The sequence below is a fragment of the Ascaphus truei genome, chromosome 7, assembly GCF_040206685.1.
Source record: "Ascaphus truei isolate aAscTru1 chromosome 7, aAscTru1.hap1, whole genome shotgun sequence".
In the NCBI taxonomy this organism is placed as follows: Eukaryota; Metazoa; Chordata; class Amphibia; order Anura; family Ascaphidae; genus Ascaphus; species Ascaphus truei.
In genome coordinates, this window is record NC_134489.1 from 56083165 (window position 1) to 56155253 (window position 72089).

Sequence of the window (72089 nt, forward strand, 5' to 3'; positions counted from 1 at the left end):
TAATGTAACTAGATGAAATAAAAGATAAGGAGAAAATCAGGAACGCCAATCCGGTTGGGTAAAACCCGAGAGACACTCACAGGACGTCAAAGAGTAATAGGCAATGTGCATCCACTTGGCTGATGAAACTCCTTCCTCCACGTGTAGAGTATTCGCAGGGCTTTCAATTCTCCCGTTTGCCTCTGTTCCTCAGACCTCGATGCAACGTCGCAGGTACTTCTCCGTGTCCCAGATCAACCTGCGACCGGTAGTGACATCACCGGACGTTGCGTCACACGCGGACGGGAACCAGCAGTAGTAGAGGCAACGGCGATCGTAATTCCTCCGCTTTTACTCACCGAGTAAGGAAATGGGCACAGGGGCTCCTTCGCTCTCAATGTCCTGTATTGTCCTGTAATGTCCAACTAAAATCAATAGCCCTACGCATTTCATGTGCGTAACACACTTCTTCAGGGGGGATAAAATTATGCCAGTGACGCCCGGTATTTAAGCTCCCGCCCCCAATTTGATTGGTCTATCAATCATGGAGGTCTTAAAGCAATACCTACTCGGCTAAGTAAAAATCACCAGACACTTGATAAGCTTTGCTATTTGTATACAACAATGACCTAACATATACATAAAACATAAAAACATAAAAATACATCAAACATAAATGAAATAGCAAGTGAACCATAACATTATTGGTTATACCTAATAAGGAAAATACATAATCAGATAATGATCTTTAAACAGTCACAAAAATGCTCCCAACTCAAAATCTATATTGAGACCTTTAGGGGAAAGGGTCTGTAATGCATAGATCCAGTATGCCTCACGCACACTGGATCTTTGTAACCTATTCCCACCCCTTGGGCTGGCAGGAATAGCCTCAATCGCCTGTCATTTTAGTCCAGTAGGGTTTTTGTTATGATGTGTGAGGAAGTGGTGGGATACGCTATGAGTCACTAATCCCTTTTTAATGTTATATAAGTGTTCATATACCCGCCTTTGGTATGTTCTGCCTGTCCTTCCTACATATTGTAGGCCGCAAGGACACTGCAGTAGGTATATGACATAACACGTATGGCAATCTATATAAGACCTGATTGGAAATTCTTTCTTTGTGACGTTTGATTTAAACCTCTTTTCCTGTTTGCTATATGAACACGCCATACATTTAGAACATTTAAAAAAACCTTTATCTTTCTTATCACTATACTGTTCCTGGTGAATAAGTGGGCAGCTAGGGGCTAATCTTTTTTAAATTTGTGACCCTAGTAAATATTACAGTTGGTTTCACAGGAAGGATTGTTGCTAGAGTGTTGTCCCTCAGTAAAATTGGCCAGTGTTTATTAATTATTTGCTTAATCTTAGGCGCCATTTCGTTATATTGGGTGATGAAAGGTACCTTATCCATAAACTTATTTGTAGAGTCCTTTTTCTTATATCTAAGGAGATCGTCTCTTTTTATATTGGTCACCTGTTCTATCACTTCATCCAAGAGATGCTCAGGATAATTCCTGTTAATGAATTTACATTTCAGTTCCTCAGCCTGAGACACAAACTCCCTAATATCAGAGCAATTCCGTCTCAGGCGGAGGAACTGACCTTTGGGAATATTATTTTTCCACAATGGATCATGTGAACTGTCGGCTCTCAGATAGGTATTAGTCTGTACTGGCTTGAAGAATGTTTTGGTATACAGAATATTATTAATAACATATATATTTAAATCTAGAAAATCAATGTGTTCTGTGCTTGATTTAAATGTGAATTGAAGATTCCTATTATTATTATTTAAATAAGAAAAAAAGTTATTTAAAAGGGTTTCACCGCCGGACCAGATGAAAAACACGTAATCTATATAACGTTTCCAGAGCACCAGGTTCGCCCCAAAAGGGCAGCCGTTCCAAATACAATCTTCTTCCCAGCTGTCCATAAAAAGATTAGCATAGCTTGGGGCAAACCTGGTGCCCATGGCGGTTCCACATACCTGATTAAAAAATTTATTATTAAAAGTGAAATAATTATGTGTCAAAATGAAATTAATACTATCAACTAAAAATTGTTTTCTAACAGATGTTAACTGAGAAGCTGTTTCTAATTTTTGTGACACTGCCCTACATCCCAACTCATGATCAATGACCGTATATAACGATGTTACATCTGCGGTCACTAATATGTAGTTGGGCTGCCACCTCACCTCCTGCAAGATTTGAAGGACATGAGTTGTGTCTCTTAAATGAGATTTATTGTTTGCTACTAGTGGCTGTAAATGATAATCAATAAACTGTGATAAATTAGAAGTTAAAGAAGAAATACCAGAAATAATAGGTCTACCCGGTGTTTCAATGAGTTGTTTGTGTATTTTGGGTATAAAGTAAAATAAAGGAGTTCGTGGATATGAAATGAACAAAAATTCTGCCTCATCTTGAGTGATGGCTTCACTCTTCAAGCCAGCATCAAGTAGAGCTTCCAGTTCCACTTTATATTGATCCAAAGGGTTACCACAGAGGGGCAGGTAAGTGGCTTGGTCGTCCAATAATCTATTGGATTCCTTTATATAATGTGATGTAACCATTACCACTATACCTCCCCCCTTGTCAGCAGATTTTATAACCAATGATTCATTGGCCTCCAGCTTTTGTAAGGCCTCTTTCTCTTGTATGCTCATATTGTCACTCCTAATTCTATATGATCTACTGGAATCCTACAGATCTCTAGTGACCATATCGACAAAAGAGCTGACCAGATGTCCCTGAGCAAATCTTGGATAGAAAGTGGATTTTCTTTTAAAACCAGTAACTGTGGCATCATCAGCTTTGACTTCCCTTTTGTCATATGTTTGATTGGAAATAGCATCTTTAATAAAGTATTTCTTTAATGCTAATTTTCTGGTGAATTTATGGACATCTATATATAGATTGAAGCTATTCGGACCGCATACTGGAGCAAAGCTAAGTCCCTTACCCAGTACACATTTCTCCAAATTGTTCAAAGGGTATTGGCTTAGATTGAATATATTGGACTGTTTAATGTCCCTTTTTATTCTATTTCTACCAATACCTCCTCTTCTTCCTCTAGTCCTGTTTTTCTCTTTTTGTAGTCTTGGGGTGGTATGGGGCCCACATACGGCTTTATAATTTCCACTTTGGGAAAGATGTGGTCCCTTTCCTTCCTCCACTCTAAAAAAGAGAAAGTGGTCTTGTTCACAGGGGTAGGTAATGGTGTATATGAAACACTATCTGTCTCACTCCCTGACTCTATGTCTGTAAGAACAGTATATTTGTTACTCGTAACAATTGGCGCTGGTAGTTATTTAGTTAATACATCGTATCGTTCTTTAGCTTTTTTCTGTTGAAGATATAGGTTCTTATTATGTGTTGGTAATTGAACCTGTGGTGTTTGAATTGGGACTGGTATATTACTATTAGGTTTAGGACCTAAAATATTCCCTCTTTGTACTTGCTTGACCTTATAGGTCTTAGTACTTTTCTCACCTGTCACTGGTGGTATTGGTTTGGTCTCCTGTTTTTTATTTTCTGATTTCTGGTTATTCTGACTTTCCTTTAGTTTTTTATTCCAAGTGTGTTGACATCCTGTGTCATAATCAGTTTTGTCCCTGAAAATTTTCCTTTGTTTATTTTGAACAATTTCTAATTCCATTTGGTCCAACCTTTTTTTAATGGTAGGTTCCAGTAAAAGCAGTTCATTGCTCTCTTTAAAAGGTTCTAATTGCCTTTCCAAATCTGAAATCTGCTCGTCTAATTGAACTAGAGATTTTTTACGATAATAAATCAATAATTTCATTAAGGAGAATGAACAGAGATCTAATGTCTCGTTCCACTCCTTCATGAAAGCAGTATTATGTGTATCAGAGGTTGGTGACTTGGACACCCTCAGGCCTCTTGGAATACGGTGATTTTCCAAATATTTACTCAATGTGGTGACCTCCCAACATTGTTTACTTTCTATAGTAAGTGTTCTTTCTAATTGAGTCAATATTGGATGGAAATCATCCGTGATATTCTCAGAGATAAGTATTGAATCTGGGTCACTAAAAATATGATCCACATTAGCATTTCTATGTGCTCTAATACCTATCAGGCGTGAAACGCGTTAGAGACAGAGGCTTTTTTCCTGCACCCATTCCTGTCTGCACCATGATTTTTCAATAAAGGACTTTATTTTATCATACTGCTGCTGTCCTGTGGATCCAGTTTCTTTGCTGTGCGATGCATTTCTACATTCATGGCTACCTGAATCATCTCAACTGACAGAAGCACGCATTCTAGAAGGCACAATGGGCAAGGTCACGTGAGTTTGTACCTTAGACAGTACTTAGAGGTATTTTATTAATGTTTTAAACAGAATGTCAGTACCAGTCTACATTGGCAGTGAGGGGGTGGGGCTCATATATCTCCATTACCCACACTCACCAGGACATTTATTCAGGTGTCTGACATATATACTCACCCATATATACCTCACTCATTTATATACCTTAACCCAGCCTACCACCTTCAATCGAGAAATTATTGTTTATTACATATTCTGTCACTAGAGCACTATTTTTGAACAATGTTCTTCTACCTGTGTTATGTCTTATACCTACTGCAGTGTCCTTGCGGCCTACAATATGTAGGAAGGACAGGCAGAACATACCAAAGGCGGGTATATGAACACTTATATAACATTAAAAAGGGATTAGTGACTCATAGCGTATCCCACCACTTCCTCACACATCATAACAAAAACCCTACTGGACTAAAATGACAGGCGATTGAGGCTATTCCTGCCAGCCCAAGGGGTGGGAATAGGTTACAAAGATCCAGTGTGCGTGAAGCATACTGGATCTATGAGTTACAGACCCTTTCCCCTAAAGGTCTCAATATAGATTTTGAGTTGGGAGCATTTTTGTGACTGTTTAAAGATCATTATCTGATTATGTATTTTCCTTATTAGGTATAACCAATAATGTTATGGTTCACTTGCCATTTCATTTATGTTTGATGTATTTTTATGTTTTTATGTTTTATGTATATGTTAGGTCATTGTTGTATACAAATAGCTAAGCTTATCAAGTGTCTGGTGATTTTTACTTAGCCGAGTAGGTATTGCTTTAAGACCTCCATGATTGATAGACCAATCAAATTGGGGGCGGGAGCTTAAATACCGGGCGTCACTGGCATCATTTTATACCCCCTGAAGAAGTGTGTTACGCACACGAAACGCGTAGGGCTATTGATTTTAGTTGGACATTACAGGACAATACAGGACATTGAGAGCGAAGGAGCCCCTGTGCCCATTTCCTTACTCGGTGAGTAAAAGCGGAGAAATTACGATCGCCGTTGCCTCTACTACTGCTGGTTCCCGTCCGCGTGTGACGCAACGTCCGGTGATGTCACTACCGGTCGCAGGTTGATCTGGGACACGGAGAAGTACCTGTGACGTTGCATCGAGGTCTGAGGAACAGAGGCAAACAGGAGAATTGAAAGCCCTGCGAATTCGCTACACGTGGAGGAAGGAGTTTCATCAGCCAAGTGGATGCACATTGCCTTTACTCTCTGACGTCCTGTGAGTGTCTCTCGGGTTTTACCCAACCGGATTGGCGTTCCTGATTTTGTCCTTATCTTTTATTTCATCTAGTTACATTAAACTATTTTTAATATAGCTTTGCTTTGTTTTTGTTAGTCCTGTTGATGTTTGCTTGTCCTGTTTGTCCTGTTTGTATTGTTGGTAAGTCCTGTGAGTCTTTATTTGTGTAATGTTATAGCTGTGTTGCACTAAATATATTTTTATTTCATTACATGTTCCAAACCATTCGAATGAGGTTGCATCTGGTCATCACGAAATCAACAGTTTGCTGATCATTCCGAAATTTGAACTATCCCCATTGGATAAAGAAATCAACCTAATTGGACTTATTAGGCGCCGGTATCCCTTTATTGTCAACATTGTGCTTAGATACATAAATTATGAAAACGCCTACATTTGATAACGTCTTCAGTGACCAAGGTCATTTTACAATGGATCACTGTGGTGGACTCTCTTTTTATCTGGTTTTTAAACACCTGCAAATTGACACATACAGTACAGTAACTGTGCAATGCAATGGATAGTGCAAAGGGGGTTCATTTTTGCCACCCGGCGGAAACGCGAAGAACGGCACCCAAACAAATCAGAATCCAGATAATTCCAAGAAATCAACAACGCTTAACATAGGTGTGATTGGTGTGATTAGCAGCGTTGATGCTAGTGTTCGTCGAGAATAACGAGTGAATAATGTGTGGAATACAGCAGACTTTACTAAAACAGCTCTGAGAAATGTTCGAATAACGGCCGCTACATCTGTAACATGTGCGCCTGAATATGAAATATGACAACCCTGAAATATTGTTAAAGCGCTAGGCTCCAGCTCAGGAACTTCCCATTCTCCCCAGCCATTCTGTTTAAGCAACTCAGACAGTCGTGGTCGGTGATTACTGTGAAACTACATCCATACAGGTAAGACTGCAGCTTCTGCAGGGCATACACTGTGGCAAGACATTCCTTTTTACTGTGGTATAGGCTACTTCCCTAGGCAGCAGTTTCCTGAACAGAATTCAAAGATTTACAGGCACATTGGTAGCACATTACTCCTTTGTAATACTGACCACATCCTCATGGCCGTTAGTCAAATAAAGGCATAGAATACCTTTTTTTGTTGTAAAGTTCTAGATGTTGCTCTCAGTAAGCATACATTAACAATTGCAGCATACAAAGAGAAACCAACCTCACAACTAATAGGGAAAAAAGCTATACATTCACCTTACTAGACAGAATAAACTGATTTGTTCAACAACTGCAGATGTCAGCAATGGGAAAGGTATAAAGAGCACATTTTGCTTTCACTTAACAGCCCTATGCTCTTGCAACAACCCTCCATCCACAATGGGAAAGGTAAGAGATGTAACAGGAATTTTAGCCAAGATCAGATACATAGAGGCCAATTCAATAAATCCTATCGCTCAGCAACTGATTGTTGAAACTGCAGCCTGGAAGAGCTGCACAGTGATGCTGTGTCTCAATGCTCGGCTCTTACAGGCGATCATGCAGTTAAAATATTCATTTTAATACGATAGTGCGGCAGTAGGGGGTCTCCTGAGTTGAACCGCATTGATTTCAACCTCGGGGACACCCTGCTTCCCGAGATAGAGGTCCCGGTATGGGGTACCGGTATCTCCACCATTTTTTAAATCCTCTGCATCACGTGACCGTGGGATTTAAATATAGCAGGAGTTACCAGCATCCCATAACGGGGCCTGTAACTCGGGAAGTAGGGGCTCCCCAAGTTTGAAATCAATGCTTTCAGCTCAGGTGACCCCCTGCTCCGGCACACTAGTATTAGAAAAAAAATGTCATTACCGTAGCGGATAGTCTCTAAGACAATGAAGGGGTAAAGGCAAAGAAGCTGGTTTATTGGGGCAATGGGGGTGAGTGGAGGGTGTACTTGGATTAGGGTGGGTGGTTAGGCCTACTGGGTGGGTAGCGGGAGGGGTAGCAGATCTCCGGGGCTCTCCAGAGGTCCCTGCGAGTTTCTGGGGCCCCCACCGGCCTCCGGTATCAATCCTGTACAGTAAAAATAAATCTTGCAAAATCTTTAACAGCAGCCGTCCGCTGGCACCAGAATATTTCAAGATTTTAAAGTTCAATATCCTTATAACTGCATAGTGAATAGCAGTTGCTGGCAAAACAAAGTAATTTGGGACTTTTATTGGCTTCTCGTACAACTTTTTTTGGTCGGGGTGTTAAAGCTTGTTTAAAAGCCGTTATAACGCGATACTGCACTGTTATCACTGATTTGTGAATAGCAAAGCAGGCAATATCAAGCTATAAGAGCATTTAACGTGCATTAAGACACTTATCATGGTTAAGTGAATGAGCCCCATAATGTACATGTAACTTGTCCCATATGTTACAGTGGAATTAGGTCAAGTCCTGATATATCACAACATATCACAGATCGGATTCTTTGATACTTGAAATAAATGATATTACAATATATCTCATGATTAGATGATTAATAGAATAAATGTCCATATATTTTAATTTTCCCACAGGAAATAATTGCTCTTGGTAGGGCTATATCTCAGATTACACAGGAATACTGTATGTGACACTAACCACATTAATTAAAAGGAATTATTAATTATTTTGTCTTCCTGCAGATCATCTTCTATGAAGACCGAAACTTCCAGGGCCGCTCCTATGAGTGCAGCTCTGACTGCTCTGACTTGTCCTCATATTTCAGTCGTTGCAATTCCATCCGAGTGGAAAATGGAAACTGGATACTCTATGAACACTCAAACTACAAGGGACACCAGTACTACCTTAGGAGGGGAGAATTCCCTGATTTTCAGCAATGGACGGGATTCAATGATTCCATCAGATCCTGTCATTTGACTACCCAAGTAGGTTTTATGTTATATGTCTATTTTAATCTACAATATGTGCTTAGAATAGCTTGATTGTATAACCAGTTTTTATTCATTCAAAGCTCTTCATTCAAAAGAGCTGTATATTTCAATATGTGTTTTGCAAATGTTTTAATGTTTAACCAAGTTAATGTATCTAAATGTACATTTTCCATTATAAAAAAATGTGTTTCCGATTAGTACAAATATTTATGGGTTGATCCATATTTCTGTTAATTGATCTTGTGTTTTATTTCTATATATAAATAGAAAATGTATTTACATTTTATTTTTAAATCTCACTGCTACAAGGTTATTGTGTATTTTTAGTTCATTGCAATTTTTTTTAATGTAAGGGTAGCGCCTTACAGTAAAGTATCCTACTACATAAATTCTCCATCAATATCGTTTACATTTAGCCACCTAGTCAAAGATGTTACTGTGATTCTACACTCCTAACAATGTACAGTTTTAGCAGCCACATGAGATCCACTGCTCTGCATATCTTCCCAGAATCCTCTAGCAACATAATATTCTAAAAGGCGTATTCCGAATTCAAGTCACTTTAAAGTTGGAGGCCATACACAGCTAGAACAACGTGCCAACTTATTTCCAATTCAAATGAGAGAACGAACAATTGAAAGTTAGTTTAAGGTTTAGAAACCATGTAATTTTCTAACAGTGTTGTCATATAACAGTTATTATTACATTTTAGACTTGAATTAATTATACATTAGTTAAAGTGATTGACTCTTGCTTCCTTTCAAAGCACCGTGGTCCTTTCATAATCAAGGTTTATGAGAGGGAAGACTTTAGAGGCCAGATGATGGAGTTCACTGAAGACTGTCCCAGTGTCCATGAGAAATTCCGTTACCACGACATTCACTCCTGCAATGTGCTTGATGGTCAATGGGTATTCTATGAGGAACCAAACTACAAGGGGCGTCAGTACTACCTGAAACCTGGAGAGTACAAGCGATACACCAACTGGGGTGCCATGAACTCCAGAGTTGGCTCCTTCAGACGTGTCCAGCATCTCCATTAAACACTGTTTATGACTTCCTCATTAAACTCATTGAAATGACAGAAGCGTTATTTATGTTTTTCTTATATGTTGTGCTGAGCATACAAAAGGTGTGAGCATGGCATGAACAATGATAAAGAACACTTGTGCGTGTCAACTTCCTTTACAATTATGACAGCAAAAGGCCTTATTCATGAATGGGCTCTCCCTAAGTAATAATGCGGTGAAGAGGAGACAGATTTTGTAAGGCTATGCTGATATTGATAAATAAGTTAGTAGAGGATCTGTTCAAGCAGTAAAATGAAAACCAGACAAATAAATAATGAGGAGACACTATTTATTAGAGTTGCTCTCTAATACAATTATACAGTTTAAAAAACATCAACAGGTCTATTAAAAAAGATCCATTCCACAGCAAACATTTTTTACTGGTTCGTGTTTCTTTGCAGTAATGCTGTTTTACAGCAAGAAGACTTTGATAAGTGGCCCATAACGACTGCACTGTAACATTAAGAAAATATTTTGTAGTCATTCAGACGTAGTGCTGTTTTTTTAGCCCACTGCACGTAGTGACGTGTGTACTGCAACACTAGGCCAGCAAGATAAAAGAAAAAACTTTTTTCACAGTTTTTTTATTCCCATGATAGTTACTCAATTTCTGTAAATTCCGGCATAACTACCATTGAGGAATAGGGCTTGGTACGCTATTTGCATAGTCACTACTGCTTACTTATCCCCTATTGAAAATAATGAGTTAGTGTAGCCTACATGAAGGTGCTACACAACTCTAGAAACTATCATTCTCAGAGAATGAGTTACTTCAGTGGGAAATGCTCAGGTGGAACAACAAATGGAGCCCCCTCCTTTTTCATTTCCATCAGCCAGGGACGGTGGTGGTCATGTGATTGCTGCTGCTGTTGTTGAAGCAATAACATAGCTGCAAATGTCGTTGGTTCATTGTTACAAATAACTGACCTAAATATTGTATTTAGGTTTTAAGTGGTGCTATGCTGTTAGGCCACTTCTGTACATTTTAAGTGAATGGGGTGTCTTCTGGTCCAGGAAGGTGTCCTATGGCATGGTACAGCATAGTAAATACACTGGCGACACACTTTATTCGAGCTCGGCTAGTCCCACGAATTCGGGTATACCCGGGTGTATTGAGGTTTGTGACTGTTTTCTGCCCGAGTGCATTGGGTTATTTTCCAGGCAGGGATTGAAGCATTTTATTCCCGCTGGCTGCAATACTGCACAGTATATATATATATATATATATATATATATATATATATATATATACTGCATTACAATTCATGAATTTATGCCATCTGGTAGACACGCGAAGCATTGCAGCCTATTAAATCCTAATCATTATCATTTAACAGATCAGCCGCCCGTCAGCCAGGCATGAACCCAGGCTGGGAAGGCAAATGCAACGGGGCTTGTCAGAGGTGAGGAGCGGCGCATTCCAGGTACTGCACCGACACACTTTATTCGAGTAAATACCCAGTATGTACCTGGCAGATACCTGGAATGCGCCGCTCCTCACCTCTGACAAGCCCCGTTGCGTTTGCCTTCCCAGCCTGGGTTCATGCCTGGCTGACGGGCGGCTGATCTGTTAAATGATAATGATTAGGATTTAATAGGCTGCAATGCTTCGCGTGTCTACCAGATGGCATAAATTCATGAATTGTAATGCAGTATATATATATATACTGTGCAGTATTGCAGCCAGCGGGAATAAAATGCTTCAATCCCTGCCTGGAAAATACCTCAATGCACTCGGGCAGAAAACAGTCACAAACCTCAATACACCCGGGTATACCCGAATTCGTGGGACTAGCCGAGCTCGAATAAAGTGTGTCGCCAGTGTATCTGCCAGGTACATACTGGGTATTTGCTCGAATAAAGTGTGTCGGTGCAGTATGGCCCTTAGGGGCCCTATTCATAAAACAATACGTTCATATCCTTGCTGAAATAACCATTTACCCTAGGATTTGCATATTGACATATTCATTAAGCCCTTTCGCATGTCCGAACCACACAATATGGGCTTTTTTTAAGCAATCTGATTTTGGAAATGTATCAGACTTGCAACATTTTGTAACTTGTTGTTATGCAATAAACTCTGTTAAGTCCAAACTGCAAAATCAGTTAGAAATATTCACTAAATGTATTTTTTCTGTATGGACTGGGAAATTTGCCTGAACAGATAAAAGATTGAATGATTACAAGCAAAATGTGCTGATTAAGGCTTGCTGGGCAGCAACTCTTTAATGACATTTATTTACATTTCTTCTTCATGCACTTGTCTAACTTTTCCCTATACTGTCTATGTAATTATTTACGTGACTGCAAACATTGTTTGAGCCATAAAATTACCAATGTACAAAAAGACATATGTAGCCATGCTGTAAAATGACTAACAGTCATCTCTCCTACTGACAGTAAGGCCTGGTAAGTTGTGGGCATGCCAGTAGTAATCATGGAGGTTTGCCCTCACACCCTGGTGAGGTGCCCTATGTGAGGATGGGAGTGGCTACATTCTCTGAGTCCACCCTTAGTGACATCAGAGTTGTGCCCGCCCCCTGACGATATAAGGCACAGCACTGATAAAAAGTTAAGGTTTTTCGGTTCTGCAATGTTATGCCAGGAGTAACAGTAGTCGGTGTAGTTAGACACTGCAAAGTGATGAGACTGTGACCAGGGACCTGGCACAGGAAAGACATCCCTGCGGGGATAGGGAATCCCCAAATCAAAGACAGAGATATACCTTTCATAGGGAAACAGCTGAATAATTATGTTTGGCTAGAAGATCACTGTGAGGGGCAGTTAGCCCACAACCGTCAATAAAGATGTTCCTGATTAAAGATACTCTCGTGTGTAAGTGTGGAGTCATTACACCGGGAGGGGCACCACAGAGGAGTTCCTCACCAGGACCATCCACAAGCTCATGCTGGGATCCTGATGAGGTGGAGGCTCTGCACTGGATCTAGGTAGGACTCAGCACACTACCTTAGTTGCCTGTCTGGGTTGGAAATCCCCACACAACATAATGCGGGAGACTCAGGAGTCCTGTTGCCAACAGGTGCACCACCAGACATCACACTGTAATGGGGACTGGTTAGACCACAGGGGCCAATATGAGATTGGGTGGGTCAGGCCAGTCCAGAAAATCCGTTACACATAGATACATTCAATAGATACCATATTGCCTAATTAGAGGCCTAATTAAATGTTAGAATGGTTGATTAGAAGGCAGATTGCCTAATAACGTGTCTATTTAAACCCCTAGCTACACTAATTTCCTTATGGATACATGAACTGTGGTGGTATCTGGCGCTCACCATAACAGATAGAGAGGCAGGTAGAGAGACGACAGAGGGTAGGCCGGACAGAGGGAGATTTTTCAGGACTAGAGATGGGCAAACATTTTGCCAAAGTTCTAATGCACTGTGAAAACAGCTTTTTCTCACATGGTCAAGGAAGAGACTATAAATAGGGAACACCCACCATGTACTTGTGCATTTGGGGGTGGACGGGAGAGTTTGGACAGATACAAACATGTCAAACATGTCATGTCAAACATGTAGTGATACCATTACTAAATACAAATAATACATAACTCAATAAAATGATATCTAGTTATATTGGTAAAGGAAGGGTTTGGGATGGTGGTGGTGATCATCATGGCCGTGGCCATGGATGCAGAAGGAAAAGGTTTACAATGAGTGGGACCCCAGAGAAAAGACTAGCAACTGATAATTAAAAAAATAATTCGTTGTACTTGACCCTCAGCAGCAGCTTTCGAGTATGACAATAAATTGGTTACAGTAGGTTTTACCAAAAGTAAGCTTTATTTTAAAAAAATGATCATCGTCGTCTTCTTCAGGCCAGAACTAACAGGTCACCACCACAAGGGTGGAACACGTTGTAAGAAAAGAACTACAAGTTACTGACTTGACGGGGATTAGATAGAGAAGCCATCTATTGCAACCTATACATCTTGCACAAGAGCAACTCTCATAAATAGTGTCTCCTCATGTCTGTCTCTCTCTCTCTCTCTCTCTCTCGCTCTCTCGCCCTCCCAACCCCACACTATATGCCCTATTCTAACTGGGTGAGTAGCTAGGCTGATTACCACCCTAAACATATATATATATATTTATATAAACAGCAGATATTACAAGATCTTCATCCGGAAAGAAGAGACAGCACACAGCCAAGTTGAAATGACAATATATTGAGGTAACAAAAACCAAGACCCTATTGACAAATATGCTCAGCCCAAGATGGTTAACTATCCAGCCCGGATCATATAAATGCCGGGGCTGCACTATTTGTCAGTATATGCAGATTGGGTCAACATATTGTCATCCACATAGTGGTGTACGTATTAAAATTCGACATCACCTTAACTGTGAGTCAAAATTTATAGTTTATTTGATCAGATGCCCATGTGGCCTTTACTACTGTATATTGGCAAAACAGTTAGGATGTTGAAGGAGCGTATCGCCATCCACCGGTCCACAATTAGGAAAGCGCTTTTGGCTACGGATGATCATGATTTTAAATGTCTGCCGGTTGCTAAACACTTCAGGGACATGGGACACTCGCTGGCAACATTCCATTGTATGCCAATTTTTCAAGTACAGGCATCAACACGGGGTGGTGACAGAAACAAGCTTTTGCTACAGCAAAAGGCGAGACTGATTTTTGAGTTAAAAACCGTTGCCCCATATGGGCTAAACGAGGATCTCAAATGGGATGCTTTTTGTGACAATTGTTCAAAAAAAGCTTTTGGACTTTTTGAAATGTTTCTATTTTTGACTTTAACATAGTCTTTTTGACTACTATTGGATGTACAGTTGATTTGTATACAGTTTGTCTCCTTGGCTTTGTCTTGGTTATATTTCATCACTATTTTTCACTTTACAGTGGGTGGTATTAGATGTTTATATGTTGGTGATGTTTGGTGACACATACACTACCGACACACTTTATTAAAGTGTGGCCGGTACCGCAAGCCGGGAGATTTCCCGGCTTGCTAGTGGCCGCCCCTCGGCGTGCCGCGCGTCATAGAAGCACGGTCACGCGTCTTTGGGAGCCTGCGCCCCCTGCACGCGCGTCCAGGGCTCCCCGAGGGAGCCCTGGTGTCCCGCGATCGCGGGACGGCGGCAGGGGGTTCCGGGGGACCCGGCGGACCCGGCAGCGGTAGGGAGAGCGCCCCGATCGGAGGGCGCTCTTCCGCTGCTTCGCCGCGCGCCCGTCACCCTCGGGCCCGCGCCAGGCTACTGCTGCGGCCAAGAACGGGCAAATGCTCGAATAAACTTGGCCGCAGCAGTATATCTTATGCACATGCCTCATTAGTTTTACATTTAATTCCCCTAGGTTCTTTGATGGGCCCTTATGTATGGGGTTGTATTTTTATAGGTCTTTAGAGACAAATGATTTGCCTATAGATGTAATGGGCAGATATATTGCAGCATTTGTATAATCTGTACTGTGCAGTATATCCAGGCACCTGTGAGCGTCGCTGTTGCGCACACACTACTATGTGTTTACATATATAAGCTATATGAGGCTTCGGTTCACACTGCACATGCGCGAATACGGCGCATAGTGTGACGTCACGGAGGTTGGCGCGGATACAGGCAAAGATGAGTCACAGTGCCTGTATGTGTGCAGCAGTGCAGATGATGCTGCAAGATGGCAGTGCGCTCCACGAAGTGATTGCGTGTCACCAACACCACCTGTTTGAGTTTGCATGTTTGCAATTGGATACACATGGATGAGTTTAATTATGTTGATTGGTTTGGGTATATATGTTTGTTCACTAGCACTCTTTCAATGCACATCCCTGAGAAAGGTCACATGTAGCTGACCGAAACATCGGATGTAGTGCCTTGGTTTTTGTTACCTCAATATATTGTCATTTCAACTTGGCTGTGTGCTGCCTCTTCTTTCCGGATGAAGATCTGGTAATATCTGCTGTTTCAATATTGCATATGGGATAAGCATCAGTGTTTCATTGTTTACAGAGTGCCTGCTGCCTTGTTTCATTTATATATATACAGTATATAAATATAAAAAACCATACGATACCGTTTGAAGCACGAGATCAGGAGACAGCACTCTGGTAAGTTTGATCACAAGTTTTTGTATTGAAAAAGACACATAAACCGACGTTTCGGTCCCCCAGTGGGACCTTTCTCAAGGTAGTGAGGTAGTTTACTATGAAACTACGTCCATACAGGTAAGACTGCAGCTTCTGCAGGGCCCACACTGTGGCAAGACATTTCTTTTTTTACTGTGGTATAGGCTACTTCCCTAGGCAGCAGTTTCCTGAACAGAATTCAAAGATTTACAAGCACATTGGTAGCACATTACTCCTTTGTAATACTGACCACATCCTCATGGTCGGTAGTCAAATAAAGGCATTGAATACCTTTTATGTAAAGTTCTAAATGTTGCTCTTAGTAAATGTAGCGGTCATGTAAAATGCCTACAGTCATCTCTCCTGCTGGCAGCAAGGCCTGGTAAGTGTGGGCATGCCAGCAGTAATCATGGAGGTTTTCCCTCACACCCTGGTGGGGTGCCCTGTGTATGGATGGGACTGGTCACATGCTCTGACTCCATGGTTAGTGATGTCAGATGTGTGTCAGCCTCAGAAGTTACATAAGGCACAGCACTGTGTCAAAAAGTTAGTTCAAGGCTAGTACAGTTGAGGAAGGAGTTCAAGTTCCTGCAAGGTGTTTGCATAGTTCAGATACTAGTGAATGACTATGTTATAGTAGCTGATATAGGAGTCTGTGTCCAGGGACCTGGACACAGAGTAGTGAATCTCTGATCAAGGAGTCATACCTTTCAAAGGGAAGCACGGGCACGATGACTGGCTAAGATACCCCATTGTGGAGGGCAGCTATGCCCACCGTGACAATAAAGATGGAGCTAATCAGAAAGACCCCTGTGTGTGAGAGTCAAATGATTACACAGGAGGTTGCACCACAGAGGAGTTCCTCAACAGGATCATCCCCTTGCGGACGCAGGGACCCTGATGAGGTGGAGGCGCTGCACTGGAACTAGGTGAGACTCAGCACACTACCTCAGCTGCCTGTCTGGACGGGTCCTCCCCACACACCATCATGCGGGAGACTCAGGAGTCCTGTAGCCAACAGGTGCACCACCAGACACTCCCACACTGTAATGGGGACCGGTTAGACCACAGGGGCCAATGTGAGATTGGGTGGGTCAGGCCGGGCCAGAAAGACCGTTACATTTGGAGGCGAGCTGCTGAGATCAGATCTGTCATCAGGACAGGCTCTAGCTAGGCACACTGGGAAACAGGGAGAGAGTCTGCTGCCACTCTGTGCTGCGTAGGGACGGACCTAGGGGTGGTCAGGGGGCTGACGGGATATTGTCAGTTCGCAGGGACAACCTAGGGGCCTGAAAGGAGTGAGGGGTTTGGAGCCGGGCTATAGCTGACCGAGTCACCTTGAGGCAGTGCTAGTTGGTAGGATGCCAGAAGGGATAGCCTGTTAACTTGGTCAGGAATCCTGGAGAGGGTCTGCGCTAGGCTGACCAAGAGAGGTAGACGCCCCAAGTACTGCATGGCAGAGCCAGAGTACCTAGCCCATTCCAGACACTCACCGTAGGGAGCACAGACTGGGAGGAAGGAGTCACAGCAGACACTGAGAGAGTGAGCCTAGCCTGAGGTAGTGCAACACTGAGTCACACCTAGATAAGGTACACATGTGGTGGTGCATCTGAAGCTAATCTTTATTGTACCGGTGTTGTGGCTGCCCTGCAGAGTGGAGCACCATGTACGATAATTGGTACGAGAGTGAGACAACCCAAAGAATGGAGGATCCGCGTGGTGCGGAGAACCCAAAATGGCGACCAGAGGCTGATGGGGAGGGCACCCGTGGCGTGCACCCCACTGAAGAGCAAACAGTCGCCGAGCTATCGTTAACCAGTCTGCTCTGGAGCGGAGCGAAGGCTGTGGCTGCCCCGTTTTTATCCTGTTTGGGACAGCGAGGGGCCACCCTTGAAGAGTGTGAGGAAATTGTAATAATTGGGGGAGAACCCCGTGAGGAGAGCAAACAAACTGACTTTTTGGGCTTAAAAGCCAACCAAAATGGCGGTTCCCGCTTGCTAGGGACACCGCATGGGACAGTCACAGAAAATGTGGCTGGTGCAGGACTTGCAAAAAGCTGTCCGGGAATGGCGCGAACAGCAGAGCCCCGCCCTGATGGGGGGCATGGCGCGAAAGCTATGGCTGCGCCTGCATGGACAGTGACTCACTCAGCCCCTGTGCTGAGTCAACCGCTTAGTCTATGGGACCCTCCCCTGATTTCTACCAGGGGGAGTGACTTTCAACTATGGCCTGTGGGAATGCACCCACTGGGCCCAGGGACTGATATCCAGACGGCGCCACTACAAAAAGTAGTTCCGGCCGTGGAAGAGCCGTGCAAAAAGGATGGTTATCTTGCACAGAGGGCGGCTGCCAGGAGAAGGCGGGAACTAGCCGCGGGAAAAGACCCCCACCCTTGTGGGGAAATTGGCGCGAAAACGCTAACCGCGCCCACCAGGACTGAGAGAGGTGCGGCCTTAAATAAGGGGCATGATATTCCCCTGTGGGACCCGCCCATAATTGCAACCCCTGGGGGCGGGTTCCAGCTCTGTCAGAGAAAAGAGGAGCCGAAGCAGGGAGTGGCGGATCCAGCAACTTCCACCAGTCAGTTGCGAGGAACCACTGAGAAGAAGAGACCTGTACAGGAAGTGGCTCCTGTACAAAGAATGGCCTGCTCCTCCACTGTGGGCACGATGGTCTCCACCCAGCCCTACTCAGTACCCGGCGGGTTGCTAGTAGTGAGGGTGGCCAACACCGAAACGGTGGTCGGGCTCTGCCTACAATGTGGGCTGCCCGGAGGCATGGTCAACACGGCGGCACGTTGCCCTCATTGCGGGACTTTATACCTGTGGCCTATGCCCACATTTATTCCAATTCAGCCTGCTGACCCCCCGGTGGACATGGCAAGGCGCTCCGCCGAGTCCCCGGGCGCGCTATGGATCAACCGCGCGAGTCCAGGAGACAAGGGACTGGAGCCGGTCAAGTCGGCTGGGTCAGTGGCGATCGAGGCGGTTGAATCACTCCCCGCAATCGGGGAAAAGAGACTTTCACTCCGCTCGGAGACCCCTAAGTCAGGGAAAGGGGATTACTCGGACGAGGACCTCCGTGAGCTGGCGGTGTTAAAAGCGGAGCCAAAAAGGCAGACCGGAAGGACGACACCCCGTGGGGTGAGTGGTGGCCTTGAGAACAGAGCGTCCCCCGCAGATCGGCGAGCCGACAGACGGAGTCCCGCCATCCCAGGACCTGATCTAGGAGACGGGAGAGAGACGCCTATACCCCTGCGGATGGGTAAGCCAAGCAGCCCTATTACTTACTTGGTTGCAGCAGACGGCGAAGCGCTGGAAGGGCCGCGCCAGGCCCCGAGCGCACGTGGAGTGGCGGCATCACTTCCGGCGGCGACGGCGGAGCAACCGGATGTCGTTGTGGAAGAAGAAATCCCGCATGGGGGTCCCACGCAAGATGGTGACGCTTCCGGTTCCGGGGAAGACATCGTTTCCGGTGGTGACGGCGGAACCCATGGAGAAGATGCAGCGACGCTTCGGCGATTGGGGGGAGGTCCCCAATCACCTCAACGGCTCAGAAGCTGGACGGGCGATCTGAGGACTGAGGAGGGTGAAGTATCATCCTTTGAAATATCTACGGACAGCCAGGAACGGGTCGCAGCCCCGTGGCAATCGCTACCCCGTCCGTATGCCCAACCCCCTGCCCTAGCTAAAGCCCCTACCCCTGTCACACGGTCCCCGGGTTCCCCGCCTAGCCTGGAATCAGTGGACATTCCCTCAGAAGAGGAGGGGAGACGGACTGGGGAAAGACAGCGCAGTGGCGCTACGGAAGGTATCTCCAGGGGAGGGGGAGAATTGAGAGTGGCTGCGGTAGGCCGGTGGTTGCCCCCTGCAGTTCCAGCGCCGGTAAAAAAGGCCCCGGGATCGTCTAGGTGGTCGGTACCGCGATCTGAGCGGTCATCAGGGGTATTTTCCATGGACGATGACAGGGAGGTCAAAGAAATTCCGGGAGAACCGTTGGTGGGCCCCACTATTTGAAGGGTACTCGGCCTGGATGGACCGCACTCGGTTCCTCATCCGGCGAGAGGATGTAGTGGACTATTGGTGGGCGGTGGGAGAGTTTACCCCAGAACAGAGGGACAGGGAGTTGCAGGAGCGCTGGCTTCAAATAGAGCATAGGGAAATAGAACCTATGGGTCCCAGCATCTTGTCAGACCCCGTGGATCCTGACGAACCCCTATCATGGGTGCTACCTGGGAGGGCAGGTAAGGCTGATCTGACTAGGATCAGTAGGGCCGAACGGGCCATAGTGGCTCGTTACAAGTCATCCCACGGGTTGGAGTACCCGTATGTTCCTGAGCCATTAATGGACGAAATAGAGGAGAACAGGGATAGGTGGCTCCGGGAAAATATTGAGATGCACTTAGTCAGTAAGGGGAGTGATGTGGTGGGGAAGAAGGCCGAGGAACGGATAGAGCATTTGATCCGCATATGGGCCATTGGTAGAAATATCCACAAACACAAGGTAACATATAGGCCCGAGAGGGGATTACCACGACATTATTCTGTTACCGTTCTAGATATGGGGGGTAGGGAAGTAAAGAAACCGGACCCCTATCACTATTTTTAGGTGGTACTGCGCATTACGCGGGTCCGTGGCTGCTGGTCGGGGCGGGCTTGGCGGATGACTGTATTCATGTGTACTGCATTATGAGAAAATTTGTGTGATGTTAATTATGTTTTCCGTTACAGTGCTTCCTGGAAAGAGGTATACAAATTTAGGTCCCAGCGAGGACGATGGGATTCACCAGGGGGAGAATGTAGCGGTCATGTAAAATGCCTACAGTCATCTCTCCTGCTGGCAGCAAGGCCTGGTAAGTGTGGGCATGCCAGCAGTAATCATGGAGGTTTTCCCTCACACCCTGGTGGGGTGCCCTGTGTATGGATGGGACTGGTCATATGCTCTGACTCCATGGTTAGTGATGTCAGAGGTGTGTCATCCTCAGAAGTTACATAAGGCACAGCACTGTGTCAAAAAGTTAGTTCAAGGCTAGTACAGTTGAGGAAGGAGTTCAAGTTCCTGCAAGGTGTTTGCATAGTTCAGATACTAGTGAATGACTATGTTATAGTAGCTGATATAGGAGTCTGTGTCCAGGACCTGGACACAGAGTAGTGAATCTCTGATCAAGGAGTCATACCTTTCAAAGGGAAGCACGGGCACGATGACTGGCTAAGATACCCCATTGTGGAGGGCAGCTATGCCCACCGTGACAATAAAGATGGAGCTAATCAGAAAGACCCCTGTGTGTGAGAGTCAAATGATTACACAGGAGGTTGCACCACGGAGGAGTTCCTCAACAGGATCATCCCCTTGCGGACGCAGGGACCCTGATGAGGTGGAGGCGCTGCACTGGAACTAGGTGAGACTCAGCACACTACCTCAGCTGCCTGTCTGGACGGGTCCTCCCCACACACCATCATGCGGGAGACTCAGGAGTCCTGTAGCCAACAGGTGCACCACCAGACACTACCACACTGTAATGGGGACCGGTTAGACCACAGGGGCCAATGTGAGATTGGGTGGGTCAGGCCGGGCCAGAAAGACCGTTACATAAGCATACATTAACAATTGCAGCAAACAAAGAGAAACTAACCTCACAACTAATAGTGAAAAAAGCTATACATTCACCTTACTAGACAGAATAAACTGATTCTTTCAACAACTGCAGATGTCAGCAAAGGGAAAGGTATAAAGAGCACATTTTGCTTTCACTTAACAGCCCTATGCTCTTGCAACAACACTCCATCCACAATGGGAGAGGTAAGAGATGTAATGGGAATATTGTCCAGGGTCAGATACATAATGTACATGTAACTTGCCCCATATGCTATAGTGGAATTAGGTTGTCATGATATATCACAAAATATTAAAGATCAGATTCTTTGGACTGGATATATACTGTATTATATTACAATATACAGTATCTCACTATGAGATGACTAATAGAATAGATGTCCATATATTTTTTAAACTTCCCACAGGAAATAATTTCTCTTGGTAGGATTGTGTCTCAGATTACAAAGAAATTTGTGACACTAAACCCCATTAATTAAAAGGAATTACTAATTATTTTATCTTCCTGCAGATCATCTTCTATGAAGACCGAAACTTCCAGGGCCGCTCCTATGAGTGCAGCTCTGACTGCTCAGATATGTCCTCATATTTCAGTCGTTGCAATTCCATCCGAGTGGAAAATGGAAACTGGATACTCTATGAACACTCCAACTACAAGGGACACCAGTACTACCTTAGGAGGGGAGAATACCCTGATTTCCAGCAATGGATGGGATTCAATGACTCCATCAGATCCTGTCATTTGACTACCCAAGTAGGTTTGATGTTATTTGTCTATTTTAATCTACAGTGGGTGCTTGGAATAGCTTGATTGTATTTACCAGTTATTATTCATTCAAAGCTCTTCATTCAAAAGAGCTGTATATTTCAATATATGTTTTGTAATTTATTTCATGTTTAACCAAGTTAATGTATCTAAATGTACATTTTCCAATATAAAAAAATGTATTTCCGATTAGTACAAATATTCATGGGTTAATCCATCTTTCTGTTAATTGTTCTTGTGTTTTATTTCTATATTTAAATAGAAAAGGTATTTACATTTTATTTTTAAATCTCACTGCTACAAGGTTATTGTGTATTTTTAGTTCATTGCAAAAAAAATTTAATGTAAGGGTAGCGCCTTATAGAAAAGTATCCTCCTACATAAATTCTCCATCAATATAGTTTACATTTAGCCACCCAGTAAAAGATGTTACTGTAATTCAGGCCTGCACAACTCGTAAAGTGCGGAGGGCCGAACTGCTCCAAGGAAAAAAAAATTGGGCCGCACGGGTAAAATCATCATCATCATCATCCTCTCCTCCAGCACCTCATCATCATCCTGCACCTCCCATCACTCTCCCCCCCTGCATCTCCCACCACTCCCCCCCCTGCACCTCCCATCACTCTCCCCCCCCTGCACCACCCATCACTCTCCCCCCTGCACATCTCATCACTCTCCCCCCCCTGCACCTCCCATCACTCTCCCCTCCTGCACGTCTCAACACTCTCCCCCCCCTGCACCTCACATCCCTCTCCCCCCTTGCACCTCACATCACTCTCCCCCCCCTGCACCTCACATTCCTCTCCCCCTTGCACCTCACATCACTCTCCCCCCCTGCACCTCACATCACTCTCCCCCCCTGCATCTCCCATCTCACTCCCCCCCTGCATCTCCCATCTCTCCCCCCCCCCTGCATCTCCCATCTCTCCCCCCCCCCCTGCATCTCCCATCTCTCCCCCCCTGCATCTCCCATCTCTCCCCCCCTGCATCTCCCATCTCTCCCCCCCTGCATCTCCCATCTCTCCCCCCCTGCATCTCCCATCTCACTCCCCCCCCCTGCATCTCCCATCTCCCCCCCCCCTCTTCATCTCCCATCTCTCCCCCCCTGCATCTCCCATCTCTCCCCCCCTGCATCTCCCATCTCTCCCCATCTCTCCCCCCCGGCATCTCCCATCTCACTCCCCCCCCCCTGCATCTCCCATCTCTCCCCCCTCTTCATCTCCCATCTCTCCCCCCCCTGCATCTCCCATCTCCCCCCCCCTCTGAATCTCCCATCTCCCCCCCCTCTGCATCTCCCATCTCACTCCCCCCCCTGCATCTCCCATCCCTCCCCCCCTCTGCATCTCCCATCTCTCCCCCCCTCTGCATCTCCCATCTCTCCCCCCCTCTGCATCTCCCATCTCTCCCCCCTGCATCTCCCATCTCACTCCCCCCCCCCCTGCATCTCCCATCTCTCCCCCCCTCTTCATCTCCCATCTCTCCCCCCCCTGCATCTCCCATCTCTCCCCCCCCCCCCCCTGCATCTCCCATTTCTCCCCCCCCCTGCATCTCCCATCTCTCCCCCCCGGCATCTCCCATCTCACTCCCCCCCCTGCATCTCCCATCTCTCCCCCCCCCTGCATCTCCCATCTCTCCCCCCCCCCCTGCATCTCCCATCTCCCCCCCCCCCTCTGAATCTCCCATCTCCCCCCCCCTCTGAATCTCCCATCTCTCCCCCCCCTGCATCTCCCATCTCACTCCCCCCCCTGCATCTCCCATCTCATTCCCCCCCCCTGCATCTCCCATCTCTCCCCCCCTCTGAATCTCCCATCTCTCCCCCCCCCTCTGCATCTCCCATCTCTCCCCCCCCCTGCATCTCCCATCTCTCCCCCCCCCATGCATCTCCCATCTCTCCCCCCCCCCGGCATCTCCCATCTCCCCCCCCCCTCTGCATCTCCCATCTCTCCCCCCCTGCATCTCCCATCTCTCCCCCCTCTGAATCTCCCATCTCTCCCCCCTCTGAATCTCCCATCTCTCCCCCCTCTGAGTCTCCCATCTCTCCCCCCTCTGAGTCTCCCATCTCTCCCCCCCACTGCATCTCCCATCTCTCCCCCCCCCCTGCATCTCCCATCTCTCAATCTCCCTCGCCCCCCCAAGCTTCTTTGCCCCCCCAATCTCCCTCTCTCCCCCGCATCTCCATCTCTCCCTGGTCCCACGGGTCCCACTCCCTGCCTATGTGACCACACTGCCGGGGTGCAGGAGGGAGGGCCAGAGGGAGAGTCTGGGTGCCGGATGGGGAGTTACAGCGGGAGGGCACGTGGCGGCCCCCACCCCCAATCTCCCTCGCCCCCCACCCCCAATCTCCCTCGCCCCCCACCCCCAATCTCCCTCGCCCCCCACCCCCAATCTCCCTCGCCCCCCCCCCCAAGCTTCTTTGCCCCCTCTCTCCCCCGCATCTCCCTGGTCCCACGGGTCCCTACCTTATGCGGCCACGGGTGAGGTAATGAAACAGACAGAAGCTCCAGGTGCTGCGCTGGCTGGTGTGCAAAAGCGCGGGAGAGCGTGGCGGCAACCACCCCTGCGTGACTGCTGCTAGCCCCGCCTCCCATCCAATCCTGGGCCGCGGCTCAGCTGCCTCTGCATATTTCCAACGTGGGGCCATGCTTCCGCCCCATGTTGGGAGCAGGGAAGGGGGGGTGGGCTGGAGCGGGCCGCGCCGGGACCGCAGGGAATCGGCGCCATTTTTTTTTTCAAAGTTTTTTTTTTTTTTCAAAAAATTTTTTTCAAAGTTTTTTTTTTTTTTTAAATTTCATTGAGGGCCACACAGAGAGGCCAGGCGGGCCGCATGCGGCCCGCGGGCCGCGTGTTGTGCAGCCCTGCTGTAATTCTACACTCCTAACAATGTACAGTTTTAGCAGCCACATGAGATACACTGCTCTGCGTATCTCCCCAGAATCATTTAGCAACATAATATTCTAAAAGTCATATTTCAAATTCAAGTCACTATAAAGTTGGAGGCCTTACACAGTTAGAACAATGCACCAATTTTTTCCAATTCAAATTAGAGAATGAACAATTGAAAACTAGTTCAAGGTTTAGAAACCATGTGATTTTCTAACAGTGTTGTCATATAACAGTTATTATTACATTTTAGACCTGAATTAATTATACATTAGTTAAAGTGGTTTACTTTTGCTTACTTTCAAAGCACCGTGGCCCTTTCATAATCAAGGTTTATGAGAAGGAAGACTTTAGAGGCCAGATGATGGAGTTCACTGAAGACTGTCCCAGTATCCATGAGAAATTCCGTTACCACGACATTCACTCCTGCAATGTGCTTGATGGTCACTGGGTGTTCTATGAGGAACCCAACTACAAGGGACGTCAGTACTATCTGAAACCTGGAGAGTACAAGCGATACACCGACTGGGGTGCCATGAACTCCAGAGTTGGCTCCTTCAGACGTGTCCAGCATCTCCATTAAACACTGCTTATGACTTCCTCATTAAACTCATTGAAATGACAGAAGCGTTATTTATGTTTTTCTTATTTGTTGTGCTGAGCGTACAAAATGTGTGAGCATGGCATAAACAATGATAAAGAACACTTGTGCGTGTCTACAACGCAGATCCGCTTATAACGCGGTTTGAGCGTAGAACCCGAATGAAAAAAAAACCTCAGACTCTCACTGTACACACTCACAGCACACTGCATACACTCACAGAACACTGCACACACTAGACACACTCACAGCACACTGCACACACTCACTGCACACTGCGTACACTCACACTCACAGCACACTGCACACACAGCACACATTCCCAGCCCCTCCCCCCCCTACCTTTGGTTCCAGCTGCTGGGGCATCGTGGGGCTGCTGACAGGGATCCATTCCAGGCTGGGGGGGGGGGTCAGTGCGAGGCTGGGTGATTGGTGCGGGGTTCGGCGCAAGGCTGGGGGGGGGATCGGTGTGGGGATTGGTGCGAGGCTGGGGGGGATCGGTGCGAGGCTGGGGCATTGGTGCGGGGATCGCTGCGAGGCTGTGGGGGGATCGGTGCGTGGCTGGGGGATTGGTGCGAGGATCGATGCAAGGCTGGGGGGGATCGGTGCGAGGCTGGGGGATTGGTGCGGAGATCGGTGGTTGGATGGTGAGGGGATCGGTGGTTGGAGTGTGCAGAGTTGCTGAGGGGAGTGCGGGGAATGCTGGGAGAAGTATGGTGGCTGCTAGGGGACGTGTAGGGCTGCTGGCACCTCACTCCACTTCTTCCACCCTCCTCCCTCCTACCCCCTCCTCCTGATTGTGCACGCAGCGGCAATTTTTTTTTAAATTTGCGCGACCCCGGTTATAGCTCGGTCGGATCGGGTGGCCCCGGAGGAACACGCTATAACGGGGTTGAGCTGTATTTACATTTGTTTAATTGGGCAGTAAACAATATACAATCTAATATTTATGCCTTAATTACAATACAATCTGATTTTTATACCTTAATTACAATATACAACAATATAACAATATAACATGCATAACTTAACATATAATATACATCTATATACAGTTGCAGTCCCTTTAAATCCATTGAACCCAGAACTAGTGCATGCGCTGTCTACAACAACATACCCATAATGAATACACAACAACAGCGTAGAAGAAGTTGCAGCAGCCACACCCAGAGCTCCAGAGCTCTCTCCTTAACAGATCCCTACTGTCCTCTCTGCTCGCCCACTCAACCAGTCGCCCTCAAAACCCCACACTCCTGCTCAACAGTGTGGGCCTTGCTACAGCTTTGATTGGTAACATCCCAATATTTCTGGCCATTACTGACAATTATGAACCAGAATTTTGACAAATGAAACAGCAGCCTTTCATTAATGCACACTTTTAACATTATAATAAACAAGATTAGTAAACAAGCCTAACTATACAATAAGAATAAGCTTACTTACTTAAAATATATTTCATCTTCAAATCAGAAAAAATTCCTTTTAATTACAAATATTATGAAGAAGAATATAGAGGCGCTCTCTTGTCATAAATATCAAATATTGGAGTGAATAATTGGTGAAAGATAGTAAATAATTAAATAAATGTAATGATCTAAATCTGTGGAATATATAATTCATTAATACCTTATACGCTGCTCGCCCAATGAGGATGCTCCTTCGATCATGAAAAAGATCAAATATGCATATAGTGCAATATTGCAATAATCAAAGAAGTCTTGAAGAGTAGTGATATTTATGTAAGTGGTCAGTAGCACTACTCGCATGGCCCAGATAATGTTTACATGCCACTTACCACTTGAAAAAGACCAACTCAGGTCGAAACGCCGCACAGTTTTTGACTAAACAAAAAGAATAAGAAAATCCACAGTGCCCTTAGTTGTACTTTTTTTTTTTTTTTTTTTAACATGAAATTTTTATTAAATGTTGCAAAATGATACAGAAATACAACTTGAATATAGGGAGGGTTAGTGTTGTATTTTTTTAATATTTTTTTTGTATACACATGGAGACCGTTTTAGGGTGAAATTAATATAAGGCTTTATTGCCTGTTCCTTTAACAATGTAAACACAAACCATAAAAGAAAAACCTGCTCCACTTGTGTGATTCACCTGAGATTCAGTCCCACTGGAGAAGTTCCACCTCTTGAGTAAATCGTCTACATTTCTCAGAGGATAAGTGACCGGAATATTCAACAGCCAGGCCAGAGGAATGAAAAGTGGCCTGGAATATTTTGCTGTGTGTTTGCAATTAGGAAAGATTCGTTTTGTTATCCCAGTTTTCCAAAGTAAGTGTGTCTTTTTACTGTATTTTTGTGTAACTTTGTTGTGTGCGTTCATTAGGTGAATAAACGCAATTTATTTTTATCTCTCTGCTTGCTCAATCAATGATCCCGGTAATTAAAAGGTGTAATAAGCTGGTCTTACCGTGATAAGCGTTATTTAATGGTCAACAATAATGTCTCTTATCTGTTTCTGTTGTTGTTGCTGTAGGGGAAGGCCTCTCTGTTCTCCTTGGTCAGCATCCTTGAGTGCTATGGCACTCTTTGTGTCCAGGTATAGAGGTCTTGTCCCCTTATTTTGCTGTCAGCATACACTTCTTCTGTGTGCATCAAGACATCATCTTTTCCTCAGGTCAGCCCAGTTGTGGGCTAATTAAATCTCTGCAGTCCTCTTTCTCCTTATGTCAGCCCAAATTTGAGCTAAGGAATCTCTCCCCAGTTTCTCACATCAAGCTTTTCTCAGAGTCCTAATCATCCAGGTGGAGTCTGGTTGATTGCCTGTGTGCAAATAACCAGCACGCTGCTGGATTTAGAGACAGTTTCCCTCAAACAGTGGTAAGTCCCTGTTACATAGACACATAAAGGTTTCTTTAAATGAATGGTCTATGTCTATCACAGTCACTGGATGCCTTGAAACTGGCGTTTATAGGGGGGAGCATCTACCCATTAGTGGAATCAGAACAATGATCCGTTCTTAGGATGTGGTACGTCCCCTCATATGGATTTCAGTACACAAAGAGAATATATGTGTAAAAAAAGATATATTTGCATAAAAGTAGTGTACAGCACTCTGTACTTACATATAAAATAACATCAGCGGCCTGAATCGGAGCAAAATAGCAGCATGGACGGCGAGTCGCCTGGTTTCGCAGCTCATGGGATTATTTCCTTCTGCGTTCTTTATGTCGTGCTAATTGGCCCTGGGACTCCGTCAATATCCTACGGCGGCTGTGGTGGCTCCAAAAGATCACGGTGAAGAAACACAATGACTGGCTGAGAGCAGAATAAAGCAATACGCCCATTGTACTCTGAGGAGCTGGGGCATCATGGCAACGTTGACTGTGGAGATAGAGACAGGGTGGAGTGAAGTGAGAGGGAGATTTATGTGAGGGAGGACTTGTCCAGAGGAGCCCAGTAGACAAAACACCAAGGTCACAGAGCCTAAAAGACCAGCAGGACAGCAAGAAGAGAGAGAACCTGTGCAAGCTGTGTTTCAAAGTTGTGAGTCATAAAGGCAGAAATCAGCTCGAAGATCACTCCTAAAACACACTCCTTCCTTATTGCCCTGGGTATGACACACCTTAAAAAGTAACAAGCCTACAACCGTGTCAACTATATAACACTATGGGAGCTCCAACGCTGTGCCAGCTCCTACAGTGGCCTTTTTAGCACACGGGCCACCAGAACTGAATAAGTGACTCTATGGGATATTTACGCAGCTAGGGTTGTTATTATATCATACAGTATGTATATTGCCATAATGTATGTACGGTATGTATATCTTCATTTATTTAGCACTGTCCATGTACATAGTGCTTCACAGCAGTAGTTCATGTTACATAATAATATAACACATAATGGGAATAAGCGCTTCAAACATAAAATTAACATTAGGAAAATAAGTCCCTGCCCCGAAGAGCTTACAATCTAAGTAAGTGTTGTTTGTTGGCTACTGACATTGAAGGCCACTGCATGTGATTCCTTCATTTTCTACCTATAAAATACTATGCTTTATATCAGGGGTGCGCAAACTTTTCCCCATGTGCACCCCTGCTTGGTCTCCTTTGCACCTCGCGCCCCCCTATCCTGCTCGGCCCCAGCATCAAATGACACGCATGGTCATATGTTGTCATGTTGCCATGGTAATGTGATGTCCCGTGACCACACGGCGTCAGTTGATGCCGGGTTACCATGATGGCGCGTCGCTGAAAGGGAAGTGTGTTATAGAGGCCACGCGCGGTCCCCCGGCATTTAATTTAAATGCCTGGGGGGAGAACACGGGACCTCTATAACTGCTGCAACCCCCCCCCAGAAAATCTAGCACCCCCCCAGTTTGCACACCCCTGCTTTATAGGATGTGTATCACGCTGCGTTGTCTGACTTCAGCCTTGTTATTAGCAGGATGAATATAATCTCTCAGATAAAGGGGAGGTGGACTCAGGTACCCACTCTAGTATATACATATTAATACATACAGGGAAATAAAGAGGAGCAACACATAGGGTTCGATATATACTTGCACAATCTCTAATTTCCCTGTCAAGTATGGCACAGCTAAGAGCACATGACTTGTATATGTGACAAGGGTTAATACACACAGCTATCTAGCAGAATCACTTTTCTCCACGCATGGTCCCTCAAATTAGGGTTAATACACACATCTACAGGAAATAGCTGACTCAGCTTTCACCTACGCAAGGTACCTAAACTTAGTAATATCTACCTTCAATCCAACACACTACATATCTTAACTCACCGCCATCACCAAGGAAATATCAATATGTAATTTGCAAAGTCTTTTAGTCCCTGTTTACTATGAAATTATACACTTAACACAAAAATCTGTTGTAGCAAAATATGCCCTAAAATGTAAATTACTCTCTACAAAGTGTGCAATAGTTCAAATTATAGCCCAAGGAATTTCTTATTAAAGTTTAGTTTAATATAAAAAAAATTACAGGGCTTAGGTAACAGAAAAATATTATTACAATATCCTACAGTATATAAATGCAGACAACATCTTAAAATAAAATGATCCAAAAGAATATAACGTACGTTATCATATACAGTAACATTGATCAGATCTTTTACCAAATGGTCTTGATTGGAAATTGAGATTTCACATGTTCCAGCTTGGAGACTCACTAAGTTGAAATCTAAGTCATAATTCAAAGACAAGGTTTATATTCGAAATCCCCTTAATTGAAACACAGCCTACCCCCCAAATGGGTGTGTTGTCACCCCCCTCCAGCTCATTAATCTCTAATGACACTTTTATGGCTTTAGAAAAAAATACCTATCATTTGACTTTTAAACTTTGCCTCAATATATAACGCATAATAACTTTGTTTAAATAATACTTAGACAAACCCCATCTTTACTGTTGCGTCAGTGTGTACTTAATTGTATGGCATCAATAATTATTGTTAGAGAGCTAGGCTCCAGCTCAATAACGTCCCATTCTCCCCAGCCACTCTCTTTAAGCAACTCAGAAGGTTGTGGTCGGTGATTACTGTGAAACTACGTCCATACAGGTAAGACTGTAGCTTCTGCAGGGCCCACACTGTGGCAAGACATTCCTTTTTTACTGTGGTATAGACTACTTCCCTAGGCAGCAGTTTCCTGAACAGAATTCAAAGATTTACAAGCACATTGGTAGCACATTACTCCTTTGTAATACTGACCACATCCTCATGGTCGGTAGTCAAATAAAGGCATTGAATACCTTTTATGTAAAGTTCTAAATGTTGCTCTTAGTAAGCATACATTAACAATTGCAGCAAACAAAGAGAAACTAACCTCACAACTAATAGTGAAAAAAGCTATACATTCACCTTACTAGACAGAATAAACTGATTCTTTCAACAACTGCAGATATCAGCAATGGGAAAGGTATAAAGAGCACATTTTGCTTTCACTTAACAGCCCTATGCTCTTGCAACAACTCTCCATCCACAATGGGAAAGGTAAGAGATGTAATGGGAATATTGTCCAGGGTCAGATACATAATGTACATGTACTGTAACTTGTCCCATATGCTATAGTGGAATTAGGTTGTCATGATATATCACAAAATATTAAAGATCAGATTCTTTGGACTTGATATATACTGTATTATATTACAATATACAGTATCTCACTATGAGATGACTAATAGAATAGATGTCCATATATTTAAACTTCCCACAGGAAATAATTTCTCTTGGTAGGATTATGTCTTAGATTACAAAGAAATTTGTGACACTAAACCACATTAATTAAAAGGAATTATGAATTATTTTATCTTCCTGCAGATCATCTTCTATGAAGACCGAAACTTCCAGGGCCGCTCCTATGAGTGCAGCTCTGACTGCTCTGACTTGTCCTCATATTTCAGTCGTTGCAATTCCATCCGAGTAGAAAATGGAAACTGGATACTCTATGAACACTCAAACTACAAGGGACACCAGTACTACCTTAGGAGGGGAGAATACCCTGATTTCCAGCAATGGATGGGATTCAATGACTCCATCAGATCCTGTCATTTGACTACCCAAGTAGGTTTTATGTTATTTGTTTATTTTATTCTATACACTTGGAATAGTTTGACTGTATTTACCCGTTTTAATTCATTCAAAGCTCTTCATTTAATAAAAGAGCTGTGTATTTTAATATATGTTTTGTAATGTATTTAATGTTTAACCAAGTTAATGTATCTAAATATACATTTTAAAATATACTGGACAAATAACAAGCTCCTATTGAACCCTTAAAATAACCACAACATATATATAAGCATATGAATGTCACAGAGGAGTGCTACTGAGCATGGCAATATATATTTAAAACCAGAGACAGCACATAAAACACAGACAAAGCTCAGTTTTAGCACATCCAGTGAAAATCATACACGGTACAGTGCCTAAATATATATGTATAAATATCTATTAAGTAAAATGGTCTTTTAGTTTGACATTTTTGGCCAAAATTGTTGTAAGCCCCTGAGCCAACGTCACGGCAGACCACAATTCAGGGGTCCCTAACGCTAATATAAATTCTTAATAACCTGTGTAATAACAGGAAGAATGATTTATAGTAAATCTGTCAATATTAGTTGCAAAGTTCTAAGTCTGATTGAAGCCTTTATTAACCTGTACATTACCAGGAAAGGCACTCTGTATTAGAGATGTCACAACCATCCTGCAAGCAAACAAGTTCCCCTGTGTGGAAGATGCCATGGAGTGAGCCCTTAACCATTTAAATGTGGGAGGGGGTGAGCTTAAATTAAGTAGGAGGTTGCCAACCTCCAATCAGCCAGGACTAGCTGAAACACAATTGTAAAATATACTGGACAAATAACAAGCTCCTATTGAACCCTTAAAATAACCACAACATATATATAAGCATATGAATGTCACAGAGGAGTGCTACTGAGCATGGCAATATATATTTAAAACCAGAGACAGCACATAAAACACAGACAAAGCTCAGTTTTAGCACATCCAGTGAAAATCATACACGGTACAGTGCCTAAATATATATGTATAAATATCTATTAAGTAAAATGGTCTTTTAGTTTGACATTTTTGGCCAAAATTGTTGTAAGCCCCTGAGCCAACGTCACGGCAGACCACAATTATTGTGGTCTGCCGTGACGTTGGCTCAGGGGCTTACAACAATTTTGGCCAAAAATGTCAAACTAAACTAAAAGACCATTTTACTTAATAGATATTTATACATATATATTTAGGCACTGTACCGTGTATGATTTTCACTGGATGTGCTAAAACTGAGCTTTGTCTGTGTTTTATGTGCTGTCTCTGGTTTTAAATATATATTGCCATGCTCAGTAGCACTCCTCTGTGACATTCATATGCTTATATATATGTTGTGGTTATTTTAAGGGTTCAATAGGAGCTTGTTATTTGTCCAGTATATTTTACAACTGTGTTTCAGCTAGTCCTGGCTGATTGGAGGTTGGCAACCTCCTACTTAATTTAAGCTCACCCCCTCCCACATTTAAATGGTTAAGGGCTCACTCCATGGCATCTTCCACACAGGGGAACTTGTTTGCTTGCAGGATGGTTGTGACATCTCTAATACAGAGTGCCTTTCCTGGTAATGTACAGGTTAATAAAGGCTTCAATCAGACTTAGAACTTTGCAACTAATATTGACAGATTTACTATAAATCATTCTTCCTGTTATTACACAGGTTATTAAGAATTTATATTAGCGTTAGGGACCCCTGAATTGTGGTCTGCCGTGACGTTGGCTCAGGGGCTTACAACAATTTTGGCCAAAAATGTCAAACTAAAAGACCATTTTACTTAATAGATATTTATACATATATATTTAGGCACCGTACCGTGTATGATTTTCACTGGATGTGCTAAAACTGAGCTTTGTCTGTGTTTTATGTGCTGTCTCTGGTTTTAAATATATATTGCCATGCTCAGTAGCACTCCTCTGTGACATTCATATGCTTATATATATGTTGTGGTTATTTTAAGGGTTCAATAGGAGCTTGTTATTTGTCCAGTATATTTTACAATTGTGTTTCAGCTAGTCCTGGCTGATTGGAGGTTGGCAACCTCCTACTTAATTTAAGCTCACCCCCTCCCACATTTAAATGGTTAAGGGCTCACTCCATGGCATCTTCCACACAGGGGAACTTGTTTGCTTGCAGGATGGTTGTGACATCTCTAATACAGAGTGCCTTTCCTGGTAGTGTACAGGTTAATAAAGGCTTCAATCAGACTTAGAACTTTGCAACTAATATTGACAGATTTACTATAAATCATTCTTCCTGTTATTACACAGGTTATTAAGAATTTATATTAGCGTTAGGGACCCCTGAATTGTGGTCTGCCGTGACGTTGGCTCAGGGGCTTACAACAATTTTGGCCAAAAATGTCAAACTAAAAGACCATTTTACTTAATAGATATTTATACATATATATTTAGGCACTGTACCGTGTATGATTTTCACTGGATGTGCTAAAACTGAGCTTTGTCTGTGTTTTATGTGCTGTCTCTGGTTTTAAATATATATTGCCATGCTCAGTAGCACTCCTCTGTGACATTCATATGCTTATATATATGTTGTGGTTATTTTAAGGGTTCAATAGGAGCTTGTTATTTGTCCAGTATATTTTACAATTGTGTTTCAGCTAGTCCTGGCTGATTGGAGGTTGGCAACCTCCTACTTAATTTAAGCTCACCCCCTCCCACATTTAAATGGTTAAGGGCTCACTCCATGGCATCTTCCACACAGGGGAACTTGTTTGCTTGCAGGATGGTTGTGACATCTCTAATACAGAGTGCCTTTCCTGGTAATGTACAGGTTAATAAAGGCTTCAATCAGACTTAGAACTTTGCAACTAATATTGACAGATTTACTATAAATCATTCTTCCTGTTATTACACAGGTTATTAAGAATTTATATTAGCGTTAGGGACCCCTGAATTGTGGTCTGCCGTGACGTTGGCTCAGGGGCTTACAACAATTTTGGCCAAAAATGTCAAACTAAAAGACCATTTTACTTAATAGATATTTATACATATATATTTAGGCACTGTACCGTGTATGATTTTCACTGGATGTGCTAAAACTGAGCTTTGTCTGTGTTTTATGTGCTGTCTCTGGTTTTAAATATATATTGCCATGCTCAGTAGCACTCCTCTGTGACATTCATATGCTTATATATATGTTGTGGTTATTTTAAGGGTTCAATAGGAGCTTGTTATTTGTCCAGTATATTTTACAATTGTGTTTCAGCTAGTCCTGGCTGATTGGAGGTTGGCAACCTCCTACTTAATTTAAGCTCACCCCCTCCCACATTTAAATGGTTAAGGGCTCACTCCATGGCATCTTCCACACAGGGGAACTTGTTTGCTTGCAGGATGGTTGTGACATCTCTAATACAGAGTGCCTTTCCTGGTAATGTACAGGTTAATAAAGGCTTCAATCAGACTTAGAACTTTGCAACTAATATTGACAGATTTACTATAAATCATTCTTCCTGTTATTACACAGGTTATTAAGAATTTATATTAGCGTTAGGGACCCCTGAATTGTGGTCTGCCGTGACGTTGGCTCAGGGGCTTACAACAATTTTGGCCAAAAATGTCAAACTAAAAGACCATTTTACTTAATAGATATTTATACATATATATTTAGGCACTGTACCGTGTATGATTTTCACTGGATGTGCTAAAACTGAGCTTTGTCTGTGTTTTATGTGCTGTCTCTGGTTTTAAATATATATTGCCATGCTCAGTAGCACTCCTCTGTGACATTCATATGCTTATATATATGTTGTGGTTATTTTAAGGGTTCAATAGGAGCTTGTTATTTGTCCAGTATATTTTACAATTGTGTTTCAGCTAGTCCTGGCTGATTGGAGGTTGGCAACCTCCTACTTAATTTAAGCTCACCCCCTCCCACATTTAAATGGTTAAGGGCTCACTCCATGGCATCTTCCACACAGGGGAACTTGTTTGCTTGCAGGATGGTTGTGACATCTCTAATACAGAGTGCCTTTCCTGGTAATGTACAGGTTAATAAAGGCTTCAATCAGACTTAGAACTTTGCAACTAATATTGACAGATTTACTATAAATCATTCTTCCTGTTATTACACAGGTTATTAAGAATTTATATTAGCGTTAGGGACCCCTGAATTGTGGTCTGCCGTGACGTTGGCTCAGGGGCTTACAACAATTTTGGCCAAAAATGTCAAACTAAAAGACCATTTTACTTAATAGATATTTATACATATATATTTAGGCACTGTACCGTGTATGATTTTCACTGGATGTGCTAAAACTGAGCTTTGTCTGTGTTTTATGTGCTGTCTCTGGTTTTAAATATATATTGCCATGCTCAGTAGCACTCCTCTGTGACATTCATATGCTTATATATATGTTGTGGTTATTTTAAGGGTTCAATAGGAGCTTGTTATTTGTCCAGTATATTTTACAATTGTGTTTCAGCTAGTCCTGGCTGATTGGAGGTTGGCAACCTCCTACTTAATTTAAGCTCACCCCCTCCCACATTTAAATGGTTAAGGGCTCACTCCATGGCATCTTCCACACAGGGGAACTTGTTTGCTTGCAGGATGGTTGTGACATCTCTAATACAGAGTGCCTTTCCTGGTAATGTACAGGTTAATAAAGGCTTCAATCAGACTTAGAACTTTGCAACTAATATTGACAGATTTACTATAAATCATTCTTCCTGTTATTACACAGGTTATTAAGAATTTATATTAGCGTTAGGGACCCCTGAATTGTGGTCTGCCGTGACGTTGGCTCAGGGGCTTACAACAATTTTGGCCAAAAATGTCAAACTAAAAGACCATTTTACTTAATAGATATTTATACATATATATTTAGGCACTGTACCGTGTATGATTTTCACTGGATGTGCTAAAACTGAGCTTTGTCTGTGTTTTATGTGCTGTCTCTGGTTTTAAATATATATTGCCATGCTCAGTAGCACTCCTCTGTGACATTCATATGCTTATATATATGTTGTGGTTATTTTAAGGGTTCAATAGGAGCTTGTTATTTGTCCAGTATATTTTACAATTGTGTTTCAGCTAGTCCTGGCTGATTGGAGGTTGGCAACCTCCTACTTAATTTAAGCTCACCCCCTCCCACATTTAAATGGTTAAGGGCTCACTCCATGGCATCTTCCACACAGGGGAACTTGTTTGCTTGCAGGATGGTTGTGACATCTCTAATACAGAGTGCCTTTCCTGGTAATGTACAGGTTAATAAAGGCTTCAATCAGACTTAGAACTTTGCAACTAATATTGACAGATTTACTATAAATCATTCTTCCTGTTATTACACAGGTTATTAAGAATTTATATTAGCGTTAGGGACCCCTGAATTGTGGTCTGCCGTGACGTTGGCTCAGGGGCTTACAACAATTTTGGCCAAAAATGTCAAACTAAAAGACCATTTTACTTAATAGATATTTATACATATATATTTAGGCACTGTACCGTGTATGATTTTCACTGGATGTGCTAAAACTGAGCTTTGTCTGTGTTTTATGTGCTGTCTCTGGTTTTAAATAAATATACATTTTCCCATATAAAAAATATGTTGTTTTTGATTAGTGCAAATATTCATGGGTTAGTCCATCTTTGTGTTATTTATTCTTGTGTTTTATTTAGGGTAGTTATAAATAGAAAATGTATTTCAATTTAATTTTTAAATTTCACGGCTACAAGGTCATTGTTTATCTATAGTTCATTACAAAAAAATTTAATGTAAGGGTGGCTCCGTACAGAATAGTATCCTACTACATAAATTCTCCATCAAAATAATTTACATTTCGCCACCCAGTCAAAGATGTTACTGTAATTCTACAGTCCTATCAATGTACAGTTCTTGCAGTCACATGAGATCCACTGCTCTGCATATCTTCCCAGAATCCTCTAGCAACATAATATTCTAAAAAGCACATTCAGAATTCAAGTCACTTTAAAGTTTGAGGCCATACACACCTAGAACAATGCACCAATTTATTTCCAATTCACACTAGGGAATGAACAATTGAATGTTTAAGGTTTAGATACCCTCTGTTTTTCTAACAGTGTTGTCATATAACAGTTAATTTTAAGTTTTAGACTTGAATGAATTATACATTAGTTAAAGTGATTTACTTTTGCTTACTTTCAAAGCATCGTGGCCCTTTCATAATCAAGGTTTATGAGAGGGAAGACTTTAGAGGTCAGATGATGGAGTTCACTGAAGACTGTCCCAGTGTCCATGAGAAATTCCGTTACCACGACATTCACTCCTGCAATGTGCTCGATGGTCAGTGGGTGTTCTATGAGGAACCCAACTACAGGGGGCGTCAGTACTACCTGAAACCTGGAGAGTACAAGAGATACACCAACTGGGGTGCCATGAACTCCAGAGTTGGCTCCTTCAGACGTGTCCAGCATCTCCATTAAACACTGTTTATGACTTCCTCATTAAACTCATTAACATGACAGAAGCTTTATTTATGTTTTTCTTATTTGTTGTGCTGAGCGTACAAAAGGTGTGAGCATGGCATGAACAATGATAAAGAACACTTGTGCGTGTCTACAACGCAGATCCGCTTATAACGCGGTTTGAGCGTGGAACCCGAATGAAAAAAAAACTCACACTCACTGTACACACTCACAGCACACTGCAAACACTCACAGCACACTGCACACACTCACACTCACAGCACATTCATGAATGGTCTCACCATAATTAATAATGAGGCAATGAGGACAAAGAATTTGTAAGGCTATGCTTACATTGATAAATAAGTTAGTAGAGGATCGGTTCAAGCAGTAAAATGAAAACCAGACAAATAAATAACGAGGACACAATATTTATTAGAGTTGCCCTTATGCAAAATTGATACAATTGTAGCCACGTATCCTCTTGGCTACTAATCTGCCCTGCATAACACATAAACCCAGGTACCAGTGAAGGCAGTGTTAGGGTTAATCTGGGGGTTTCCCCTGCAGTAAGCAGCTCCCGTGAGTGACAGGGGGGTGGGGGGACTAGGACATGTTTACTGCCCTATCAGGGGCTCAGACCTAAGTCCTTCCCCTGGGTAGAAAAGGGCTGCAAATCCAAATTCTAAGAGTTCTGAGGGCTGGAGAGATCCTCTCCCTCAGGGGTGTGGGATACTACCCCTTATTCTGCCAGGGAATAAGGGAGCTAAGGATAGACCTTTGGGGCCTCATGCACTCTGGGTTGAGTCCAAGGACCCTTGGAAGAAGTGTACTTTTTGTATGCTGTTGAAGAATAAAGATCTGTTCCTGTTTTATACCCTGCCAGAGAGTGCAGTTTATTAGAGAGAGTACAAGAGGGTTTTACTACAGGGATTGCACCCAGTTCTGCTGAGGCCTGCTGGAGATGGAGGCATTGCACCAAGTAAAGAACTGAGAAGAACCCTAAAGCCTGTCCTGTTCATCCCCACTACCACCAGCGGACACTCAGTATCCTGTGAGACGAGCAGGTGAGCAGCACAACAACACAAAGTAACAGTGAAATCTCCCAGAGGGTGGGGGAACACTTGTTACACGTTTTAAAACACAGGAACAGATCTATAAATAAGATCAAATCCACATCAAACGATTTTTTTTTTTTTATTGGTCCTTGTTTTTTTTTTGCACTAATGCTGTTTAGCAGAAAGAAGACTTTGATAGAAGGTCCACAATTACTGCACAGTAAAATGAAGAAACTATTTTGTGGGCATTCCAATGTAATGCAGGTTATTTTAATCCAGTGTGAGCAGTAATTTGTGTACTGCAACACTGGGCCAGCAAGATTAAAGAAAAAGGATTTTCTCTGTTTTTTACATTTCCATGATAGTTATTCATAGTTATGCAAATTCTTCCATAACTACCATTTAGGATTAAGGGCTTGGTACGCTATTTATATAGCCACTATTGTCTCCTGAATCCGTATTAAGGATATAATAGTTTAAGGTGTTAGCTTAGCCTAAATACGAACATTTTGACCATCTCTAATTACCACCACTTTCCAATCAACAGAATTATTTCTTGGGTTTATTTATTTAATTGCAATTCAGTTTGTGTCCAGTAGATGGCACATCGAATATCTGTATCCATGCCCACAGTAAACAGCATAAGATCTTAAAGCAGCAGTTCAAGCACTATCCTACATGTGTGTTTTTTTAAGAAATTAGTTCTATTAGAAAATACTTGTACTGTAGCATTTAAAAAAAAAAGTTTTAAACACATTTTTAATGTAGGAAGCATTTCCAAAGTGACAGCCCCCTTTCCCTTCTGAAAGTCTCTGGCTCTTGAGCCCTGCCCTCTCTCTAACAGTGCACCAATTGTATCCAGTAACTGCCCAGTTAATCATATTCCAGGACTTTGTCCAGAATGCTGTGCAAGCACTGAATTAAATAACCCGGAGCAAGCGATCGATTACAGGAGAATGGATCGATCTGCAGCGCAGCTATCACTTGTCAGTGTGCAAATTGTATTGATGCGCATATTGAATGGGAAAAAAAAAATATATATATATTTTTTAAACGGCAGCTTGAACTGTAGCTTTAATAGGTGTTTCTATACTTTAACTGATTTCAGTGGTGGGCAATAGCGAAACGCGTACAATCAGCTGTTGGAGACCACTGAGCTACGGAGAGACAGTGCGGGAGGTGCTGGCAAGTCACATAGGCCGAATTACCAGGCAGCTTCTTCCGCCCTTACTAGAGCCGTTACAGGACGTAGGCGGATGTGATGCATGCGGAAGCAAACCAGTGACTGAATTCACCAGCGTCCTTCTCGAGCAACCAGCAGTTCTCTCCAACGAATTATCTTAATGCCAAAATATTCATTGTTACAAGACCATCATCCATAAGGATTCCAGTACCAGAGGGTTTTCACTAAAGGGCTCCCATCAGAGAGAGACGGATCTCTGATACATTTGTTATATCTGAACAAATTTGTGCATGATACTAACACAAATATTACTTTGGATTCTAAATATTTTATACCATCTGCACTATTATATATTTTTTCCTATTTTTCACATATCACCTTGAGAACTACAGTGCTCCCCTTACCTGGAAGACAACACAAGACTACATTGGACATGGACAGTCCTTTAAAGGGTGTAGAGCTGCTGTATTTATTTGTATTTCACATATATTATGTCACTGATCACTCTTTTTTTGGTGTAGGTTACTTATTCACTTGGATTTATACACACATATATATATATATATATATATATATATATATATGTTATTTATAGGTTCACTATTATTGGTTATTTTGCACCATTAATTCACTTTAGCTATTTTATAGTTAGAAGCGCCCGGTTCCATTTTTTTGTTTGAGTACAATAATCTGTAGTTTATTTTGGCATTTCAGTTAACTATTAAAAATGTGGTATGGATTGGGAGATGTAGTCTCCCTAGTATGACTTGAATAATTTAGTAATGAATAGAGTGTACATTTGACTGTTTTTCATACATTTCTTTGTAATGGATTTCTCATCTTACTGTGATCCTGTGCATGTTAGTGCAGTAATAAAGGTCTAAACGGAGAAAAAAAATGGATATTTTATCATCGAGCTTTACACTGCAGTGTGCTGCTTCTATTAACCCACTAGTGAACTTGGTGTGTCGGTAATTCAGATTAGAAATGAATTAATTATTGCTAATAGCATTCATCTCCGATACTAGGTAGTAATTATAGGAGAGGGATTATTTTGTGCTAGGACTCAGCACTGACTGGTGGTATCAGTCTTACAGGTTTAGTTTAGCTGACCTCTACACCAGGGACCAAAGCACAATAAAGTGCTGGTTGCTTCCATTTGCCTCCCCCAATGGACAAAGTCTGCTGATGTCCTTTACACACCTCCAGGACAAGATCCGGAGGCTTCTTGAGGGAAAGTGGAATGAATAATTGCCCACTAATGTCTGGGCAACATGAGTTATGGCGTAAATGTAGTGGGGGGAGGGGGGAGGATAGTGAGGTCCTGGGCTCAGCCTTGGCTGCCACCACTAGGCTTTATGACTTACCCAAGGTCTACATTAGAGACTGTAGCATAAACAGGTGAAGGTTGGTGCTTCTCTTTGCCTCCCCCTTGAGATAAACCTTTTGGATGTCTGTTCCCTACCTTTATAACTAATTTAAATATATATTGCAATGTGATCAGCATATCTCCAAGCCATGTACCTCAGGTGTCTCCCTAGTTTATTTGGAGAATCGTTTGAGGGGATATATACACAACTGAAGACACTGTATGAAACCAAGCACGTCAGAGGCCCTCTTGACATACCAGATATACATTACAGGCACTTGCTTATTTTATAGGGATGATCAGGCTGACCATTCCATTGAAGAGGTTAGTCCAATTGACCCAGAAGTGCTGAAGGTTCGTAAGCATTCTGAATGTAAAGGAAAACCTCTACCCTTTCCCCTTAGTTCCATTTTGAAAATACTTACATTCAAATTCCACACAACAATTCCACTTAAGGTCTAGTCTAGTCATGGAAAGCCACCAACAGGGGAGGGCAGCTGGAACAATTGTACTGTAGGCCAAAAATGCATCGGGATGCCATCCTCTGTTGGTTGGTTGCTTGGCCCCAGATCTTCCCATCTGCAGCCTGGTCTTAAGCCCCCCTGCACGCCAGTTAGTGCCGGAAGGTCAAACTATTGCATTATGCTTGGTAAAATGTAAAGTGTGTGTATTGTGTGTGCATGTTTATTGACTGAGGGGGAATTGAATGAAGAATGGGGGTACTGAATGTGCGAGAGGAGGGGGGTTGATATTGAGGGTGGGTGGTATTGAGTGTGGGGATGGAGGATTGAGTGGGGAGTGAGGAAGTGGTATTGAGTGGGAGGAAGGGAGCATTGAGTGAGAGAGGAGGACAGGGTATGTGAGTGAGAGAGCAGGTGTAAAAGAGGGAGGGGAGAAGGGATATAGGAGGGAGGTGGTATGGGGGTGTAAGAGGGAAAGATGTTAGAGAGAGAGAGGTGGAATGAGTGGAGAGTGTGAGAGACAAGGAAGAGTGAGTGGGAGTGACTGAGTGAAAGGGGGAGTGAGTGCATGAGCGAGTGGGAGAGTGAGGGGAATAGGAGGTGTAAGAGACGAAGGGAGGAGAGGTGAGGGTTTAAGAAAGGGAGGGGGAGAGGTGGTGGTGTAAGGTGGTGATGTAAGTGAGAGACAGATGGGTGGAGAAATTCATGGGAGAGGATAAGAGTGGGGAGTGTGAGCAAAGTTAAGGGGAAGTGTGAGAAGGTTGAGATAAATAGAGGGGTGAGATAGTGAGGAGGTGTGTGAGAAGGGGGGAGTGTAAGAGAAAGTGGGGAGCTCACAATGCCACAGACACGGGGTCCCAGTGGAAACTGTAGTCCTGGGCCCCATGAAAGCTGTCGGTGGATCTCTCTCTCTATATATATATACTCACAGACAGCTGTTTCGCCTTTTTCACCCACCATAACTTAAATAATGTGAATGGTAAACCTACCCAGCTTGAAAATTGCAAAGCAAGAACAACCAACGTCACAGTGATGAGACCCAAAAGGTGAGTGGTTTCAGTGGCTTTGCATCTAATCCCATGCTGTGCTTAAAAGCTGTGTGAACTGCGAGCATTAGCTTATAAGGGTTCCGTATAAAAATTGATTTCAGGCAAAAGGTGACACATTGTGTTCCATTTGCATGTCATTTCCCAGAATCCCTTGCTGCAGTGGAAGCATTGTATGCTAGGTATAATGGTGAAAGGCACAGTTGCAGACCTAAGACATGTAAATGTGCTCACAAGTGATATTCTTTATTGCACAGACACAGACACACAGCTAAACCCTGTTATAAAATGATTCGCTAAAGCGCGGATCCGCTAATAATGTGGTTTGAGTGTGGCTCCCGTTTTTTTAAAACAAAATGGGTTTTTTTTTGGCAAACTTTAATAACACATCATGGGTAACTTCTGTAAGATGATTGGTAAACAGTTCACCAAGTGACGCTAATGAGGAGGGAGGACGGGATGGAAGGGCAAACCATGAATCAAAGCCAATATATGACAAACACAAATCCAACAGAAAAAGCATAATTTAACCCCAATGTATATTTTCAAAGTCATTTTAATGCAAATGTTGTCGTACAATGCTAAAACTTTCTGCATTTTTGTTTTTTCTTTCTTAAAACCCACTAAGCCCTATGGGTCAATGCACAAAAAGTATTTCCATGTTCTAATAGGGACTTTCCTGACATCAGCAAAGATCTGCTAATTACTGATGCACATGCTGCAATAATTGTTTTTGCAGCCAAAGTGTAGCATGTTGTCATAATTAAAAATGAAGTGTTTTGCTACTCACCAATGCCCCCTTTAGGAAGGAAAATAAGTCAGCTGATTGAGTTATATTTTTTGTGTATTTTTGAGGTATTTTTATTCTAGTAAAATGTATCTTAGCCTAACCAAATTGTGTAACAAAGTAAAACGTTCACATCATTCTGCTTCCATAACACTGCTATGTACATTAGATTTCCTGATCCTTTTAAAAAGTAATTGCCCTTGCCTCTTAAATTGCCTTTTTTCTTCATGTGAAATGTATGTTCCCAGTAATTAAGTGATATTGTGTTACCTCCTAACAGAATAAGGCACTTCCCCATTTCCTGCAGAGAAACCCAGAAACCGAGAGTACAATTATAGCATACAGTGAGGTCTGCCGGCTTCTGCCAGCTTTACACATAGTTTGCCCGTGTGCAGAGTTCTTAATGCTTTCTGGAAAATGTCGTTTTTCTGTAGCGGGCTGAAAAGTGAGAACATGCGCAACTGGAAGTTACAACTGAAGGTTGCTAGTTTCAGAAAGAGATAGAGTCTCTGTACTGTGTGATTTCTGGGGATAAAGTGTGAGTGCTACTATCTTACAGCCCTATATAATAAAAAAGGGGGGAGGATGGCCTTAAACAAGATCAAATTGTGTACTTTGCACAACACCAAAAGTAGGTCACAAAGGAGGGGCGAGAGAGATGTGTTAATATCTGTATAATAACAGAACAAGAACTGCAATAAAGGGTGCGGAGGTGGTGCTGGCTGGGAATGTGGATTATAATGAACACAGGAATGAAAGAAAGCTCCCTAATAGCCGCACTAAAGAAAACACCTATGCCTGTATTAAAAATTACTATTTATAAATAAATTGATTAAAACATATTTATTGCAGCAACTCTAACGTGAACCAAAATGATTAAAATAAATTAAAAAAAGATTAAAAAAGGAGGAGGTGTCTGTGTGCTCTAATTCAAACCGACAGTGCGGCTTTTAGGGAGCTTTCTTTCTTTCCTGTGTTCATTATAAGCCCTATATAATATCATTATATGCACACAGGTTGCACTATGTTATGTCCCTTTATTCTTTCATGATTATGCTGTGAACATCCTGCGCTCCCCTTGCTGCTGAAGAATACAATCAAGACATAGACTCAAGAACAGTCTATAAAGGGTTGTGTTTGAGCTGGTTTACATTTAATATACTATTCACATTGGGTGGTGGTCATTTATTAATAGATATTTATTAATTGTTCACTTGGTTCATTTTATATATCTACTATTGATCACTTTATATAGTTTGTTTATTGATTCACTATATATATTATGTAGCCCTCTTTCCCCCACCCTAAGTGAGATTGGGTTGGGTAGGTGTATCTGACTACTTATCAGTGTGGTGCTGTACCTGTTTGGCAACCAGGAGGGCTGAGCTTCTGCCATGGGGAACCTGGGGTATATACCTACACTCGGTGCAGCACCTCCACTGATGAGGGATCCCAACGTGGTGGGAGTGTGCCCTCACCAGAACAACCATACAGTAAATACACACAATGTGAATAAACAGTATTTACTGAGCATGAACGATAACTTAAATGACACTCTCTTTGCATAACATCAATACATCATAGAAATAACATTGCATCACTCTGAATGCATACCATCCCCTCACTCACATGTCCCTTGAGTGTCCACAACAATAAGGTGAATGTGAGTGTGAGGGATAGCGCTTCCCTGTGTTGGGGCCCGGTGGAGCACTTATTATACTACCTCCCTGATCACAGCTCCTGATCAGGATAATCCTTGGAACTCAGCAACACTGCACAGTGATCCCACGTCGCACTACGCTGCTCTCTGCAGGAATGGATACACATGCTGACTCCACAGGGGAGGGCTCCCCAGCTGGAATGATTCTTTACCACAGTCTCTGCTATGGAGTCAGGCACTCTTTCTGCTACACGCTGTACTGACAGTCAGGCACTGTCATGCAGCATTCCTCTTTCTCTCTGAGTATGGTGAAGGAGTCCCTGTCTTAAGGCAGTCCCTATCACATACAGTATTGCTCTAATGTCTCAGGGGACTAACTGGGCCCTGGGGGTATACCTCTATCCTAGACCCTGCATGCAGAATATCTCTTGCTGTAGATTCTCTGATCCCAGACTCTGGCAGTTCACCACATGCAACTGGCACTGGTGATATTACACACACTGTGTAACTTAGAAAGCAACCCCCCTTCTTCCTATGAGGGGCCTTTCCCTGACACAGCCAAAGCAACTACTCTAGCTACACTGCACACAACACTATCTCTTCTTGTCAGAGCACACAGCACTGCAGCTGTGTCTCTGACTAGACTTACACTCACCTAAGGGCAGGGTCCCTACCTAAGGGGCCTTCCCTATGAACTTACCCACTAACCTAGTGGGGAGTGGGGCCTACCTGGGGCCGGGGGGTAACCTGGCCTAGTGTAAGAAGCCACTTGCTCCTAACACACTTCCTCCCCCTTCCTTCTCCCAGCTCCAACTGACTAGCGTGGTCTCTGCAACATTGTATCCTTCTCCAACAGGAGAAGCTGCAAACTCTATTTGCTGGCTGGCAGCATGTGATGTGGGTGAAAGGGCAGTCCCCAGAGGCTGCTGGGAATTGTAGTCCACTCAGGACCTCTTTAGTATTGGGACCGCGTGCGCTATCTTTACTGCGCCTGTGCGGAACTGTAATGGCCGCCGCTATGCTTATCTGCGCCTGCGCGACCTTGGGGAGTCCCTGCACTACGAAGCATCATCTCTGCCCCTTCGCGCTCACTATATTGGCCGCCACGTCGCGTCTGCACATGTGCGAGCTTCCGCGCCCGTGCGGACATAACAAAGATGGCGGCGCTGTGCCTCTGACGCCACCGGGAGGACTCTTTGGGGACCTGGCTACAATTAATTATTGATGTACTAGCACTTCACATATAAAACTAATTAAGGAGCGCCCGATTACACACCCCTGGTCATTGACTCAACTGGATTCCAAGGGAAATTAAAAGATGGAAGGATGAAACCAGAAAATATGTTTAGCAATGTGGAGAAGAGAGGCTTGCAATCACAGTACAGTACCTGCAAGATCATTGGGGAGGTCCTCATCCAATATATATATAACCGCTAACACAATGAAGGGGTTAAGGCACAATAGCATGTTTATTGGGGACAATTGCCCCCAATAAACATAGCAATATACAACACACATCCCCCCGCCCCTTAACACATACAATACTGTAAGGGGCAAAATAACTATTATCCAGATATGGATAATAGATTTTTTGCCCATTATTAAACACATAAATCAGCATAAATAAATTGTGTTCTACTTACCCCCTGTCAATGATGGGCATCCGGTCACCCAACCTGCCCCCATTCATTTGTACAGTGGGTTATATATATACACATATATACATATATATGTATATATACATATAACACCAATATACAAATAAATGGTTAAGGATTACATAAACATCTATACATAAAAACATCAAATCTGAATCTCATAATTATCACATAATAACATTAAACCAGCAGCATATTGCATCTTAAAATTAATCCAGCAGCAGTTTTAAAAATAAATGATATCTCCTCTCCCAACAAACCAGCAGCTAGACAAATGTATATCAAATGTCACACAATTGCATTGAGTGTGTACATGATGCAATTAATCTGTGCATCATGTAACACTATGCAAAATCAATTTCAAAATAAAATACACTATGAACAACAACATACAATGCCATCTACAAAATCAAATAGAAACTAAGCAAGTAAACATACACTGGCGACACACTTTATTCGAGCTCGGCTAGTCCCACGAATTCGTGTATACCCGGGTGTATTGAGGTTTGTGACTGTTTTCTGCCCGAGTGCATTGAGGTATTTTCCAGGCAGGGATTGAAGCATTTTATTCCCGCTGGCTGCAATACTGCACAGTATATATATATATACTGCATTACAACTCATGAATTTATGCCATCTGGTAGACACGCGAAGCATTGCAGCCTATTAAATCCTAATCATTATCATTTAACAGATCAGCCGCCCGTCAGCCAGGCATGAACCCAGGCTGGGAAGGCAAACGCAACGGGGCTTGTCAGAGGTGAGGAGCGGCGCATTCCAGGTATCTGCCAGGTACATACTGGGTATTTGCTCGAATAAAGTGTGTCGGTGCAGTAAATACATTTACCATCAATCAATTAATCAATTTCCTAAATCAATTACAATACAATCCAAATCAATTATACAATTCACTATTCAATTCCTAAATCCAAACCATTGAGAAAATAATTCTACTTCAAAGTAACCACCATCATACAAATCTACTGTAACTAACAGAAATAAGCCATTATTCAAAAGAAAGCCCCTGAAATATACTACTGCAAAAAGCATTAAAAATGGCATGTAACTAAATAAAAATGACATTACACACACACAACAATGTATAAATCAAGCAGCTAAATACATTTGAAATACATAAAAAAAACATAAACATTAGCAAATCAATCTTTTATTATCATTGTATGTCTATCCATATATATACACATTACATACAGGGGCAATAAAAGAGCATAAAAAACAATGTATTTCCCTCAAAAAAATCACATACAATACACCCATTCCGTGTCCCTGAATGTATGTATATCCATAGGGACATAGATCAATTCAGGAGCATTAAATGGAAAAAAAACATGAATAAAAAATCAAAAAAACCTGTAAAAGTTAAAATTATATACTTTTCTTTTGTTTACTTACCATTAGATGCCCACTCACCGAAATCCAGGGGAACCGGAAGCTCCAAAGGTAACCATAAAATAATAAACCATTATAATCCACGTCTGTGTCTTCTTTCTTCTATTTGTAATCCATTGCGTCAGTCTTGGGGTCTTCTTTTCTTCTTTGGGGTCTTCTCTGTCTTCTTCCGTCTTCTTCCATCTTCTTAAGCCATGCCCTTCTTCTCTTCTTAGGAGGGGAGGTCTTCCCTCCTCGCCGTCTGGCTTCAAAATGAGACGACATAGGCTTTTATAGGCCTATGACGTCACATTTTCGTCAAATGGTTCCCACGGCCCTGATTGGGCCGTGAAAACCAGGTGATTTGGGGGTGAAAAAAAAATTGATGACATCATTTAAAGGCAATGACGCCAGCCAATCAGAATGGGTGAGCTTCAATTGCCTTTAAGATGACGTCATCAAAACAAAGATGGCTGGCGACACATGGTACGGTAGCCAATCAGAGCGTGGGAACGAAATCCCAACTCTGATTGGCTGAAGCAAAGCCTCTGTCATATTGTCTACCAGAGCCAATTAGAGTTTGCTCAGACACCTGTGGGTCTGACCTGGGGCCCCCCAGACACCCGCGGGCCTACCTGTGGAGACCCCACTGTGGCCCACGATGACCCACGGAGACCACCTGGTGGACCACGGCGCCTGGCGGGGACCACCCATAGGCCTCCAGACCCTGTTTGAAACCTTGTGCTTGGCTACTGTGAGGTCTACGGACACCCGTCAGGGCCACCGGGGACTCCCGTGGGCCTGAGGTATTAACCCTGTATGTAAAAGAATAAATTAAGTATTTATGGGGGGCCATAGGGGGTGGGTTATGTATTGTTTATTAAATATAGTCATGTTTATTGTGGTTAATGGGGGTGGGGGGGTGGGGTATTGTCCCCAAGCCAGGTTGGGTAGGCCTCCCTGTGGGTAGTGGGTGGTTAGGCCTCACGGGGTGGGTAGTGGGGGAGGGTGTATAGGCCTCCCGAGTGGTGGGTGAGGGTGGGTTAACCCCTTAATGACTATAGCGGATAATGACCGCTAAGGTGATTAAGGGGTTAGGCGACATTATATTGGCTATTTTGATTGTTTTGTATGTTTTGCAGCTTAGGAGGGGACATGGGCAGGATGAAGATGAGGATGAAGACGGCCTTCTTCGTGGGTGCCTGGAAAAGGTAAGTGTAATATGTATTTATTGTGATTTATATGTATTTTAAATGGGCAAATGCATTATTATCCATATGTGGATAATAGTAATTTTGCCCATTACTGTATTGTATGTATTAGGGGGCGGGGGGAGGGGGGTGTATTTAGTTAGAAATATTGTTTATTTTTTTGGAGGCACAACATTGGTACCGCAGGCCCGCGGGGACCCCGAGACTCCTGCGGGGACCCCCGCTTGGTCAGCCGGGGACACCCGCTGGACACCCGGCCTCCCTCTGGGACCCCGCGGGGTCAGCCGGGGACACCCGCCGGCCTGTTGTATGGGTGTTGCGCCTGCAAAAATGTAAACAAAGAAATTTTTCGAAGTCCTGCTTTTTTTTTATCACCTGCCTTTAGCTGGTGAGCTTTATACAGCGCAACTTTTGCGTACGATACGTTTGCATTGCTTAGTGAATCCCGTAGAAGGGCAGGATTCAGCGCAAACAGCTGATCGTACGAGCAAAGTTGGACTTTGAAAAATTTCTTGGAAAAAGTCAGTTTTAGAGCGCAAGTGCTATTTGCGCGGCTAAGTGAATAGCGCACGGCGGAACTTCACGTTCTAAGAGCACTTTGCGCTCTTAAAACGACTTATCGCTGCTTAGTGCATAGCCCCCTAAGTGATAACGTGGATCTTCAAAGCCTACTAAGTGCTTTATTCTCCCATAACGATCCTCTGTGCTACTATAAGAGATGTTAGTGCTAATGATATGCTAAAGAGAGTGCTCACTCTAAAAATGCATATCCACAGACCTCTGTTATCGTTAACGCAGGGATTTAACTTAATGACTGAAGATACGGACAATCTTGCCCTTTTCCCCTATAATCACAAGAATATTTATATTTCGTTACAACAGTTTTCCCCACAACTTCTGCTGGGACACTGATTCATGCATCCAAAATCATGACAATTCCCTTCCATTCAGTACTGACCTTTTTAATTTCAGCAGTGCTTAGCCAGTAGTTATTTGAGGATACAGAAAGGGGTGGGGGAGCAAAGCTGCTAAAATCATCAACAATGCCAGGAATCCAGGGAACAAAAGCCTAGGAGAGTATTACACAGAGAATGAACAATCTGGATAAAAAGCTAAAATAAACAGAACAATACTTTTTCTTAAAGGCAGAAAACCTTCTTTGTTTTACATTTGCTGATGCAGCAATGGTAGGAGGTATATAGCAGCGGCTGCCTCCAATTCTGCAGTTAATTGGGGCCTCACATAGAATCAAAATGGGAAAAGTAAGTATGCATAATAAATACAATACTACAGAACTAAGAACAATAATACATTAATTTGTAGTTGTAGAAACGGTTATATATACGGCAGTCATGTAAACAATTCTATTGCATACCACCATTTTATATATCGTATATATCGTAGCCTTTACAATATGAAATTTAAGCAATACTAAGTTAGAGGGTTTACAAGAGAAGTGCAAAACAAGGCAACATTAAACAATACAGGGATAAAGTCTCAGTCAGGGTGTAAATGCAAGCAGTGTAAATCTCTTCCTACAAAAGCTGTCTCAGTAGTGCAGTGAGAGACATGTGTTGAGGTATACAGTACATGTCTGTGTGTAGATGGGATGGCACTAAACAGAAGCAGGTGAAGGTGAGTGAAAGAGTTAGGGGTACACCCACAGAGCTCTGTTAGGGACTTAACGAGATGTTAATCTGAGTTAACGTCTCATTAAGTGCTAACGTGGATCTTCAACCCTCACTAAGTGCTTTTATCAGCCATTACAAGCCCTTGTGTTACTATAAGGAACGTTAGTGCTAATGATATGCTAAAGAGGTGTTATTGTTATTTACAGTGTTCTTTTCCTCTCCTGTCCTCTTTTTTTTTATCTAATTAAACACCTATTCATGGTATTGCTGGTAGTCACCTCTGGGTAAGATAGGCCTAACAAGGCATATATTTAGCTTTGTGAATATCCATTAAACTGAGGAAAACTTAGTAGCCTGATTTAATGGAGCTCTGTGGATCTACCCCATCGTGTGATGTGTCCTGCAATCCTAATTATTAAGCAGGCACCAGAAATACCTTCTGATGGAGATGAGTCCTGCACAGAGACTGATAAATGTAGTACAGTAAATGGATAAATAGTTAAATTTATATAAGCAAGGAAAACCTTTCTTCAATGTGTGTGCAATAGAGACAATTGTTTGATGATCCATTCATGGACTGTTTTTGAAGTACTGCTGTATTTTTGTAATGACTATTGAGTTAAATTGAGCTGCAGAAAAGTTAGAGAGTAGAGATATACAAATGTCTTCATAAGAGCTTTGCGAATTGGATAGCAAATCCTACACTAATTTTGCATTTTTCCAAAAATGTTTGCAAAAGTTACCTGAAAATTTGCACATTTTAACTAGTTTTGCCATCATTTTGCTAAATTTTGCAAAACGACAATATAGAAAGGGTCAGTAACCTTGCACATTGATTTTTAATGCATGGAAAAATTTTAAGATTAAAGGTGCCACTTGATGCAAAAATGTTGGCAAAACAAAAGGGCAAATTTACCTGGTTCATTAACTTTGGTGAAAATATTGCACTTCTTTTAACAGATAGAACCTAATATGAAAATACTAATGTGATCCTTTTAGTGATGACTGGAGCTGCAACAAGCCTCTAAAGATTTATTAGTTAAAGGAAAGCTGAATGAATGAAGAGTAAGGCATGCAAAAAAACACCTTCTACACCAAATCTTCTCACTAATGTGTATCTCAGCGGAGCTCAACAAGATGTCACATTTTAGACATCTCAGACTTTTGCAGGACAACATTTAATGAGCAGAAAGTGTTAGGAATGCTTATCTTTATGTCCTTGTTTAGAATGCAAAGTTACTTTTTGCAAGTATCAATATATTGTAAATACAAATGTAGGATAAAGTATCTGTCATCTAAACGTTAGCATACAACTTGATGTACATATGTATTTTCAACCTCAACCACTACTGTATGTAACTATTTAACTACAAGTGGTATAAATATAAAATCTAAATACATATTAAAAGCTTCATACATATATCTGCCAGGTTGACCTCTTAATTGAAATAGCTTGATGTATTTAATAGGTTAAAATATCTGTCATCTAAACGTTAGCATACAACTTGACGTACATATGTATTTTTCAACCTCATCTACTATGTAACTATTTAACTACAAGTGGTATAAATATAAAATCTAAATACATATTGAAAGCTTCATACATATATCTGCCAGGTTCACCTCTTAATTGAAATAGCTTGATGTATTTCATTTTAAGCAATAAACTCATGTTAGACTTCAGCTGTCAAAAGTAACAGTAATTTATTGTTTTTTTACCAACTTAATCCATAGAAATGATGAGCGCGCATTAGGTATTGCCAGCCATACACTGCTGGGCATGTCATTAGCAATTCTATTGTGTCAAATGATTCTGCTACTTCCAGAAGCAAAATCATTTCTCATCAAAGAAACTTAGAGGACCCATTGCTACCTAAGACATTTTGGTCACTTGTTTTTCAACAGATCATCTTCTATGAGGAGAAGAACTTCAAAGGCCGCTCTTATGAGTGCAGCAATGACAACAATGACCTGCACTCTCACTTCAGCCGCTGCAACTCCATCAAAGTTGACAATGGCTCCTGGATGATTTATGAGCAGACTAATAACAAGGGCCACCAGTATTTCCTTAAAAAAGGAGAATACCCTGACTACCAGCACTGGATGGGATTCAATGACACCATTAATTCTTGCCACATGATCCCTTTGGTGAGTTAAGTAGACACAATTTACAAGATCCTTATCTCTACTAATATTATATACAGTATGGTAAAGTCAGAAGCATATATGCTATATTTAATTGTGAGTGCTATGCCCTAAGACACCTTCTGGTGCTAGGACATCTTGCAGCCCATTTTAGTAAATGAGCTGTAAGAGGGATTCAAACACCAGGAAGGTGTCTTTATGGAATAGCACCGCTTAGTTAATATGGGTCATAGTACTTTGCCAAAGTGTGCTGGTCAGATACTGGTCATTCTGACTATTCTATTGCAATAGAATGGTGAAGGTGTAATCTATAGTGTATAGGACACTGTACATAAGTAATCATTATACATTAAACAAGATTAGTGATCATTATGACAGCTGAACTACAAAGGGACCTTGGTTGTTATTGGTTTTATTTAAACCATTTTCTTTTTTCTTTGCATAGGACTGAGTAGAAATGAACACTAGCAGTAACCTAAATATTAATTGTACAATGAATACATTGTATTTATATTATACAACCTGATTTATGGGTTAAATCAAACAAATGGTCTATCAATTTCGAAACTGACAACCACATACCTCTGTGGTGTAGAAAATATTTCTGACCTTTCTTGTGCATTTGGTGATCAATCTTCAATTCTCTATATTCAGTAGACTTCTGAGCGCCCTAACAATATGCATAAATCTAATGCTAAGCTGCTTTCTCCCCAATGTGATACTGTAGCATACAGGCTCCTTCAGGATAAGACAGTATGAAAAAGAAGACTTCAGAGGCCAGATGATGGAATTCACTGAGGACTGTCCACATGTTTACAAAGAGTTAAACTACCATGACATCAACTCCAGCAATGTGCTTGAGGGTCATTGGATCTTCTATGAAGAGCCCAACTACAGAGGACGTCAGTACTACCTGAGACCTGGAGAGTACAGGCGATTCAATGACTGGGGCAGCTCCAATGCCAGGATTGGCTCTTTCAGAAGAGTCCAAGATTTTTACTAGAAAGTTAAACATGCTGCAACTCTGTATTTTCTCCTGAAAATCTGATAAAATACAGCAACAACTGATCTTTCTCTAAATTGTTTTTATTACGTTTATCACGTTTTGTTTTTTTATCAAATTGAAAAAGAAATTAACTACCTTTGCAACATGCAAAAGATAGACTATTCAAAAAGGATTCATTTAGTATAGGACTTCATCAGAGTCATCAAAATATTAATGCAATGTTTATAAATCTGCAGTGCTAGACTCGGACATATCCCTGCATAAGAATATCTTATAGTTACACTCGAGTGGTGATTAAATTACATTACATTAATTACATTATATTCTAAATAATCGGAATATTATGGAGGCATGATACTGTAAATCTTTTTCATTTGAATCCCCAAAGCGCTAGACTAAAAGCACAGTAGAACAACAAGGCAGGACACAACATGATGAATGAGTAATTCATCATATCCCTACAATATCATATCGATAAAAAAGGTGCTAGGCTAGCCATATCCATGCAGTCTTCATAGCTCTATAATGACAAATCACTGATTACATACAATGAGCAAATACCGTATGATTCCGATAAAATCTTCATATCTATAAAATGAATAGTTGTCATATATTTCTAATCTTCATATGTGTACAATGGACAATTTTCATATCCATACATTTGTCATATGTACAACGGGCACTATCTGTACAACAATAAGCATATCCATACAATCTTAATTTCTGTGGCATTTACCATATCTTTGCAACATTTATATCTACACAATTATTATTATTGTTTCTTTATAAAACACCAACATATTCCACAATACAGTACTGTGGGGGAAAGTAGTTGCATTAGCAAGAATGACAAACAAAATAAAAACAAACAAATGCAAATCAATACAAAAGATCCCTGCTTACAATCTAGATGGAATGAGGGGCGCATCTAATGTGAAAGAACGTATAAGTGGCTGCTCATTGTGAAACCGAGTGTGTGGGATGTGAATGTCAGGGGGATGTCAGATAGGCTTCCTTAAAGTAACAATGCATAGATTTGAAGCGGGAGTAGATTAGTCTGGCATTAGAATTTTTCAATGGAACGGTGAGGGTAGTCAGCTGAGATATATTACTAGGTTGCAGTTGTCAAGGCAGATATGAGTGAATGAATTAAGATTTTAGTTTTGTCTTGAGTGAGACAAAGGTGTATTCTAGCATATTTTGTAAATTGAGGCAGCCAGACTTAATGAAGGACTGAATGTGAGAAATGATGGAGAGGGTGGAGTAACAGATAACCTTATGCATTGGGCTTGAGGTGTTGACTGCATTGTGGAGTTTTTGACAGTGGGGTATAGGAGTGAAAATAGATGGAGGGAAGATTAGGAGTTCTTGTTTGGACATTTTAATATTCATGTACAGTAGCAGTAAAACATTAAGGAAGAAATAGCAGAGAGACAGTTAGTGATACAAGACAGAAGAGAAGGGTAGAAAGCAGGGTAAAGAGGTACATTTGGCTGTCATAAGCACAGAGATGATACTAAAAGCCAAATGAGTGTATTAGTTCACCAAGGGAAGAGGAATAATGAGAAGAACAATGGGCCTAGGACAGAACCTTGTGGAAACCTATCATAAAGTGGGAGGAGAGGAGACGCTTGAGAAGGAAACACTGAATAAGTGGATAGATACTATAGGTAAGACGTCAACCAGGCGGGGTCTGTATTATGGAGGACATTATTGAGATGGTGCAGTAGAAGGGAGTGATCAACAGTGTAAAATGCAGGGAATTATACATTTCTAGTGGAGGAAACCCACTTTACAGCGTAATTTCCTCCAGTGACATTCAGCGTGCGGGAGCACTTTGGAAGATGTGGGTGCACTGTGCCATGGCAATGGCTTAAATTGTCTTGTGTAGTGTGTGGTAGCAAAAGCTGCCTTTTCAAGGGCAGATAAACATGTGCTGTATAGAAAGGTTTCCATTTCAGGACAAAAAATGGCAGAGATGGAATACAAGAAAGTGGGGAGGGGGCAATCTTAAACCCAGGGTGGGGGAGGGGCCACTACCCTCCCACAAGCAGCTGAGACCAGCTGCACATAGTTAATAAACATACAGATACCCAAAAAGCTCTGAGAAACCCCAAATATTACCATAAAATATTTATATGTATATAAGTGTCAAAAGGAGTGCTAGTATGCGTGGCTAAATGTATACAACAAAAAACAAACAAGGGTGTATTCTAGCAAAATTTTGTAAATTGAGGCAGCCAGACTTAATGAAGGACTGAATGTGAGAAGTGATGGAGAGGGTGGAGTAACAGATAACCTTATGCATTGGGCTTGAGGTGTTGACTGCATTGTGGAGTTTTTGACAGTGGGGTTTAGGAGTGAAAATAGATGGAGGGAAGATTAGAAGTTCTTGTTTGGACATGTTAATATTCATGTACAGTAGCAGTAAAATATTAAGGAAGAAATCGCAGAGAGACAGTTAGTGATACAAGACAGAAGAGAAGGGTAGAAATCAGGGTAAAGAGGTACATTTGGGTGCCAAAAGCACAGAGATGATACTAAAAGCCAAATGAGTGTATTAGTTCACCAAGGGAAGAGAAATAATGAGAAGAACAAAGGGCCTAGGACAGAACCTTGTGGAAACCTATCAGAAAGTGGGAGGAGAGGAGACACTTGAGAAGGAAACACTGAATAAGTGGATAGATACTATAGGTAAGACGTCAACCAGGCGGGGTCTGTATTATGGAGGACATTATTGGAGATGGTGCAGTAGAAGGGAGTGATCAACAGTGTAAAATGCAAGGAATTATACATTGCTAGTGGAGGAAACCCGCTTTAGAGTGTAATTTCCTCCAGTGACATTCAGCGTGCGGGAGCACTTTTGTAAGATGTGAGTGCACTGTGCCATGGCAATGGCTTAAATTGTCTTGTGTAGTGTGTGGTAGCAGAAGCTGCCCTATCAAGGGCAGATAAACATGTGCTGTATAGAAAGGTTTCCATTTCAGGACAAAAAATGGCAGAGATGGAAGACAAGAAAGTGGGGAGGAGGCAATCTTAAACCCGGGGTGGGGGAGGGGCCACTACCCTCCCACAAGCAGCTGAGACCAGCTGCACATAGTTAATAAACATACAGATACCCAACAAGCTCTGAGAAACCCCAAACATTACCATAAAATATTTATATGTATATAAGTGTCAAAGGGAGTGCTAGTATGCGTGGCTAAATGTATACAACAAAAAACAAACAAGGTGGATAAGCTCAGGAGACCCCCTGCTCCCACACACTATAAATAAAAATTACAGAAGCTTCATTACCTTAGCGGAAAGCCGCTAAGGCAATGAAGGGGTTAAGGCACAATTGCAGGTTTATTGATGGCTGAGGGATTGAGTGAAGCGGGTACCTTCACTAACCCCCTTTGCCCCCAATAAACATTACAATATGTGCTAACCACAATACACAACCCACCCACCTCCCTGTGCCACCATATAAAAACATTTTTAAAAAATTCTGCACAGGATTGATGCCAGAGGCTGGTGGGGGTCCCCAGGTGGTCCCCGCATGTGTCCGTGAGCCTCCAGGTGTTTCCCCATGGGTGTCTGAGGGCCCTCGGGTGGTCCCTGCAGGTGTCTGAGGGCCCTCGGGTAGACCTCGGTCCCCCGCTGGCCTGCGGCACCAATCCTGTTGGGAAAAAAATGAATGTGAAATACATTGAATAAATACACATCTCCCCCCCCCCCACACACACACAAACAAATACAATCTAATGTAAACCCTTAATCCCCTCAGCGGTTAATAACCACAATAGTAATTAAGGAATGAACCCACCATCCCCTGATATCCACTTGGGAGGCCTAACCAATGGGCCTATTAGACCAGGCGACTTGGACAAGGAACTATTAAAATGTGAATCCAAGTGGATCTAGTGTACACCATTGGAACTTTGTTCCCACACAAGGCTTAAATGAGGGATTTGTTTTTTCACCATTTATTTAACCTGCTGGTATACTCATCCCCTACCCTGTTCATGATTTCTTCACCATCTGTGATAATGTTCGTGGCATTTGAGTACAAATCTTTCTGTCCACTCTAACTAGATCAATACAGGCTATCACCCCACCATGTTACTATGTGATGGCTCACATAATATACTGCCTCTCACTTTTGTCTATTTAGACATGTACATATATTGTTATAAACTAGAGGTAAATTGCTAACACCTTTTTCAAGGTGGTGACATCTGAGCATGCACCCAATTGTCCGCTCTGCCAAGACCAATACATGATACCATTTTCTCATACTATCATCTGATGGCTCAATATTAATATACCCCATTGTAGCCCATTAGGAGATTATAGCGATATAGATATTTATAGTATATATCTATAAGTTGAAGTATCCATTATAATGTGACTGTACCTCTGACATCCCATTTTAGCTTTTCCCTTCATTTGTCCTATATGAGTAATATGGCTCGCCACACACTACATAACAGAGTTTGTGGGATCTGATTAGAGCATTGTGTTTGGCCCCAAGTACACTAAACTACATATCTACAAGCCATCCCTTTATCTTTGAAGGACAAACATTATGCCACACAAACACAACAACAGCTCGCAGGAGACAAGCGGGACTGAAGCTGTAGATGCGCAGCCGTTGCCATGACAACGCTCGAGGTATATAAACAGGGATAACTCCACTAGGTGGGGCCACCTTGATTAAGCGTCATTGGACGTGAAATGTACGTTGGTGTGTTTCGCCGTGACGTAATGTCCTCACGTGGGATAGTAGCGGGACGGGCGACTACCCCACTGTTTACTAATGTTGCATTGTATACTCATCCTGAGTAACAGCTAAGAGCCTAGCATTTAGATATTTAACTGGTTCCATCAGGGACATTAGGCAGCTGTGAATAACTTAGCAACAACTCTAGATCTTAACTTATTAAGTTTAAGGAGATTGCGATCGCCGATGGTAAACCGCCATAGTGGCATTGCAGAGAATTTGAGTTACTGACCCAGTGTTACTAACAAGGTCACAAGATAACAGTATAACAATGACTAGCTATATCCCTGGTACAAATATAGTACGGCTCTGGAAAGTGTGTATGCCAGCCTGATCTCAATCACAGTAATACCGCTAATTCAACCAGTGTGGAAATTATTCATATATAAAATATATGGCTATGGCATGCGCCTAAAGTAACAAGCTGTACATATAATGTGTCTAAAGTATATATAAATAGACACACTCCAATCAATAGGCGCCACTTATAACCTAGCCATTTATATACAGTACAATTAGTTTTATCTGCTTAGACAACAAGCACTGTAAATAAAATTGACTACTAAGATTAAGATATGTATTCAATATTACATTCCCGGGGCGAAGCCAGGCACAAAAGCTAGTTGTATATATGCTTCAATATTTGTCTCATAATTGATCAACTATATAATTCACGTTGTTTTGACAATCGTTCATCATATTCTTTTTGTAGTGCTGGGAACTCCTCCCATATTATAATTTGTAGCTTTTGGGTACTATTCCATTTCCTTGGGGCTTGGATGCGGTATTTTCTTGTGTGTTTTCTTATTAATTATAATATTGAACTACTGTACATTGACAGAGATAAATGGCTATACCCATCAGGCATAAATATTGCTATTTGATAAAGCGTTCCTCCAAGCATATGGATGAGTCATTTCTTGTAACAATGTGGCAAGATTGATTTGGAAAATAAATCCACAAATCATCTCAATAAAAAAGTGCAAGTTTTTGCACAATTAATATCATATATTAATGATTATCAATGAACCACATTGATAGAGTTGGATAAGAATTTTCGTACTCCACAGATATAGAATTACTGTCATTAATGTATATTGTAATGGATTATGATATCCTCTCTTGCAAAATCCTCTAATATAGCTACAGTTCATTGTACAGTACAGTACAACTCTATAGTTCATAATTTGATAAATAATTAATGAACTTCTTAGCTATAGAGGAGACAAAAAATTATAATCTTCATTCAAAATTCTCAAAAATAATGTAATCTGGTATGGATCTCAAAAATGTTTTAATAATGTGCAATCAAGAGGGCTGTATATAAGGGAGCGTAACTCCCTTTATGGCCACTACCACTGACGTAGTGGAGAGCCATTCGTGAAACGCGTAGGGTGACATTTGCACAGATGCAGGAGTGTAAGGAAGCTCAGGATCCCTGGATGGAGGAGAGTGGGGCGGTGACCTCCATGGAGGAACTGCAGAGACCAGCACATTACCGCGCCGAGACGTCAGGACGTTGGAGTGTCACTGTGTGGGTACGTCAGCACGACACCACGTGGGACGTGAGGCGAAGTGTCTGGAAGGACCGGAGGAACAGCGCAATCTGAGAGACACAGCCAGACATACAAATCAAGCTCGACAGCAGAGGCTCCAAAGATCCAAGTCCGGAGGATCCAGATAAGCATCTACCTTTCTCAATGACCACTTTTATTTGTACTTTTGTGAGTGAGATTCCAGTCTCTGTTTTATGTTTTATAACGTTTTAATTACGTTATTGTACCATGTGAGTTATCTTTTTCTTTACATAAATGCTTGCTTGAACTACTCCCAAGTATACTCCTGGAAGGGAGAGTTAAGTATTCCAGTGTTTATATCCACATGCATGAATACTGGTGCTATTAAGGTATCACTCTATATAGACTGTCCTATCTGCGAACATCACAGTCCTGATTACACTGTTCCCCACTAAATCATCACATCACAGTGTGGATTAAGGAAAAATTGGTCACTTTAAATAGTTGATGTATAATTTCACTTTATGGTGGTTTACATGAATATACACTTGATTTTGTGCACAAATCTGGAGATCCAGCACCACGGAGGACTTTCTTTTTCAAGCATCTAAAAGGATTTGTGGATAATCCAAAGGTCATCCAGGCTGCAGGAATCTGGACCATCAAAAGGTTTATAAACACTCATGAACACTGTTTGTTGTTTTTCTGACCAGAAGTAGATTTGACGCTAAAGTTGTGTTACAATTCCATTAGAATAACACATTATAACTCAGAATATCACAGAGTTACTATACGATTCAATGGCAGTTGAATTTGACCTTGAATGCTTGTAACATTTGAATGCTTGTAACATTTTTTTTTAAATGTATCCTTGTTTAATTTTGGCGTTGTTTAGGTTTAGCTATTAATTTAGGGGGGCAGTAGGACAGTGGCCCGCCCAAAAACACTTGCCCATTTATTGACACACCTGGAAAAAGGATGTGCACACCTGCGCTAAACCCTTGGTATCAAGGTTATCAACAATTTGATTTAATGCATGAATTGTTTTTTTGTCAACATTGTGTTTATGCATCAATAAACACGATTAGCCCTAGATGTTTATACTACTTTCGAACAAGAAAAGAAAAACTGATATATAGAGAAAAAAAACTTGATACTTTGTTAATACAGTATGTGCACCACTTGATTCATTTGCACCTAGTAACATCCCCCAAATCGTTATGTGTTGTACATTGGGCACAATCCATTAATACAAAGAGATGCAGGACGAAAATACTTCTCTTAACATTAGTTTATTGGCCAACACATTATTTTTTGCCATGGGTGTATACAAAACTAAATAAACTGTTAGTCAAGCAACTGATTTATTGATAAGAAAAAACATTTAAAATACTGTAATTTGGAAAAAATCCCAAAACAGTGTAACATTTTTATAATGCCTAGAAAATCCTATTTTTTTAAACCACTCTTTCCGTGCATCAAAAATAACATTTTAATATAAAGAACTGTTTTGACCAATTTAAAAAGGAACAGTAAAGGCAAAATAAAATATCTGTTTTTCTGCTAAATCCTATTAGTTCATTATTTTATAAAAACTATAATATTAATTTTTAGCATAATTTTAATTCCTTGTATGAAATATAATTATGGTTCTACTCTGAATCTGGATTGTCAAATAATCTCAAATTATTTACCAAAAACAGTACACTAAATCTTGGCTTTAAATTGACTATATTTTGGTAGCATTCTATAATTTTGGAGGGAGGGAATCATTTATATGTGCTATTAACATTGCTGAATCTTCAGTTACTGACACCGAGCAGTTAAACATGGGCTCTGATCATCAAAAGCTGACGAAAGAGGTGTACAAATACTGAACATTCTCGGCCTCAATATAGAATGAAAAGAGACATACTATACATTCTTTGTACTGAGCGAAAGAGCTCTATTGTGTAAGTAATGCAGATCCAGCAATGGACATCATATATAAGGGCAGCTATGTTTGTCATTCAAGAGCATTGAGGCCTCACCAGAGCTTCTCCAGGCAAAATGGGCAAGGTAAGAGAATCCTACTTTCTTTACAACAAGTTGAGATTCATGTTTATGTTACATCCATACACAGCAGAAATAACCTTATTTTTTTAAATCATTTTATTATAAAGAGAGACAAGGACCAGTCTTTTTCTACTAATTTGCAATTCAATATTTTGTGGTGAATCCCCCAATCTCATTGAGAAGCATTTTAAAATAGCATATACATCTCATATTTGTAGACCGCTAGACATGTTAGATATTACTGCGCAATTCAAATATTTAAAAGGGAGAAGGAACGGGATTATTGTAAAGTCACTGGCTGGGAAGTGAGTGAAACTGGTCCCCTTATCTCGCTCAGCTTCGGACACCAGCCATTCAATTATTCAAGATATTTAAGGCAGGAATGAATTGTACTTGTATTTTCTACTTGATATAGTGCTGATTACACTATTAGTGTTAAAGTATGTATATAAGTATTTGCCCTCTTTGCCGTTTCTTTTTTCCCCTCTGCCTCAGATATTGTACTTATTTTAACTGTGAAATCCCTAAATCCCATTAATCAGTACTCATTTAAAACACACCAAAATATCTCAATCATCTTATAGCTCAACTTCTATATCATCTATCATCTTTTAATATTACAATACAGGTGTGACATACATATATGAATTGTACACTCTTGCTTGATACAGATCATTTTTTACGAGGAGAAGAACTTCCAGGGCCGCTCCTATGAGTGCAGCTCTGACTGTTCTGACCTGCACTCTTACTTCAACCGCTGTAACTCCATCCGAGTTGAAAATGGTAACTGGATGCTCTATGAACGTCCCAATTACACAGGACACCAATATTTCCTGAGGAGGGGAGAATACCCTGACTTCCAGCAATGGTTGGGATTTAATGATTCAATTAGGTCCTGCCGTATCATCCCTCAGGTAATATCCCAATTGTGTTATACCAGTCTATTCTTCAGACAGTTACCCATTTAGTTTACAAATGCATTTTTGTAATTTGTTCCCTAATTGATAAAGGATTTTGAATTAGAGGGAAGGCAAATATATAGCATGGAATAGTACAGCTTAGTAAATATGATACTTTGTGTTTTTCATTTGCTGAACTAAAAGTATATTGGATGCCTATGATCAACTGGAAGTGTCCTACTTGATTTGTGAAAAACTATTTACTGACTTAGCTATTAAAATATTCCATTATTTTGAATGGCAAATACCTCTGTGCTCAATTGTACTGTTTTCGGCTATGACTAAGAGTGGAGTTAATCTTAGAAACAGGAACCCATATGGCTGTGTACTGCTGCGACACACTTTATTCGAGCAAATACCCAGTATGTACCTGGCAGATACCTGGAATGCGCTGCTCCTCACCTCAGACAAGCCCCGTTGCGTTTGCCTTCCCAGCCTGGGTTCATGCCTGGCTGACGGGCGGCTGATCTGTTAAATGATAATGATTAGGATTTAATAGGCTGCAATGCTTCGCGTGTCTACCAGATGGCATAAATTCATGAATTGTAATGCAGTATATATATATATATAACAAAAAAGTGTGGCGCCAAAAAATAAAAATATAATAGTGATATAATAAATTAAATATGACTATAGTTAATGAATAAAAAGTTGTGTAAAATGAATGATGTATGAAAGGGTTAATATCTCAATTACACTAATGTGACCTAGTGCATATTGATACAACACAACCAATAAAAGTGTACAAAACAGTGCATGAACGTGCTCAAAAAAGAGAAAAAGAAAGACACAAAAATCAAAAAACTCCAACCAGTCCTTCCATAATTAGTCCATGATGATAGGATGTCTGATGTTGAAAGGGGTCTTTAGGCTGCTCTCACACAGGGTAAACCAACTCCACAGATATCTACAGACAAAAAAAGAGAGAGAGCGCACGCCCCATAGCATAATACTGCATAAAATTTATTAAAACAAGGAAGGGGATGGGAAATGGGGGGGGGGTAGGAATCGCACTCACAGGATGCAAATGGTTAAAAGGCAATTTGTGATTATATCACCACCATCCGGTTCTGGATACTGCAACACGTCTCCGTGGACTCCTTCAGGGCTGCCAGACACGATCACCAGGGACCAGATGTTAAAGGCTCCGTTCGCTGTCTGTATAGAGTCCAAAACTCCAGCTCACACTTCCAATGGCCGCCGATCGTATTCCCGCGCTTGGTATAGGCTGCTGCGCGTGCGCGGCGTCGTCGTGATGACGTAATCGCGCTCTCAGTACCCTAACGCGTTTCGTCACCTGACCGGTAAGGGCTCAGCCCTTTGAGAAAGTTACCGGTCAGGTGACGAAACGCGTTAGGGTACTGAGAGCGCGATTACGTCATCACGACGACGCCGCGCACGCGCAGCAGCCTATACCAAGCGCGGGAATACGATCGGCGGCCATTGGAAGTGTGAGCTGGAGTTTTGGACTCTATACAGACAGCGAACGGAGCCTTTAACATCTGGTCCCTGGTGATCGTGTCTGGCAGCCCTGAAGGAGTCCACGGAGACGTGTTGCAGTATCCAGAACCGGATGGTGGTGATATAATCACAAATTGCCTTTTAACCATTTGCATCCTGTGAGTGCGATTCCTACCCCCCCCCATTTCCCATCCCCTTCCTTGTTTTAATAAATTTTATGCAGTATTATGCTATGGGGCGTGCGCTCTCTCTCTTTCTTTTTTTGCCTTTTTTTGTCTATATATATATATATATATATATACTGTGCAGTATTGCAGCCAGCGGGAATAAAATGCTTCAATCCCTGCCTGGAAAATAACGCAATGCACTCGGGCAGAAAACAGTCACAAACCTCAATACACCCGAGTATACCCGAATTCATGGGACTAGCCGAGCTCGAATAAAGTGTGTCGCCAGTGTACTTCTTCTTTATATACAGTAGTTCAAATTAGTTATTGATATTGACTAACTACAAATGCTTTCTTCTGAAATATGTACTGCAATTTTTTTTTTTTTTTAATATTAACAATTTAGATCTTTGATGCTCCATATACTTTTTATTGTTGTAAGTAGATGACTTACGCAGATATCTCAGTAGTCTTGAATCTATAGTGATTAAAAAATTATATATATATATATATATATACACACACATACACATAATCTAAGTAGATTGGTCAGACTATGTACAAGTAGGTCAACTGTTCCTTATTTATTTACCATTGTTTACCTTTTGATAGAAAAAAAAATATTTAATGAGGACGAAAGTCATCAGTCCACCTCGGTATGTCTTTATTCAAGATATACATTATTCAAATTATAACAAGACACATGATACACAAACCAGAGTTTTTAACTTTATATAAAAATGAAGACACTAAACAACTAGTCAAATGAAAAAATTTATGGAGTCCATCTGCTATTTGCTCTTTTTTTTTACAGTACCGTGGCTCCTTTAGGGTCAGGATCTATGAGACGGAGGACTTCAGAGGTCAGATGATGGAGTTCACTGAAGACTGTCCACAAGTCCATGAAGAATTCAATTACCATGACATTCAATCATGCAATGTGCTTGAGGGACACTGGATCTTCTATGAACAACCAAACTACAGGGGACGTCAGTTCTACCTGAGACCTGGAGAGTACAAGAGATACAGTGAGTGGGGCGCTGTCACCCCTAGAGTTGGCTCTTTCAGAAGAGTACAGGAATTCCATTAAAATCCATTAGTCTAATATATTTCTCATGTTGAACATATATACTATCACTAAATCCAATAAAATCCTCAAACTATAATATGTATTGTTTCTTTGCTTGCCACAATACTACTAAAAAAACGAATATATTATCCGCTACTGTAAAAGCAAGCAACCTGAGAAGACTTTGAAGGATAACAAATACATTGTATAAAATGTAGGAATTAAATGGACGTCAGAGATGGTGTACTCAATCTTCCTTTCCTGAGACAAGAACAGTCATGCCAAGCTGTGTTTAGTTTTATACAGATTCCCTTAGGGGGCAATTCTATATAGTCAGACGAGGCTATTCAGGCTATATTTGACCCAAAAAAGACCTGTATTGCATTGTGAGTCTAACTACTATAGGATCACTTTTTGTGTATTAGTGTGCACTGCATGCAAAGGAGGGTTAAGGTTCCAGCTCAAACCCCATGCACAAAGGGTGTACCTTATAACCAATACAAATGGTTCCATTTTTGCTTATGGTATCAAAACCATTAGACGTGAATCACCATCTGGCATCCATCTATAATTCCCTATTAACCTTGATGAAACCTTTCCTCAGATTTGTTATTATACATATATACATAGAAACAAAGTTACTGTAAAGCGCCCAACAAAGGGATCCTGTGTGGTATGTGAGTGAAGGGAAAACCCCAAGTTTTGCTCACAGATCAGTCTCTAAAATATCCAACAGTTTGTGTAAATAAATGATTCTATGAGAGTCTCGGAATGCTGCTCCATGAATAGAGCGGTCTTCTAACCTCTTCTGGAAATAGAACAAAGCTGTAAAATACAAGAAGCATAAGAGAGACCTGCTATGGTGTAGTAAGTTTAATCAACATTTGACATTTGTAAAAGAGTTTAAAAAGGTACACTCACAATCAGCGTCTTTTAGTATCAACTCAAAGGCACTTTAGCTTGCTATCTCTGTTTTCTTGTGTCCCAATGTCAGACAGTGGCAGGACAACCTCATGGTGGAGTCAATAAAAGTCCCAAACAGTGGGTAAGGCTTTTAACTTCAGTGGTTTATTTTCCAAAATCAAACAAACATTAGGCACACTGTCCCTCTAAGGCAAACACAAAACATAAAAAGAAAGCCTACTCCAATTTGGGAGACTTACAAAATATTCCAGGCCCTAACTATGTGGCTGGCTTTTCCAGTTACCAGCTCCAAACACATCACACAATATTATGGAACATTATTAAAGTCCTATCTGATTGTTGTGGAAACTCGGACCAAAGAGAGTCCAATAATTCCCTCTGGATACAAGAACCTGGACAGGATAGTGGTTTAGTCTGTCAGCCACCTATAACAAGCCGTAGCCTCCTTACCAAGTTGCCTGTCAGCTGTATCCACTTACATCCTGATTGCCCAGGTAATTCTCCCTGGGTTAACCCTCTGACTGCTGGTTTTAACTTCAGAGGTATGTTTCCCAGGCATAGTCATCAGTAAGTAACTTCACCCTGTCACACAGACCAACGCTCCATCTCTCTCCCAGCCCATGTGTCCAAAGAGCATGGGCTGCTGCAGTTCGTCCAATCACTGTGTGGTCCTGGTGATGTCACAGAGCAGAGACTACGGGGCTTTAAAGTACCAGGTAGTCCCAACACGCTCATTTTACAGACTTAGTCCACTTCATCAAGTAATGAAGAGTGTTCCCTCTCTGGAGTCTATTTACAGTTTGCACAATGATGTCTACAATAGATGACATCTGATAGTTCAGCAACGACTATTGTGAGACCCCATAAAGTTACTATAATATAATCTAAAAACTCCTAGATAAACTACAAAAAAACTATAAACCTATAAAAGATCCTTAAATACACAAGAAGAACTATAAACTGGAAACATAAAACCTATAGGAGACAAATGGAGCATTGATTAAAATTGGGTTGACGGAGACCTAAATACGCCAAAGCTTGGTAAATACCTCTGGAAGCTAATATTCTCTAATGCTTTGGAATACCTGAAGTCCAAAAGGGTGGGGGTGCAAATCCTGAGAGACAGGAGTTGCAGAAACTCCACAAAATTGGGGCACTAAAAATTGTAAGCAAAAAAGTATAACACATTTATTGAAAAAGACAATAATGAAGACACATATAAAAAATATTTAAAAAAAAACATATATAACTGATCCCTAAGAAGCCTGTAAATGTAAGAATAATTCAAATAGATACTGCAAAAAAAACAAAAATATCCTACTGAGATGAATGCAATGTGTCTCACAATCTCTACAGTAGCTAGTTCTCTCAATGAAGGATAATACAATGTAGCCTGATAAAGTAGCTAGAAGGAGATTCCTAATACAAGCGCATATGCCAATAGAAGCAATAAACCAAATTATTGAAATCACCCTGTGCTGGGAATCCACATCCACATATAAGGCTAAGGTCCCGTTGCACGCGTCCGCACGGCTGGCTTGCTTGCCGGCGGCGCGTGCAACTCGCTGTACCGCGATCTGCGGTCTACAGGATGCTTTTCTCGGAGCGGGGGGGGGGCGCGACCATGACGTGAGGGGGCGCGGCCATGACGTGAGGGGCCGGAGCGGGAGGTGGGAGGATTGACTGGGAGGATTGACTGGGAGGATTGACAGGGAGGGGGGGCGTGGCTTGAGCGGAGGGACCCGCTACTCTTCCCCCCCTCCCTCCACGGGCTGCCACGGGCTGCAGGTAAGTAAAAAAAACACACACGCAGGCACTCATACATACATACATACACACACACACACACACACACACACAGGCAGGCACTCACGCACTCATACACACACACACAGACAGAGACAGGCACGCACGCACACAGACAGGCACACACATACACACACTCATACACACACACACACACACACACACACACAGGCACTCAGGCACACACATACACACACACACAGGCACTCAGGCACACACATATACAGACAAGCACTCACCTGCTTTCACTCCACACTCCTCCCCGCTCCCTGAAGCCTCTCCTCCTCCCGCAGCCTCCCCTCCCCATTGGCTCACAGCCACACCACGTGACGCGTCGAAGCTAGAAAACACCATTCTGTGGTGTCTCCTAGCGGCTGACGCGCCACAGCGTGTGATAAGCTGTGCAGCCAGTGGGGACCGGGACCGGCTCGCGAGGATTCCCCTGCTGGTGGGGAACTCGCTACATTGCCGCCCGCGCCAACGAGCGCAGCGGGTCCCAGGCCTAAGCTGTATACAACCACTTTCCTCCGCTCCCGAAAATACTCTGTGATATGCAGTGCGACGGTAAGGGGGTAACCAGGCTGTACAATAAAGGTTAAACCCACCTGTTTGCCCCTGAGAATCTTGGGTCCCTGGCAGCTACATACAGTAGCACCATAGGCCAGGGGCCATGTATTTTCACATGTAAAAGTTAAACTGTCCCCTGTTTTTCCACTTTTCATGTTCCTTTGCCCTAGACTCATGAAACTTTCTATGTGTAAATTTTAGGTGGGATAATTGGGTATAAATGCAATTGTTTTGTTTGCAGAAGTTCGGGGGCCAAAGTTACCGGTAGTCCTCTAATTGTCCCCGGCGTGCAGGCATGATTTGCCAGTACGCAGGTTGAATTACATCTGGGCTGCACAGGGTTCCCAGACTCCTGTTTTTGAGCCCAGATCCCAGTCCTATTTCCCTTACAGCTATGGGTCTCCCCAAGTTATCATATGTGTATTAAAGTATTTTATTACATTTGTGCATTTACAATAAATGTCTATTCAGTCAGCCTGGGCATCCATGTAGGTGCCGGGAAGTCTGGATAGACATCGGAGTTCAAAGAGGAGACGGGATGTTGAGAGGTGTTGGAGTGTTAAGTTGCCGGGCTGGGCAGAGTACTGGGTTGGTAGAACAGAGACCCCCTGCGGAGAGCATACTGGTCTGCCAGACTCAATGGAGCCTGCCCAATAGGTGGCAATGGGTTGACTGGGAGAAGCGGCAGAATGTCAGCGTGTTCCCTTTGGTTAATTCATATGTCCCACCCACGGCGCATCCCGAGCCAGCTTGGCATGCCCCCTCCTCTGACGTCAGCCAAAGGACGAGCCCCAAGGTCACAGCTAGGAACAGAAGCCGAAGAGGACCAGGAATCCCGGGTATATATCCTGGTCAGGGTAAACATTCCGAAGCAGATGCCCTGTGTGATGGTGAGGGGGTACCCAGGCCAATAATAAAGGTATTATGCCCAGCTGGGTGTCCCTGAGTCATATGGGGGAGTTTGAAGTGTCAGCTCCTCAACCCAGTTATGGTATGTACACTGTATTTCAATAAAGATGTATGTGTGTGTTTTACTGTTCCAGGAGTGCCAATCAGCGGAGATTCACAGGGCATGAGTTTCAGGGATGATTTTACAATAAAATGTTGTCAGGGTGTGTTTGGGTAGAAGGGGGCCAGACTTGCTGGTCACCCCAAAACATGTACCCAGGAATCCTACCAGATCCCTGGAAACATGGAGACACAGCCCACCGGACAAAATTCTCCCTAGGAAGCAATTAGCGGCTCATTGCCAGATCTCCCTGCTTCAGCACAGACCAGAACAGTGAGACCGGGCAGGGGGAAATCATATTCCAGGGTCCCCCGGTATATGCCCAAACCCCCAGATCCCAGTGTAGAGATTCGGTGTCTTTCCCACTAGGTATAAGGTGGTGAGAGTAAAAAAAAATTTAAGTTCAGCGCTTGAGGAATAAAAGCGGCTGTTTGCTAACTTTTGTTAGAAAGCTCCTAGCGCGCTGAAAATTGTTGTGCGCGTAGTTCAGGGAGAAACATGGAAAACACCCATAGCTTCATTTTTATAAGTTTTCATATAAATTGATGAATGAAAGTCCCCCTCAAATAGTGTATTAAACATGTTAGGCACATTTTGGCTTTCATTCAGACCACCGTGGACTGGGAATTACTAATTTATTGTAGCCCCACTTAGTATGCGCCTACTGACTCACTGTAAATGAGCTAAGGATGTGCAGCTCCGGACTTCTAAGGCATCCCGCTGGCTTGGTGCCACGATGTCTTTAAAAGCCCAGAGTTGAAAGGGCTCA

General features: G+C 42.2%; 5 protein-coding genes across 5 annotated transcripts; all 5 read left to right on the forward strand.

Annotated features, from left to right (window-relative positions):
* The first annotated feature begins 6809 nt into the window (after window positions 1–6809).
* Window positions 6810–9527, forward strand: LOC142499323 (gamma-crystallin-3-like). Its single transcript, XM_075608490.1, has 3 exons — window positions 6810–6924; window positions 8193–8435; window positions 9208–9527. Exons 1-3 carry the CDS (start codon window positions 6916–6918, stop codon window positions 9481–9483), a joined length of 528 nt encoding a protein of 175 aa, XP_075464605.1. The 5' UTR covers window positions 6810–6915; the 3' UTR covers window positions 9484–9527.
* An 11855-nt stretch (window positions 9528–21382) lies between these two features.
* Window positions 21383–25505, forward strand: LOC142499324 (gamma-crystallin-3-like). Its single transcript, XM_075608491.1, has 3 exons — window positions 21383–21418; window positions 21744–21986; window positions 25186–25505. Exons 1-3 carry the CDS (start codon window positions 21410–21412, stop codon window positions 25459–25461), a joined length of 528 nt encoding a protein of 175 aa, XP_075464606.1. The 5' UTR covers window positions 21383–21409; the 3' UTR covers window positions 25462–25505.
* A 5836-nt stretch (window positions 25506–31341) lies between these two features.
* On the forward strand, window positions 31342–38479 carry LOC142499325 (gamma-crystallin-3-like). Its single transcript, XM_075608492.1, has 3 exons — window positions 31342–31447; window positions 31775–32017; window positions 38160–38479. The coding sequence occupies exons 1-3, from the start codon at window positions 31439–31441 to the stop codon at window positions 38433–38435; spliced, it is 528 nt and encodes a 175-aa protein (XP_075464607.1). The 5' UTR covers window positions 31342–31438; the 3' UTR covers window positions 38436–38479.
* A 12875-nt stretch (window positions 38480–51354) lies between these two features.
* Window positions 51355–55083, forward strand: LOC142499329 (gamma-crystallin 2-like). The gene is made up of 3 exons (XM_075608496.1): window positions 51355–51501; window positions 53776–54018; window positions 54743–55083. The coding sequence occupies exons 1-3, from the start codon at window positions 51493–51495 to the stop codon at window positions 55016–55018; spliced, it is 528 nt and encodes a 175-aa protein (XP_075464611.1). The 5' UTR covers window positions 51355–51492; the 3' UTR covers window positions 55019–55083.
* An 8144-nt stretch (window positions 55084–63227) lies between these two features.
* Window positions 63228–67111, forward strand: LOC142499331 (gamma-crystallin 1). The gene is made up of 3 exons (XM_075608499.1): window positions 63228–63361; window positions 64030–64272; window positions 66760–67111. The coding sequence occupies exons 1-3, from the start codon at window positions 63353–63355 to the stop codon at window positions 67033–67035; spliced, it is 528 nt and encodes a 175-aa protein (XP_075464614.1). The 5' UTR covers window positions 63228–63352; the 3' UTR covers window positions 67036–67111.
* The last annotated feature ends 4978 nt before the right edge of the window (window positions 67112–72089 follow it).

What these genes read in the sequence shown, in the direction of transcription:
- LOC142499331 (XM_075608499.1), top strand. An exon ending in CCTGCCGTATCATCCCTCAG is followed by an intron (nt 64,273 to 66,759) that starts GTAATATCCCAA and finishes TTTTTTTTACAG; the next exon opens with TACCGTGGCTCCTTTAGGGT.
- LOC142499323 (XM_075608490.1), top strand. An exon ending in CCTGTCATTTGACTACCCAA is followed by an intron (nt 8,436 to 9,207) that starts GTAGGTTTTATG and finishes TTCCTTTCAAAG; the next exon opens with CACCGTGGTCCTTTCATAAT.
- LOC142499329 (XM_075608496.1), top strand. An exon ending in CTTGCCACATGATCCCTTTG is followed by an intron (nt 54,019 to 54,742) that starts GTGAGTTAAGTA and finishes GTGATACTGTAG; the next exon opens with CATACAGGCTCCTTCAGGAT.
- LOC142499324 (XM_075608491.1), top strand. An exon ending in CCTGTCATTTGACTACCCAA is followed by an intron (nt 21,987 to 25,185) that starts GTAGGTTTGATG and finishes TTACTTTCAAAG; the next exon opens with CACCGTGGCCCTTTCATAAT.
- LOC142499325 (XM_075608492.1), top strand. An exon ending in CCTGTCATTTGACTACCCAA is followed by an intron (nt 32,018 to 38,159) that starts GTAGGTTTTATG and finishes TTACTTTCAAAG; the next exon opens with CATCGTGGCCCTTTCATAAT.